Source organism: Malania oleifera, chromosome 7 (genome assembly GCF_029873635.1).
Source record: "Malania oleifera isolate guangnan ecotype guangnan chromosome 7, ASM2987363v1, whole genome shotgun sequence".
In the NCBI taxonomy this organism is placed as follows: Eukaryota; Viridiplantae; Streptophyta; class Magnoliopsida; order Santalales; family Ximeniaceae; genus Malania; species Malania oleifera.
In genome coordinates, this window is record NC_080423.1 from 63,068,639 (window position 1) to 63,140,727 (window position 72,089).

The window sequence follows — 72,089 nt, forward strand, 5'->3', positions numbered from 1 at the left end:
GATACTCAATTTTCAATTCTTCGTGTAAATGGCGGTGTTGAAGGAAAATCACTACATTTGCACGATCCTGTAGGGATGTTTGATTTTCTTCTTCAATTGTACTCCCAAGATTCATAGCATTAAGGTGAATCTTAGTATCAAGTACCTATGATAGATAATTTCTTGCAGAAATATCAAGGGCAATGAATTCAAACTTTGTGAGGTTTGACATTATAAAGTTACTTTGAAAATAAATAAAAATTCAAAGTTTGGTAAATATTAAATGGAAATGTTATTCTCACAAATATCTCAACAAAAAAATAGTTAAGGACATGTACTCAAGATAAGAGATTTAGTTAATATATAAATATAGTTTGACGGAAAACTAAAGTTATATAGATAACAAGTGTTAAAGGAAACAAGATTTTTACCTTAAATAATATCAACGAAACTTGTTATACTATTAGAGAATTGATCGTACTGATAACGTATTATAAATGAAATAAAGAGGAATATAAAAAAGTTTGAAGTTATAGAAATTCAACAGTCTAATTTTTTAAGAATTACATATTGCTAATCATCTTATTATCACATTTGTTGTAAAGCATGCCATTATATAGGCAAATATATTAACATCCCAAAGGTTAATCACATAATGAATCATTATGTGAGCATATCAAAAGTTGTAACCTATTATCTAGATAGTCATCCACATAAATATATATGTTTTACAACATATGTCATACTTATCATTTTGGCAATTGAGTCTTGTGCAAAGGGAAATATTACACATTTGGAATTTATTTTTTGGATTTCTTTTTACAATGAGACTCTGAGAATAGGCTAGAAATTCTCAAAAAATAAAAATAAAAATAAAAATAAAAGGCAAAAATTAAGCCACTAAACTAAAAGTCTAAAGGAAAGCCAAAGGGGTGTGCCCCTAAAAATTAAAATACTATTATCATTGTATGTTCTCTAATTGTGCAAAGGAACATGCCAATAAACATTTATTTTTTTCCTTTTTTCTAATGCACAGCTTATTCTAGCTTACCCCAGCTTCTGCCATCCAGCTTAACCTTCTATATACAATTTAATAAAACCAGGCAAATTTTCGCATCTGAAACAGAAACTTACCTCACGTACAACAAAAATTAAAAAAATAAAAAGGCATCACTCACCCCAGACCAGGCCTAACCAGAACGCACCGACTGCTGCTCAAAAGTTCCTCCTTCCATCTGGTCATGAGATTGAGAAGAACCAGTGCTGCTGCCGGTGACATTAGCAGCGTCGTACGAAGCATGAAGAGCCACTAGCAAATAGTAAACTAGCAGTACCACCGTCCACACCGTAAACCTCACGAACGACGGCCCGTCTATCGACCCCATTATAAACACATTCATGGCTATGCACGCCGACGGTACCCACGGTACCATCGGCACCCCCCATACCTCCGCCCTTCTCGCTTCACTCACCATCGCCTTCAACCCCGCCGTCCCCACTAGCCATACCCCACCGCCCACCGCGTACCCAACCCACCCCTTCTCGCTCACCGCCCAGTACGCCGCCGTCCCTATTGACGACCCCACGATCAATACTAGAAATATTATCAGCTTGTTCCGGTCGGAATCCGCCGTCTCGCCGGCCACGTAGTACCGCCGCACGATCAGCGCCGCCGCCACCATCGAGAAGATGAACAGAGTGGATATGGAGAGGAGGTTTGACAGAACGTCCAGACTCGTGAAGAACGCCACGATGGAGTTCGCGACAGTCATCACCACGGTGGCGTTCACCGGAGTTCCCGTCCTCTCATTCACGGCGGCGAGAAATGGCGGCCCCAGGTGGGCCCTACCAATGTGCGTGAAGTACCGGGACTGGCCGATGACGTTCGCTAAAAGCACCGTTGTCATTCCCTTCAGTGCGCCCGAAGCGACGACGTATTTCGCCCAGGTCATGCCCGCCGCCTGGAACGCCACCGTGAACGGCGCGTCGACGTCAATTTGGGAGTACGGTTGCATCAAGCAAAGCGTCGCCGCCATAGCGCAGTAAACGGTTATGGTAATGAACATGGCTCCGATGAGGCCGATTGGAATATCCCGGCCCGGGTTCTTGACCTCCTCGCCGAGGGTCGCCACTCCGTCGAACCCTACGTACGCGAAGAAGAGCACGGCGGACGCTTTCAAGATTCCGCTCACGCCGTAAGGAGCAAAGGGCTCCAAGTTGCCTGCGGTCGCCTTCGAAAGCCCGACACATAGGACGAATACGACAACTCCAACATGAACAACGGTCGCTGCCAAATTGAATCGCGAAGATCCTTTAATACTTAGACATGCGCCGATGCAGACTGCAATCGAAACAAGGACAGCAATGGGATCTAGATGGTTGTAATTCTCAGAGAGTGAGGAGATATTGATACGCAAACTATTTGGATTGCGATTGCAAAGAGTTGCGAAGTATGAGGTCCAAGAACGCGCCACACTAGCACCTGCAACGATATACTCAAAGAGAATATTTCCGGCGGCAATGTAGGCGACGAAGTCGCCGAGCTCTACTCGAAGATAGGCAAAGGAGCCACCAGCGACGGGAAGATCGACAGCGAATTCAGTGTAGCAGAGGACAGAAAGGAGTGCAGCGATACCAGAAATTAAGTAGGACATGACAACAGCGGGGCCAGCAGCGTTCCGGGCGGCCTCACCGGTGAGAACGAAGATGCCAGCGCCCATGACGGCACCCACGCCGAACCAGATGAGATCCCACCAATTGAGGGTCTTCTTCATCTGGTGGTGGCTGCGAGCGCGGACCTCATGAAGTTCGAGGTGGTCGTGGGAGCGAGAGAGGAGGCGATCTTTGAACCGTTTCCTGGTGTTGCGTAGGGCATGGAGGTAGGTTTTCCAGCTCTGAAATGACTCCTCTGGCAAGAAGTCTTGTTTGCTGAGCAAGCAACTGCTCCTTCTCTTGCTTGAATCTTGGCTGTTGCCGGTCGCCATTGTTGTTCTGTGTATTGAAGAGAGATAAAAAGTAATTAATTGAAAGCACTCGTCAGATACACACGAGGAATTGCAATTTAATATATATGAAATTCTGTTAGATTATGCCAAACTAAAAACTTGAGACGGGTGGAAGAGAAATAAAAGGGGGTTTGGAGAGAGAAAATCAACCTAACTCAATCTTATCCCAACAAAATCGGGATTCAAAATGGACTAGATTTAAACTTTAAGTTCATCAAATTCTTTTCGTTTTCTTTTCAATTGGTCTTCTAAAATTATTTTCAATTTACAAGTTAATTATTTTGTAATAATAATATTGACAAATTATGAATTACAAAAAAAAAAAAAAAAATTATAAGCAATTTAGCACATTTTTATTTTCTTCTTGACTCTCCATATCCTTTTAAAAAAAGCAAATTTAAAACTAGGAGAAATGGAAAAAATGAGACAAATTATAATCATCCATTCATCATTCTTATGTTTTTTAAAAACTTTTTAGTATTCACAAATTATTATTTAATATTTTTAACGTAAATATATATAGGTAATTAATAAACTAATTTTATATTTAAAATTGAAAATATCTTCATAACTCTCCCTCATTTTCCAAAAAATATAAGAATTGATAAAAATAATTTGAATTCTAAAATCCTAAATTATATCCAAAACTTCTTAACTTTACTGAAACAAAGATTTGTGTCATGGAGCATTCACCTGCATTGCATGCCCAAAGTAAGTAAAAAAAAAATTAAAAATACAATTTTAAAAATTACTTTCTATAGCTGATTTTAAAAAAGTAATAATAATAAAAAACATAAAAGAAAAAAAATTAGCTTATGTTTTTCTTTGACTATTAAAGTAATCTACCAATTTATCATAATAGCAAACTTCTTTTACCTTTTTCAATAAAAATACCAAAGTTTTAATCATGAGTTTATGTGGTGTCATGTTTCGTACATAAGTACAATAATTCAAACTTTATACTCAGTATGCATACAGATGATTATAGTTAGTAGTTGATGATAAAAATAAGGGTAAAACACACTAATCTCTTCTAAAGTTTATATCTTTTTCACAAATTTTAGGAGAAGTGTTTGAAAATTTTGAAATCTCAGAGGAGGCCATTAAAATTTTTGAAGTCTCAAGAAAGGTACCTATCTTTTTATAAAATCTTAGAAGATGTTAGTGTCTTTTGCTCTAAAAACAACTATCAATGCTCCTCTCTATAAATAGTGAAGATAAAAAGAGTTTAACTAAAAAAATATTAGGTATATATACTAAGCGCACAAGCCAACATGATGATTGATATATTGAGCCCAATATAGTATTGCCACATTTTCATTACACGTTATCACAAATGTACATCAAATCATGTACATACATAATAGGATATGATTGGCTCTCGATGTACCAATATGTGATCCTCCAATTTTTTTTCCTCTTTTTTAGTCCAGTGAAAGCTCATTAAAGAGTTGGGCTAAACAACAACGATTATATATAGCATATTAATTCAGTATTTTTTTTTTTGACTCCTCTAATGATTGAATCCTAAAACCTAAAATATAGAAAATTGCAATTTTTAATCACTAAATATTTTCTAGCATACAAGTATCAACCTTACACTGTAAAAGCAAGATTAACTAGGCATCTCTGCTATGAATAAGATATTGGTATGGATATCAAATGAAATTACATATGCAGTGGATCAAGTGTGAAACCTTTCAATGTAAAGCAAGATTGTTAGTTCATGCTCTGTGGGTCATGTGCAAGTCATGCTCTCCCCCTCTATATATATATGACTGAGAATTTATTTGGTATCAGTTATGTTTTTTGTTTTTATTTTTGTGTAGCAAAGAAATAGATTATGAGAACATGTTTGCTTAAATGATCAAATTTCTATTTTTATTTTTGATTTTTAATTGTTTTCAAAAAAATCACAAAAACCAAATTAAAATTTTTGTGGATTAGTTCATTTTTAAAATATATTTTATTAAAATTTAAATAAAATAACCATATGAATTTAAAATACAATTGAAATAAAAATATCCATAAATTTTCAATAAAATTTTTAAAAATAGAACCCATTTAAGAAATTAACTATTTTTCAATTTGTCATGTACAGAAGAATTGTTCGTATAAATTGAATTCTAAATATTATAAAGTAAAATAGTTACATTAATTTTTTTAATATTATTTTGAATTTTGTTACTTTTATTAAATTAGTCTTTTTTTTTTTTTGTGATTTGATTCAAGGACAAAAATGACTAGTTGTTCAATTAAGTTTTATACTTGTTTTAGTTTTAAAAAAAGGTGTTAGTTTTCAATTTTTAGTTTGTATTTTGGTTTTTAAGGCTTTTTTTTTTATTTTCTAATTTTTAGTTTTATAATTTTTAACAACAATACCAAGCTATTAGACCACAAGGATCACCCACCTACACCATTGTTGACACCTTATTTTATTCGAGACCAATTTACCCAAAATTGGAACTAATTAGGGGTTAAAAGAGTAACTCATGAATCAATAGGAGCTCCAGAGCAGTTGAAATCTAGTTCTCGTTTCCAATATTTCAATATGAAAATCTTGCATTTATGGTAGTGTAGGGTCTTAATTTTGTGATTTGACGCTCGTTTAATCAAGAAAGGAAACTTATCCTTATTTTAGTTGAAAATTGGAGAAGGATAAGGTAGAAAGAGTGCCGGCCCAAACAACCCATTGGACGTGAAAGGTAACTCATTTTAAGATTTGGGGCATTTTTGGAAGAAGTGAAAGAGGCAAGCCCTAACTTTGCTCTATTTAAAAGGGCATAAGCTTTAAAGAAGAGAGAACAAGAGAAGGAGTGTATGTTCCCCCAAGAGAGAGAGAGAGCAAATTAAAGAGAAGAAATGAGAAGTAAGGAAGAGAAAAGGAGGAAAAGAAGAAGAAATGTTTGGAATTTAGAGCTTGAAGATTCAAACTAGGATAAAGGAGGGATTATTGGAAGGTGAAAGAGATCAAAACTTCAAGAAGATCAAGGTAAGTCTCTCATTCTCCAATTCCTCTTTTCATGATTTCTTAAGATTAAGAATGCATGAATGTTTATGTATCAAAATCTTCTTATTTACATGCCAAAGGTAATATAAAAATGGCCCCTAGGCATAAGTTCAAGTGGTAAGGAGGTTTACCAGACGGTTTTGGACAAAGGTAAAGTCTGGGGTTCAAACCCTACTGCCTGCAGCGCACATCTGTGATTTACCTCCTACGTGTTGGCTGAGGGCACAACTGGCGTAGGTATGAGATTAGTCAGGTGTGTAAGCCCAGGAAACCGGCAGATGTATCCAAAAAAAAAAAAGGTAATATAAAAATGTATTCTTTAACACATGTGTTAAAGCTGCAATTTTTTTTTTTGGCAAATACTACATTAAAGGCATGATTTTAGGGTTTGATTACACATGGTTGGCCATTGAAGCATGCGTTAAGGGTGTTTGTAATTCAAGATAAGCTAGTCTAGGTTTGGCATGGAAATCAAAGTAAAGATGGGATCTTTAGGTCATGTTAGTGTTTAGGGTTGAAAAAGTCTTAACAAGAAAAGAAAAGAATAACAAACAAGTGGCCGGAACACTTGGTTGGCCGGAAAAAAGAAATAGGGAGAGAATTTGTTTAAAAAGGTTTTTTTATGTTCACGAATCCATAAAAAGACCAAAAAGGAATAAAGGGAAGTCTGGAGGGTCAGAATAAGTAAAAAATCAGACAAAACAAGCATGTGAATATGTCAAACCATCCTTGACACCATTATCACTAGTGATAGTCACGATTGGTAGGTTTTCAGGCCATATTTTTTTTTGGTCAAAAAAGAGTCTTGAGACCATGAGAATTTGAAGGGTGGTGGTCCGACAATTTTATTTTGTTTTTGTCGAAACAGACCAAAGTGAGGTGTTACAATCAGCAGCGTCATTTAGGGTTCTAATAGCTTGTTGAAACTTGGCCAGAGAAGACAACCAGTACTGTCGGCTTCATTTTCTAACTATCATGTCATGTGATCATCATGTGACTATTTAAAATGGTTCACGTGGACCAATTTTCTGATCAAACCTATTTTTTTAATTATTTTATTTATTCATTTAATTTTAAATATGTTTTCATATTGAAAAAAAATCAAGGAAAATTACTCTTTCATCTCAACAAATTATGAAAAGTAGGAGACAACAAAAAATTCTATGTTATATTTTAAAATAAATCTTAATTTATTTTATTTATTTACTATCTTATTTATTTTTCATTTTAATTGGGCTATTGCTAATTTTAAAAATATTTTCTTGTAAGTTTTTCTTCAAATTTCTATTTGCTAATTTGAAGGAGCCCCTTTGCAACATTTAGGGATTTTTAGTTGGATTTTTTTTCTTTTTAAATATTTTTTATTAATATTTCTTACATTTTCTCATATTTTTAGCCTTTATAAATTGATAAAAAATTCACAAAAATTACAAAAAAAAAAAATCCTGAAAAATACCAAACTACAAAGAGGTTTTTAGTCTATTTTTGAGGTTTCAAAAGTGTTCTAAATTATCCTCATTTGAGTGAGAAACTTAAGGCATGTATGAAAAATGAGCCTTGGTAGTCCCCAATACTTCATTTAGTGCATGTTTATCTATTTGTAAATGTTTGGATGATTGAATAATACTCTTATAATGTGTGTTTTTGCTAAATTGTATATGATACCCCAATAACATGTGACGTTGTTTGCTATGATTTGGTTGTGACCTGTTGGGAAGTGTATTGAATCTTTACTTGAATGTGGAATGATCTAAATGAATGAAAAAACCTTAAAAAACTTTAATGAACCCCACGACAGACCTTAATTAGATAGTGTCTTGTGCATACCTTAGAGGATCTCGAGGAGTGAGGGTAATTGTCATCTTGTGCACGGGGTTGACTCGATATCTAATGGAGAGTAAACATATATCAAAGCACATTCACACAATAAAATTCATTCTACGATGGACCTCAAGGTGGTGTCATGTGCATACCTTTGAGGATTTTCAGGTGAGGATAATCACCACCTTTTGCAGGTTCATCTAATATAATTAAGGTCGATAAATGTCAAAATAAAAGAATTAAAGTATTGATAGGTTGAATTCCAAGGTAAGTTAATTAGTTAGGTAACGTTTGTAGAATGGGTGTATAAGGGGCTAGTACCTTCCATTCACATAACCGCACTCCCAAACTTAACTCTGGTGTGTAGACCATTAACTATTCGTTCCTTAGACCTTAGGTTAGTTATGTGACCAAATGATCATTAGTAAATTATTAGATGTTCTAATTTCACTTAGAATAAAGTAGGTTCATGGTGACTTCGTTGACATGTTATTGAACCACATATCATCCTTAAAATACAAATATTATATTTCAAGTTCATGACTCGTTTCAAGGTGGTTTGAAGTTTCACCTTGATAGAGGCGAGCCTTCATAACATGTTGACAACCACAATTAGTAAAGAGAACAAACTTAAAAAGGTAAAAGAATACAAGAAATTTATGTGTTTCAATACTAGGCCTATGTCCGCAGACAATTTAGTAAGTTTACTATCAAGGCTAGAGAAACACAAGAGAGTATTACTTACCTCCACACAATTGTGAAAACCCTAGCCCTTCCTAACCCAAGAAAAGAAATTTTTGTAGGACAAAGAACCGAATGTTAACCCCTTTTATAATTCAATCTCTTTTGAGCTTACACTCACACTCTATCCACATGCCACACTTTATACAAACCCAAGATGTATATAATGTTTAACCACCTAATTAATAATAATGCCTTAATTTCCAAGACAATTCTCTATAAAGTCTAGACATGAATTTAAAAGATACTTTTATAGGCTAGGAAAGTTGACCTATACACATCATATGAAGAGTCTTCAATTTGAGGAAGAAAACGCCAAGTTGCAAAGTCAACATGCATACCTTAGCTTGGAAAGATATGCATCCATTTACCAAAATTAATTAATGACTTGAAAATAAGCTTGGCATGATCAACTTCCAAAAATCTTCTTTTCCTTCCATTTTTATTTTTTATATTTATTTTATTTTATTATTTGTATTAGTTGGTCCTACCACATGTGCAAGACCAACCCAAAAAATCTCCACTTCATGCACACATGGTACATCATCAAGCTTTTATCCTTCATGTTCATAAAGTCCCCATTTGCTGACTAACAAACTACCAAATTTACCTTGATTTGAAACATAGAGAAGATCCATGTGGTTTAATCTACTCTATTGGAAATATCACCACCTTTCTCCCAAAGTGAACTTTTGATTTGTTGACTCCCACCACCTTTAACTTTCTTGAAAAGAACATTCTTTTTTCCATGCACTTGAACTACCCACGTTTTTCATTAATGTCTACCTTTTAACTTGTACAAGTTTCCTTCTCAAGATTTTTTTTAATCAACCCAAGAACACCTTTTGAAGTTTAAATATGCCTAACTTGACCAATGAACCTATACACTCTCAAATATAATTCCGAGAGTGAAATCAAGTTTCTTTTGAGTTTGGTATATATGTACATAACATTTTCAAGAGAGTTCTGACACTGCCATCACACATTTTTATTTCAACATAACCACCTTTGATTTTGAGTTGTTTCCTATCATTATGTAAATATCCTCGCATATATCAAAATAATGAAACCATGATAAATGTGAATACATATGATGAGTAGCACCACTATCAAGAATCTACTTTTTATAAGTGCTAGAACCCTAATAGGAATGTAGACTTCATTATCACTGATGGCAATAGACTCTTCCACTTGATTTGCTTCACCTCCATGTTTTTTTATTGGTTCATTTTATTCAAAAATTCCTTCTTGACATGCACTTCCTTTCCACAATGCCAATAAACAATTCTACCATTTGGGGTTTTTGAATGACTTTTTTATTATGTTTGATATTCACTTGACTATCTTCTAGTAACAATAACTTCATTTCCACTAAACTTAGAGCTTTCTATTGTCACACTCCTCCAAAGTTCATTAGCTAATAGTGCATTGTCACATCATGGGTTTTCATAGAGTAACTAAAGTTAACAATGAGATGATCATAACTATCCAACAACCCAGAAAGCAAAGTTACTGCCTTGTTCCCATCTTTCAACATCATACCATTTCTCTATAATTGAATTAGAATGTCATGGAAAGCAATCAAGCTATCCAAGACTTTGACACCTTCAATTATCTTCAAGGAACAAAGCTTTCTTTTTAGGAGAATATGATTGAAGAAAAATTTAGTTTGGTACAAGATTTCCAATTTCTCCCACAAGTTCGTAGTCATCTTCTCACATTTTATATTGAACAAGATGTCATCCAATAAACATGAACAAACTGTAGAAACAACTCTCATGTCCATTTATCTCCAATAATCATCAGACATCTTTTTCAGCTTCTCCTCCTTCTTGAGCAAAGCTTTGTGTTGCCTAATTAGTTATACCAACACATCATGAACCTTAAACTTCCATAGTTCAAAGTTCCTTTTGCCATCAAATTTCTCCACCTTGAACCAAAAGCTGGCAACCTCCTCCACCTTTTTTCCTTCAAGCAATTTTGTCAAACTCTTCATTAATGAAAATTTTAGCTTTGATACTACTTTACTAGGCCACAAGGACTACCCTACATCGCAATTGGTAAAGTGATAATGGAATTACAAGAAATAAAAGAACACAATAAATTGATGGGTGGAGGTGACTCACTCAATCACTAGTTGTGATTGAAACTCAGTGAGGATTGCACTCAACGTACTGCAAAACAATTAATTTCAATAATAAATTGGAAGTAAATTACAGAGGAAAATCTCAATACAAAATCTCTCACTAGTTATTCACCCTCTCTACACAACATATTACATTACACACATGCACACATCTAGTTATGGCAAAAATGAATGGTAGGTCGATATTAATTTCAACAAAATTGGCTGGTAGGTGGAGTAGGTTGCCTTCAGTTCAGAAAATTCAACAATATTGGGCTGGTTGGTGGAGTAGCTATCGACCAAGTTTGCTGCCACGATCCCACCATTAAGTTTAGTCTTCAACATCCCCCCCCCCCCAAAATTAAACTTGACTCTCCTGACTTTGTCATTCCAAGCATTGTATTCAATCTTGCAAAAATATCACGCCTGAGTGATTTCGTGAAAATATAAGCAATCTGATCATACGTTCTGCAAAACATAAGCTCGACTTCTTTCTTCTAGATATGCCCCCTGATAAAATGATACCGAGTATCAATATGTTTGCTTCTTTCATGGTAAACTGGATTTTTCGTAAGTGTAATCGCTAATCGATTGTCGATGTAGACTTTTGTGGGGTCATCTTAGATAAATCCTAGATACTTCAGTACATTCCTGGTCCATATACCATGACAAATAGTTAAGCTGACAGCAACATATTCATCTTCACATGATGACAATGTTACGATACGTTACTTCTTTGATAACCATGTAAACGCTATATCTCCCATGAAGAATGTGAATCCAATAGTGTTTTTTCTTTCATTAAGATCTCTTCCCTAATCGCTATCTAAATAATCGATAAGTTTACAATTTCCTCTTGATGAATAAAACATGCCATCAGTGATAGTACCCTTGGCATAGTAGAGTATCCTCTTTGTTGCATTCAAATGGGACTGATTAGGAGTCTCCATGTACCTACTGACAAGTCTAACTCCATAGAGTATGTCTGGTTTGGTGCACGTCAAATACCTCAAGCTTCCAACCAAACTCTTGAAATATGTGGGGTCAACATTTCCTTGCTCATTCTTTCTTAACTCCAATCCCGTTTCAATCAGAGTTGTCATAGGAATGCATTTTTCCATCCCAAACTTCTTAGTACTTCTTTTACATAGTGGCTCTAGGAGATGAAGATTCCCTTCTTGCTTTGAACGACTTCTATGCTAAGAAAATGAACCATCTGGTTAATATTCGTCATTTTGAATTCTTTGACTATGCTCCTCTTAAAAACGGTAAACATCTCTGGATTTTTTACGGTGAAAATTAGATCATCAATATAGAGGCAGACAATCAACATGCTTCCGTTTGTCTCCATCTTCATGTACAGTTGATACTCATAGGGACACCTCTCAAATCCATTCTTCTGGAAATAGTCATCAATCCTCATGTTTCATGCATGAGGTGCCTACTTCAAGCCATAGAGTGCTTTGTTCAGTTTGTACACTTTATCTTCTTTACCCTTCTTCACATATCCAGGTGGCTGATCAATATAGATCAATTCTTCCGAAAAACCGTTCATAAATGCTGATTTCACATCCATCTGGTAAATATTCTATCCAATTTGTGTTGATAGTGAAATTAGTAATCTAATAGTTTCAAGCCTGGCAACCGGGGCAAAGATTTCTCCATAATCAATCCCTTATTTTTACTTGTAGCCTTTGGTGACAAGTCTTACTTTGTATCTTTGGACTTCTCTTTGAGTGTTTTTATTGGTCTTGTAGACCCATTTCACACCAATGGATTGAATCTCCTTATCCATCGTTTTTCTCCATTTGTCTTCTACGTTAGCCTCCTCAAAGCTAACCGGGCTGCTGGTCAACAATAGACAATATAGTGTAACATACTCTTTTATTGGTTCTGTAAATTCATACAGATCAATTAGATTACATGCTCCCCTAGGACTCATTTATGAGATTTCATGCTCAATTGGTGATGGAGCTTCATTCTTCCGTGGTGAACCATGTGGAGGTGTCTGCAGCTCGGGAACTTGTGACTCGATAGCCACTTCTCTTGTCTGCGTGAGTTCTTTTCCTTCAAGCATCAACTCCACATCTTTGGAAGATTCAGCCTGGTCCCACTTTTAGGATTCATTTTCTTCAAAAATGACATCCCTACTGTGAATAACTTTCTTGTTGATGGGATTGTATAGTTGATATCCTATGGTTCTGTCGCCGTATCCAACAAGGATATATTTCTCTCCTTTATCTTCCAAATTTGTCCTTCTTGCCTCTAGGATCTTAGCGAAGGCTATGAAACCAAACATTCTAGGATGACTCACACTGGGTTTGTGAGTACTCGTGGTTTTATGTGGTTTTTTTGTATCAAGACTCTTCGTAGGACACCTGTTAATCAAATAAATTGCACATGATATTGCTTCTGTACAAAAACTCTTGTGCACATTCTTATCCTTTAACATGCTCCTGGCCATGTAAAGGATCGTGCAGTTCTCCTTCTCAGCTACACCGTTCAACTGGAGAGTCTGGGTCGGTGTGAACTATTTTTGAATCCTTTGTTGTCAAACGAATTTCAGGAAAGTTTCATCCTTGTACTCTCCTCCTTGGTTTGATTGGAGTGACTTGATGCAATGGCCACTTTGTTTCTCCACAAGAGCTTTGAACTCCTTGAACTTATCAAACACCTCTGACTTCCTCTTCAGGAAGTAGACCCAAGTCTTCCTACTATAATCGTCAATGAAGGAGAGGAAGTATCGGTTCTATTCATTTAAAAATAGCCTCAATGGACCACACATGTCTATGTGAACTAGCTAGAGCGGCATGGTAGATCTCCAGTTGGCTTGCTTTCCAAAGCTATTTCTGTGTTTCTTGCTCATAACATAGCTTTCATATGACACATTTGGGTGGTGGATGTTGGGTAAGCCTTTCACCATCTTCTTGCTTCCCAACTGTTTCAAACTTTCAAAATTCAAATGTCCGTACCTGAGATGCCATAGCTAGTGTTTGAGGATGGAGCGCAAACATCTTGGCGTATCATGTTGAATGGCGAGCCTAAACATTCGATTCTTTGCCATTTGTACTCGAGTAACAAGCTTACCTCGAGCATCTTTTATCACCATCTACTTATCTTTAAAGCTAATTCGGTAGCCTTTTTTCACAAGTTGTCCAATACTCAATATATCAGTCTCCATGGCAGGCACATAGTATATGTTGGAGATAAAAGCATGGTCTTCATCCTTCCTCTTGATTAGGACGTTTCCCCTTCTTTAAATTGGGACTTTAGAGAGATCACCAAATGATATCTCTCTCTGAACTTTCTCATCAAGTTCAGTAAACAGGTTCTTTCTTCCAGTCATGTGATTGCTGGCTCCAGAGTCAAGGTACCAAACATTTTGGTCTTAGTGGGTTGAATTGTGTGTCGGCCATCAGCATCAACGATTCTCCTTCGGCTTTCTCCTTTCCTCCAACGTTAGCATTTTCATTTACTTCGTGATTTTGAGGATTACCTCTTCACTCATTATTGTAGTACCATACTTGTGACAGTTGTAGCACTGAACATTTCTCTTGTCTACGTTTGAACGATTATTGTATCCCTCTCTTCTTCCTTGTCCTCTGCCTCGTGGGAGATAGTTTTGTTGATTGTGTCCTTTAGTGGGATCTTTTCCGTCTCTGCCACCTTCTCTGGATTCAAAACTTCCAAAACTTCTTCCACAAGATCCTCGGTCTCGTCTTCTTCCTCGTTGTGACGTCCCCCCTTTGTCGTATCTATCTGCAGTGAGGACAACTACGTTTGGAGGGCTTGCTCCAGTGCTTTATCTTCACTCCTTCTATTGAATTTTTGCTCATGGGCTTGGAGTGAATCCACAAGTTCTTCTACGGACATGGTTTTTAGATCTTTTGTTTCTTCCATGGTCACAATTATATAATCAAATTTTGGATTCAAAGATCACAAAATTTTCTCACAAATTCTCTTATCGTTGAGAGTCTCTTCATTTCTTCTCAAATGATTTGATACTACCATAACTCGTGTATAGTAGACAATAGATTCAGTAGATTTCATTTTAAATATTTGAAATCGCCTCACAATGTTTGAAGACGAATCTTCTTCACTTTGTTTTCACTTTGGTGTGTTCGATGGAGAGAGTCTCAAACTTCTTTGGATGTCTTGGTGGAGGCGATGATTTCGAACATGGCCTCATCAAGGCCTTGGTAGATTATGGATTTTGCCTTACAATCCTTCTTTTGATCAGCTCACAAGATTATTCTTTGAGCGTCAGACATAGTTGTTTCATATTATTTTGATGGGGCTTCTCTATACCCATCTTCAACAATGTCTATGACATCCTAAGCACCTAGTAATACTCTCATTTGAATAGACCAATTGTCATAGTTCTCCCGTGTCAGCTTTAGAATAACAGCTTGTGTAGTACCATTAGCCATTAGATTTAATATATCAAAAAACAGAGCGATGGGGATAGATTTTGGCAAATCTGATGCCACCAATGTGTTCAAAAGGTCAAAAAACTTTTGGAGCTAGTTGTGGGTTACAAAGAACTGGTTTAAAAATCACTGAACTGGGTAAAAGAAGTTTTGGACCCTTTTTTTTTTAAACGGTTTGACTTAACAGAGTTTAACGGCATCAAATATTATTGTTAGGACACATGGCGCATTCTACCTGTGCCGCGTGTTGGAGACTGAGTGCGGGTCGGTCAGCTGAGTCGGGTTGGGTAGTGCTCGCGGGGCTAGTTTTGGGTTGCTGGGTCGGGCAATGGATCGGGTGTCAGGGTCGGATCACATTAGTCGGGTGAAGAAGACGCGTGTGGGCGTGTGAGGGGGGTGGCGTCAACGGTTAGTATCCTTGCCGGCGCATGCAGTGTGTGTGAAGGGCATTGTTTTGTCTGTTGACTGTAGCCCTTGGCAACTAGGTGAGCTTTGTATCGGTCGATGGATGTATTAGGATTGTATTTGATCTTAGTCTTAGACAGCTTGTGGAGAAAGGCTACCGATTAGCCTTAAAGATGAGCAGATGGTGATAATAGATGATTGAGGTAAGCTTATTACTTGAGTACAAATGGAAAAGAATTGAATGTTTCCGCTCACCATTCAACATAATACACCAAGGGTTTGGCAAATTCTGGGAAACTTGATTCTCTTATACCACTAATGGGAAGAGGTGACTCACTCAATTACTGGTTGTGATTGAAACTCAGTGAGGATTACACTCAATTGCAAAACAATTAATTTCAATAATAAACTGGAAATAAATTACAAAGGAAAATCTCAATACAAGATCTTTTACTGGTTATTCACCCTCTCTACACCACATATTACATTACAAACAAACACACACACGCACACACATCTATTTATAGCAAAGGATGAATGGTAGGTTGATATTAATTTCAACAAAATTGGTTGTTAGGTGGAGTAGGTTGCCTATAGTTCAAAAAAATCAACAATATCGGGCTGGATTGGTGGAGTAGCTGCTGACCAAGTTTTGCTGCTACCGTCCCACCATCAAGTTTAATTTTCAACATAAATTACACATTTTGGTACTAGGCCTACATCCACGGGCAATTCGGTAAGTTTGCTATCAAGTTGTGGACAAAATACAACAAGAGAATATAATTTCTCTCCCCACAATTGTGAAAAATCTGCATCCCTTTCCTAACTCGCGAAATGAAATTTGTGTAGGAGAAAGAATCCAAAGTCAACCCTTTTACAATTCATTATTTCTTGAACTTAAACTTACTTTACTATATCCATATGACAATGCGACCCACTTCTTATATAAACCCACTGATGATTATTGGGGTTATAATCTCTAGTGACAACCTTTTGTCTTAGTTAATAATGCCCAATATATGTAGAGCACAAAAGGTCACCGAAGCTTGACTCTAGGAAAACTCCTCTTAACACTTAATTCAATAGGCTAATCAAGAAGAGGTGGGAGCTATCACATGAGTTAGGATTTCACTACACACTTACCTCATTTGTCCTCCCCTTTTGTATTCTAATACAAGCTGCCCATTAACTCCGATGATAGGATATCAACATCTATCCATGATTATAGTTTATCATTAGTTTCATTTGATTTTTGATATTTTTAACATTCCTAAGAATGAAATGTTATGGACATCACATTTCTTCATTTGTTTGGTGTTAAAATATAATGTTTTAGGAATTTAATTAATATATTTTTTTAAAATAATATTATTATCAAAGGAGACACCAAACAAGATGCTTAGAAACTCCAAAAGGAAGAACAGAAAAAGGTGAGGATAAAGACCTCCCAAAACAAAACAAAGTACGTAAGAATAATTCCCAAACTATAAAAAACCACCCTAACCCTGCAAGCAGACACGAAAATCTTCCCTTATTAACATTTATTTTCATTTTTTAAATGTTATTTAAAAATCTAAAATTAATAATATATATATATTTCGCTTTTTCGGCTCGAGAAATGCATTGTTAGAATTGGCTTGGAATGCCAAGCGGATCTAACTAATGATATTTGCAACACTAATAATAATACGGGAAGAGTTGGAAAAAAGGCAAAAACATTATCTAAGATTTCAAGAATCACACAGCCCCTCTCTAAAATTTTAAAATTTCCAATAACTTCCCATGATGTTTGTTTTTTAGGACATTTATATCTCTCAAAAAGGCTTTTTCTTTTTTAAATCATATATAAAGGAAGGTTTGGGTCATTTTAACAAATTTTGAGGGAGATTTATGGAACTTTTAAATCTTAGGGGAAGTCCTTTTCTTTTTGCCAAAACCTTAAAAGGAGGATGATCAATTTCTTTCAACCAAATAACAAAAATTCAAATAATACAATTAGTTAATAATCAATATTTATAAAAGATATTAATAAATGTTAGCAATTATATGATAACTAGTAAAACTAGCCCACGCTTCGTGTTGGGCAGACATATGTAATTCAATAATTAGTTTTAACAATAATAATAGAATTTAACACATTATTTTACATCATTTGCTCATTGAAATTATGAAATATTGATAAATTTGTATGAATAATATAATCTATTTATAAAAATTGCATGTAGTACATAAATTTTTAAAAATGTCACTGAAATGTACATATGATATAATTTATTATTAGCAGACCGATTTAAATAGAATTAATTGAGAAAAATGAAATAAAAATGTAGACCATACTAATATTGAATGAGGATTTAAAATATATAAAATTTGAATAAAAATTCAAATACTTTATATTATAACATATGAGAAGTTGAACATAAATTTACATGTGTTTATGTATTTATATATAATTGTAATATGTTTTTATTGGAAACTTTTGGTGAAAAGTAGGTGAGAAAAATTGTATTGTATTATATTTATTGTACTAAATCGTTTAAACATAATTCCAATCACTTATTCTAATTTTAATGTATGTGATGTATGCAAATAGAAATGTAACACAATATATATATATATATATATATATATATATTTCTATATTTTATTAGTAACATAAATTAATTTAATTCCAATCAATTATTCTAATTTTAATGTATATAATATATGTAAACAAAAATGTAACAGAGTATATATATTTCTATATTTTTTTAATAATGTAAATTAAAATTAATTCTATAATTTTAGTGGATGTAAATATAAAACTAAATATAAAGAAAGTTGGAACAAATAATTTAAATTAACTTTGTAATATAAAAATGTTAAGAAAGAAAGTGATGAAAAGTTGTTGAATTAAGACAGTAAAATTCTGAAATTTTTTAAATTTGTCTCATAAAAGAAAGAAATGAATTTGAAAAATTAATAGAAAATTTAATGGAGAGAGAGAGAGAGAGAGAGAGAGAGAGAGAGAGAGAGAGAGAGAGAGAGAGAGAGAGAGAGAGGAGTTTAAAAACCAAATTTAAAATGATTTAAAGACGTAGTGGGGCTCATGTGGGGCTTGATGGATCCCCTACCTCCTATGCTAATAGCTAAAGAGAGGAAACAATTTTGAATTAAAAAAAAAAATAGTCAGACTCCGATGGGACCCCTTCCTCTACTGTGAGAGAGGGCAGGTGGGAGAGAAAGGACAAAAGAAAAAAAAATCAAAACCTAGATTGGGGAAAAAAAAACTGCGCCATGTGTTAGTGCTAGGTTGGTCCTATGAAGGATTCATATATAGTATAAATATCAATAATTGTAAATACTAGCTATTAATGATAATAATATTAATACTAATAATATTGCTTTAAATTAATAGTAGTTAATTATAATAATGATAATAAAAAATAAAATAATAAAAAATGGCAAATAATATTGATGAATACTAGTCAATGATGATTATATTAATAATAAATAGTGACTCTAGTATTAACAATGTATAGATAGTAATAATAATTTTAAATATAATAATAACAATATAATAAATATAGATAATATATAATTAATCTAACAATGTTATTAACATAATAATAATAATAATAATAATAATAAGCACAAAAGGCACCGGCCTTCTTTAAGATTTGGTAACAAAAAAATAAATCATTGAAATTTCAAAAATTCCTTAGACTTCCCTTGAGATTTGATAAAGAAAATGCAAAATTCTCTCATAAGGTCTCAGAACTACATGCCTCCTTTAACATTTGATTTTTTGTGATATTTGTACCCCCTCCATGGCTTCTCTTTTTGTCAAATAAAATGGGTCCACATCTTTTGGAAAATTCTAGGAGAGGTTGGTGAAGATTTTAAATTTTTAAGAAAGATATATGTTCTTTTTCCTAACCTTAAGGTGGTCCTTATAATTTTTGAAACTTTCATAAGACATTTGTGTCATTTTGTCAAACCTCAAAAGTGATAGTTAGTTAAAGAAAAAAAATTTAAGGTAAACTACACTAACCTCAATCCCCCTGTGATTTGACAAAGAGACAATGACCTTTTTTGAGGTTTCAAAAATTTCATGGACTCCATCCTCTTGAGATTTTAAGAATTTCATAAATCTCCCTTGATGTTTGTTAAAAAGATACAAATATATCATTGCATTTTACAAAAAAAAAAAAGTATTTAAGGAGTGTGTTAGCTTTACCATGATCCCAAGAGGGGGGTGAATTGGTATTTTTAAACTTTAACCCCTAGGTATTCCTCCTAACAGTAGTATGTTCACAATCCTATGGTCAATCTAATGCGAATAATATAAATATATCATAAAATTAACTGAAGCAGTTTAATTAATCGCACAAGTACCAAAAAGCTAGTAAATAAAGGATGACATGCAGATATGTTATCGAGGTTCAGCCAACTACCTACGTCCCCGCCTTGGCTAACCAGCACAAGGATTATCACGATATCTTACTCACTTAAACGGGTAGAGTGGCACCTATACAAACCAGGTCAAATTATCACAGGGCTGACCTCAACCTTAACCAATCCTTACCGGGTTGGATTACCGCCCCCTCAAGCCACGCCTAGAATCTCTCAGATATACAATCAAAAGGTACAATGTATGGGTGCTTTCACGTAAAGCAAATTTGTACTACAAATGCGCACAATATCACATACACCATAGATGATTTAATAATGTAAGCTCAGTGTGGTCTAAGTAGTTTAACTCTCAAAGATGTTTTCTATCAGTATAGTGAGTACGTGAGAGTATCAATAATAATCTGTGTATTTCAAAATATTCAATCAAACGTGTTCACACAGAATATCAAACAAGCCTCAAGAATATCAATCAATAGAATGTCTCAATCACATGAATATGTATATGCTTAGATTGCAAGATATATGTAATCTTTGTATTTTAGCAAATGATATAGAATTGAATGAATATTGCCACAAAGATTAATATAACACATACAAATATCTTTTCACAAATATATCGATATGAATACCACAAGATATTTGAGTACATTTGAAAGTGTTTTTGCAAGCCAAAAACAAATACAAACTTACTAAGATATTACAATGAGAATGCAACACTTAGAAGTTCAGCAAAGTCTTCTTAGGATAGGCTTATGAGAAAAGCTCCCTAAGAATACTTAGGTAATGCTCTCAAGAAAATCGATTCAAACAATCAAAGAATAAAAGAGCAAAACCTCAAACCAATAACACTCAAATACACTTACAAATGATTTTGAGATGAAGTAGGTAAGTTTGAGTAGATTTTGAGATAGTATGAGCAATAGGAAGTATTTAGCTTTGAGAGAGAAATTTGATTTTTGGTTTTTACTAATCAATCCTTAATTCTCCCAAATGAAGGAGTATATATAGACATACTGAAAATTTTGACCGTTGGAAACCTATTAGGGATTGTTAGAAAAGTTTAATGACATTTAAATCAATTTAACCCTGTTTAAAATTATTAACCGCGGTAAAAAAATAGAAGCAACTCGAGAGGTCCGGTCGACCAGAAATGTTTCGGTTGACCAGGACTCAAGTGGTACAGTCGACCAAGGGTATTTTGAACTGAGTGATCGGTCGACCGGGGGACGGCGATTTTCCAAATCTCTGAGTTTCGATCGACTAGGACATTCTGAACAACTTGGTTCGGTCGACCAGACCATTGGGAATTCTCTCGAGGACCCTCCGGTCGACCAGGTAGTTGGAGTATAAAAGTGGTCGGTCGACCGGGAGGTCAAAATGTTGACTCCCAGGTGGTTCGGTTGACTGGGGTCAAATGAACTGAAGGGCTCGATCGACCGGACCGTGGTCAACATGTTGACCCGGACCAGTTTCGGTCGACCAAAAGGAAATGACCTGCGTGGGGCGGTCGATCGAAAGTACATGACTTGTACATTTTTGTCCTTTTTCAAGCATGCAATTACCCAAGTCAAATATTCAAACATATGTATGCATGAGTGAGTGTCCTAGGGTCATTTGGTCTAAAATTAAGACACTGAAAAAGTCCGGTGTCGGTCGACCGTACACCCTAAGGTCTTTCTAAGGTCCTTTTTCGTTCATGGTTTGTTTTGAGCTTACGTAGTAAATCATACATGTGATGTGTGTGTGAGCTTATTACAAATCAAATACCTACTTACTATTACAGACCAATTAAATATATATTACAATATTGAATAAAATTTGGTCTTCAGTTCTTTATTTTCTCCATGTGCATGTGTATTATGAGTTTAACAGTTTTGGTTCCTGCACATATTCTCAAACGCCTATTAGATATATAATGAGTATTTGTCATAATCAAAACCGGGCGTGACCCATAGGGTCAACAGAGTGCATGTGTCCCAAAAATCAAAAGTCAGGGGAAGTTTGTGGCATATTTGAAATCTTAGGGGAGGTTCCTGTAATGATTTAAATTTTAGGTGAGATCCCTGCCTTTTTAGAAAATTTTAGGGGAGGTCAGTTTAAAATTTTATTATTTCATTGTGTAAATTTCATGAATTTTTATAATATTTTTTAAGATTTAATGACTTAAAACTTTATTTTTTAAAAAAAATAAGGAAAAAATTGGACATAGTCAACTCTGATTAGTGGGTGAGCATAGTTTGGATTGTTAGGCACAAGTGTTGCAATATTGGAGAGAGAGAGAGAGAGAGAGTGGAACCTGAAAGGTATGAAACCTTGGTTAGCAGTGCACAATCGTGGTGATAGGCTTTCTTCTTCTTCTTCATCCTCTGTATTTGTTTGATTTCTTTTTTTTTTTTTGGAAGTTCTAGTCATCTTTTTAGGAGAGGAGTGAGTACATGCATAGGGAGGTGATTAGATGAGATATACCTATCAAATGTTGAAGATTAAACTTGACGGTGGGACAGTGGTAGCAAAACTTGGTTGGCAACTGCTCCACCAACCCAGCCCAATATTGTTGAATTTTCTGAACTGTAGACAACCTACTCCACCTACCAACCAATTTCGTTGAAATTATATCAACCTACTATCCATCCTTTGCTATAAATAGATGTGTGTGTGTAATGTAATATGTGGTGTAGAGAGGGTGAATAACCAGTGAGTGAGAGAAATTGTATTTTGAGTTGTCTGTAATTTTTCATTATTGAAAGTTATTTGTATTTCCAGATTGAAATCAATTGAGTGTTTTTGTGTGCAATTTTCACTGAATTTCAATCACAACCAGTGATTGAGTGAGTCACCTCTACCCATCAATGGTATTAGAGCTTTAGATTTGCCGGAAATCGCCAAACAAAGGCAAACAGAGGGGAAATTCAATTTTTTCCCAAATTTGAAGTTACTCTAAATCCAAAATTGAGCATACTATTGTGAAATTTGCGTTGATACGAGTTCGGAGGTGAAAATCATGCTTCAAATGGAGTCTAAGAGCCCTTACATGTACTTTTATGCGCCGCCAGCGAATTTAGCGTTAGCGACACGCGCCTCATGCGCCTTAAAGATTACTGACCAGAGAAGTCACATGCTACACACGTCATCACATGTTTTCTCTACCTGATTGACGTGATCTGACCCGAAAACCCAATCCCCAACCCGGCCCAGCAACTAGCAACCTGGATCCTCACCCGCGAGCACTACCTGACCCGGCTGACCGACTCGTGCCCACTTGCCGACACCCGGCATACCCGAAAGCTGCCATGTGGTGATAACGATAATTACTAACGCCATTAACGTTCGTTAAGTTAAACCGGCCCAGTCAAACCGGTTTAGAATTGTTTTGGCCAGTTCATGATTTTTAAAAAGGTTCTTTGTAACCCAAAACTAGTTCCTAAGGTTTTTCGACCTTCTAAACACATTGGTGGCATCATATCTGCCAAAATATATCCCCATCACTCTATTTTTTGATATATTAAATCTAATTGCTAATGGTACTACACAAGATGTTATTCCAAAGCTGACACTGGAGAACTATGACAATTGGTCTATTCAAATGAGAGCCTTACTTGGTGCTCAGGATGTCATGGACATCATTGAAGATGGGTACAAAGAAGCCCCATCCAAAGAAGATGAAACAACTATGTCTGACACTCAAAGAATGATCTTGTGAGCCAATCAAAAGAAGGATTGCAAGATGAAGTCCATAATCAATCAAGGCCTTGATGAGGTCACGTTTGAAATCATCGCCTACGCCAAGACGTCTAAGAAGTTTGGGACTCTCTCCATCAAACACACAAAGGTGTAGACAAAGTAAAGAAGATTCGTCTTTAAACATTGTGAGGTGATTTTGAATCTTTAAGAATGAAATCTACCGAATCTATTGCTGACTACTATACATGAGTTATGGTAGTAGCAAATCAATTAAGAAGAAATGGAGAGACTCTCAATAATGAGAGAATTTGTGAGAAATTTTTGCGATCTTTGGATCCAAAATTTGATTATATAGTTGTGACCATAGAAGAAACAAAAGATCTAGAAACCATGTCCGTAGAAGAACTCGTGGCCCCCCTCTAGGCCCATGAGCAAAAACTCAACAGAAGGAGTGAAGATAAGTTTGAGAAATTTTGAATCTAGAGAAGGCGGCAGAGGCGGAAGAGGTCCCACTAGAGAAGGACAAAATCAATAAAACTATGTCCCACGAGGCAGAGGACAAGAAAGAAGAGGGGGATACAATAACTGTCCGAACATAGACAAAGGAAATGTTCAGTGCTACAACTGCCACAAGTACAGATACTACAGTAATGAGTGTAGAGGTAATCCCCAAAATCATGAAGTAAATGAAAATTCTAACTTTGCAGAAAAGGAGAAAGTCGAAAGAGAATCATTGATGCTGATGGCACACAATTCAACCCACTAGGACCAAAATGTTTAGTACCTTGACTCTGGAGCCAGCAATCACATGACTGGTTGAAAGAACCTATTCAATGAACTTAATAAGAAAGTTCAGGGAGAGATATCATTTGGTGATCTCTCTAAAGTCCCAGTTTGAGAAAGGGAAAATGTCTTAATCAAGAGGAAGGATGAAGATCATGCTTTTATTTCCAACGTGTACTATATGCCAGCCATGAAGACTAATATACTTAGTTTCGGACAGCTTGTGGAGAAAGGCTACTGAATTAGCTTTAGAGATAAGCATATGGTGATAACAAACACTCGAGGTAAGCTAGTTACTTGAGTACAAATGGAAAAGAATCGAATGTTTTCGTTCGCCATTCAACATGATACGCTAAGGTGTTTAAGCAATATCATCAAATATTGGCTATGGCATCTCAGGTTCAAACATCTGAGCTTTGAAAGTTTGAAACTTTTGAGAAGTAAGAAGATGGTAAAAGGGTTACCCAACATCCACCACCCAAATATGATATGTGAAAGTTTTGTTCTAAGCAAGCAACATAGATGCTACTTTGGAAAACAAGCTGACTGGAGATCTACCATGCCGCTCCAGCTAGTACACATATACGTGTGCAGTCCATTGAGGCCATTTTCAAATGGATAGAACCGATACTTCCTCACCTTTATTGACGATTACAATAGGAAGACGTTGCTTTATTTTCTAAAAAGTAAGTCAAAGGTGTTTTCATAAGTTCAAAGAGTTCAAAGCTCTTGTGGAGAAATAGAGTGGCTATCACATCAAGTCACTCCAATCAGACTAAGAAGGAGAGTACAAGGATGAAGCTTTTCTGGAATTCCTTAGGCAACAAGGGATTCAAAAATAGTTCTCACCAACCTACACTCCCCAGTTGAATGGTGTAACATATAGGAAGAACCGAACGATCCTTAACATGGCCAGGAACATGTTAAAGGATAAGAATGTGCCCAAAAGTTTTTGGACAGAAACAGTATCATGTGCAGTTTATCTGCTTAACATGTGTCCTACGAAGAGTCTTGATATAAAGACACCACATGAAGCCTGGAGTACTCATAAGCCCAATGTGAGTCATCTTAGAGTATTTGGCTCCATAGCCTATGCCAAGATCCTAGAGATAAGAAGGACAAAGTTGGAAGATAAATGAGAGAAATATATCCTTGTTGGATACGGTGACAACACCATGGGATATCGACTATACAATCCCATCAACAAGAAAGTTATTCATGGTAGGGATGTCCTTTTTTAAGAAAATGAATCCTAGAAGTAGGATCATGCTGAATCTTCCAAAGATGTAGAATTGACGGTTGAAGGAGAAGAACCCACACAAACAAGAAAAGTGGCTATCGAGTCACAAATTCCTGAGCTGCAGACACCTTCACATGGTTCACCACAGAGGAATGAATCTCCATCACCAATTGAGCATGAAATCTCATATATGAGGCCTAGAGGAGCTCGTAAACTAGCTGATCAGTATGAAACTACGGAACCAATAGAAGAGTATGTTACACTATATTGTTTATCGTTGACTAGTGATCCGGTTAGCTTTGAGGAGGCTAACGAAGAAGAAAAATGGAGAAAAGCGATGGATGAGGAGATTCAATCCGTCAAGAAGAACAAGACTTGGGAGTTAACAAATCTCCCAAAGGGACGCAAAACTATTGGTGTGAAATGGGTCTACAAGACCAAGAAGAATGCTTAAGGAGAAGTTCAGAGGTACAAAGCAAGACTTGTCGCCAAGGGTTTGAAGTAGAAAGAAGGGATCGATTATAGAGAAATCTTTGCCCCGGTTGCCAGGCTTGAAACCATCAGATTACTAATTTCACTATCAGCACAAAATGGTTGGAAGATTTACTAGCTAGACGTGAAATCAGCATTTCTGAATGGTTTTCTCGAAGAAGAGATATATATCGATCAACCACATGGATATGTGAAGAAAGGAAAATAAGATAGAGTGTGCAAGCTGAAAAAAACACTCTATGGTTTTAAGCAGGCACCTCGTGCGTGGAACATGAGGATTGATGACTATTTCCAGAAGAATGGATTTTAGAAGTGTCCATATGAGCATGCACTATACATGAAGATGGAGATAAATGGAAGCATGTTGATTGTATGCCTCTATGTTGATGATCTAATTTTCACCGACAACAATCCAGAGATGTTTGCCACTTTCAAGAGGAGCATAATCAAAGAATTCGAAATGACGGATATTGACAATATGACTCATTTTCTTGGCATAGAAGTCATGCAAAGCGAGAAGGGAATCTTCATCGCCTAGAGCCACTATGCAAAAGAAGTTCTGAATAAGTTTGGGATGGACAAATGCAACCCTGTGACAACTTCAGTTGAAACGGGATTGGAGTTGAGAAAGAATGGGCAAGGAAATGTTAACCCCACATATTTCAAGAGTTTGGTTGGAAGCTTGAGGTATTTGATGTGCACTAGACCAAACATGCTCTATGGAGTTGAACTTGTCAGCAGGTATATGGAGACTCCTCACCAGCCCCATTTGAATGTAGGAAAGAGGATACTCCGCTATGTCAAGGGTACTATCATCGATGGTATGTTCTATTCATCAAGAAGTGATTGTAAACTTATTGGCTATTTAGATAGCGATTGGGGAAGAGATCTTGATGAAAGAAAAAACTCGACTGGATTCACATTCTTCATGGTAGATACAACATTTACATGATTATCAAAGAAGCAAACCATTGTAACGTTGTCATCATATGAAGCTGAGTATGTTGCTACCAACTTAGCTGTTTGTCATGGTATATGGATCAGAAATGTACTGAACTATCTGAGATTTCTTCAAAAAAGCTCCACAAAAGTCTACATCAACAATCAATTAGCAGTTGCACTTGCGAAGAATCCAGTATTTCATAAAAGAAGCAAGCATATTGATGCTCGGTATCATTTTATTAGGGAACATATCAAGAAGAAAGAAGTGGAGCTTATGTTTTGTAGAACGAATGATCAGATTGCTGATATTTTCACGAAACCACTCAGGCATGATATTTTTGCAAGATTGAAGACAATGTTTGGAATGACAAAGACATGAGAGTCAAGTTTAAGTGGGGATGTTAAAGATTAAACTTGACAGTGGGACGGTGGCAGCAAAACTTGGTCGGTAGCTGCTCCACCAACCCAACCCAATATTGTTTAATTTTATGAACTGTAGAAAACCTACTCCACCTACCAGCCAATTTCATTGAAATTAATATCAACCTACCATTTATCCTTTGTTATAAATAGATGTGTGTGTGTGTGATGTAATATATGGTGTAGAAAGGGCGAATAACTAGTGAGTGAGAGAAATTGTATTTTGAGTTGTCTATAATTTTTCATTATTGAAAGTTAATTGTATTTTCATATTGAAATCAATTGAGTGTATTTGTGTGCAATCCTTATTGAGTTTAAATCACAACCAGTGATTGAGTGAGTCACCTCCACCCATCATCAAAATGGATAAAATCCATTAATACGAACCGAATTCGATCCACTTAAATTGACTCATGATCGATCCGCACATTAAATGAATCAAATATGGTTTGAACTTTTTTTATCCGCCTCTAAATGAGTTAGTTGGCAGATTTTGGATTTTATCCTATGAATATCCGCTTATTCGCTAACAACAAATGTTTAAATTTATTGATAATTTCATATGGTCTTGCTTATTAGGCATCAAATCAATTAACATAAGTTGTATAAGCCAAGATCAAGTCTCCAACTCTCAACTGTTGCACTACTGTATGCATCTCTAGGTCTACCCTATGTTCACATAATTAAAATCCAAATACTCAATTTTCTCATGATCAAAACAAAAGTCTCTAAATTCATGTTCTAAAAAAAAAAAAATTTATAATTTTGCAATTAGTTATTAAATGTTTAATATATTATCAAATTATAATTTTAAAACTAACTTCAGTTATTGTGTTACAAATAAATTATACATCGGAGAGTAAAAAATAAATTATATTAGCAATAATAATGATAGATTATCTGCCATCCTCCACAAATTATCTAATCTGAACCGCCATAAATCTGCAACTTAAATGAATCAGATATGAATTGTAATATTCTCACCTAATAATCCACTTAATCCGCCATGAATTATCTAATATGAACCACTTTGTCAAGTCTACGGGTGGAAAAACAGGTCAAAACTTGATGGGTGACCTGTGACTTGCCCATTTAAAATGGGTTCAAGTTTTATGCAAGTTGATCCGTTTATAAATAGGTCTACCCGGGTTTAGGTTGGGTGACCCGCCGGGTGACCCGTTTACATTAAACCCTATTACACATTTTCACTTGGCATCTAGTAATAAGAATGAAGCCCAAAGATTCTTCAATTGAATTCCCATAAAAATACCAAAAACATTGAGAAAACGTAGCAAGCAGCAGCTCAAATAACAGCAACAATCTCAAATGTTGGATGACAAGTCGAAGAAGAAAGGGGAGTAGGAATTGAAGAAACGAACTATGAGGGTTCAGGCTGGGTCACCTACGGCAGTTCTTCTTCTTTTTCTCTTGCTGTGGTTGCCTCCCTCATAGTCTCACGTTGATGACACCGTGGTCACCTCTCTCTCTTGTAGTCTCGCAGTGCTCTCTTGGACATTGCCCATTTGGCCATGGTCACCTCTCTCGCAGTCTCACGCTGACGATGCTATGGTCACCTTTCACTCTCTTATAGTCTTGCGAATCAAACCCCTTCTTCTTCCTTAACCAAGAGAGAGGGATCTATTCTTCTTAATTTATTTGCTTTAAAATTTTAAAATCAATAATTTTTTTTCTAAAGGGGTAATTTGTGACCCGCTTGTTTAATAAATGGGTGAGCTAGGGTCTACATGGTTGTAACCGTTTAACTTCGACTCGTTTACGATCTGAACTGTTAACGATCCGTCCGAGCCCGGCTTGTGAACTCGTTTTTCCACCTCTAGTGAGGTCTACGATGAGATTAGGGAAAATAGAAAATGGGTCCAGAACAATGTTGGTAGTCTAGGAAGTGTAAAAACACAAATATGTGCATTCATGTTGCTTTATTATTTTCCTAAAGTATGTATGGGCTTGTGAAGTGCACATGTGCCCTTCATAGCCACGTGCAAGTGTGTGCTTACAATATACTATATGTGGAGCACATGTAAGCATGTGTGCTTATGCCTTACGCATGCGCTACACGTATGTCCCATAAAAAACACATGCAAACATCACTATTACGTACCACGTGTATGGTACACGTTGGCTCATGCACCACAAGGCCTACATGTGTGACTTATCTCCTTGTCTTTTTATTAAAATTTTTAATTTTTATGCAAAAGATAAAACATATTTATATAGAAGTAAAATATTTTAAAATTAAAATAAATGACAAGAAAGCTAGAAAAATTTGAAAATAAAATAAATGTAGTATTTTCTCGATTTTTATCCATCAATTTTTTAATTGTTCCAGGACACTGTAGACCTCTATAGAGCATTCAAGAGGGAGAAAAAAGGCTAAAAAAATGCAGTAAGATGAACTACTAGTCAAAATGGTCATCTATAATTGTCTTTCTTAACTAATTTTGGTCATAAAAATGTTTGACAAAGATAAAAATGTCCATTTAATTTGGCTAAGATCTTGTATGCCAAACAAAACTACCCATGAAGCTTCCCATATGGAAGAAATCTTAGTGACTATCTAGAAACTTAGACCATAAAATAGATTATCTGTGGGACTTGCTTCCCCAACGTCGGATAAATTTGAGTAAAAACAAGAAAGGATCCTTCACATGGACTCTTGGCACTACCTTTGATAGATCCAAAAAATAAATAGTTGTCCATAAGGATTTAGGAACCTTACCCTAGATAAATTTGTAATTTTTTTAGCTATATTTATTACTTTAATTATTATAGGTACTATAGTTATTACTATTATTATTATTATTATTATTATTATTATTATTATTATTATTATTATAGCCCTTTAATTATTTATTAACTATAAACATTGTTATTGTTTTATTATTATTATTATTATTATTATTATTATTATTATTATTATTATTATTTGTGCATTATTATTTTTACAAACATTTATTATTATTTTTGTGTATTAACTATCATAGCCAAGTGGATCACTATGCACGGGTTCGATTGCCATTGTTCATCCTCTTTTGAAGTAATAGAAAGAAAAGTAATGTCTAAAGTCAGAAAGTCAAAATCGAATAAAGGATTCCTCACTTCTTTCTCTCATGTGAAACTGGGATTGAGACTTTCATGTCGCGTGACTCTAAGTGATCAAAAAAAGAAGATTTAGAAGAACTCATATTATTAGTTGTAGATTATTATTATCATTATCATTTAATAACATTTATTATTATTTTGCATATTAATTGTCATTGTGTGTACTTACCATAATAATAATAATAATAATAATAATTTGGTTATATACTAATTAATAAAATCCATAAATACTAACTAAAACTGATTAAAGATCTTATTATTTCCTTTGTCATCTCATGAATTTAATACATTATTAAAAGATTTTTTTTATGATTTTTATGAATTTAAGAGAGAGAGAGAGAGAGAGAGAGAGAGAGAGGAACCTGAAAGGGGTGGAACCCTAGTGGTCAAAGAACAGTGGTGACAAAAAGCTTTCTTCTTCTTCTTCTTCTTCTTCCTCTTTCTCCTTTTATTTCCGATCCTACTTTCCTTATATGGTTCTATGATTTTTTCTTCTTCTTTTTGGAACTATTTGTGAGGTGTTTAGGAGAGGGGAGAGTATTTATAGGTGTGATGAGAAGTGGTTGGGGTGAGAATCAAATATGGACTAGTGAAGATTGGGGCTTGAACAATGTTTATAGGAGTGAGTGTAAAAACACAAAGACCCATGCATTTGTGTGCCTAGGAGAGAGAGAGAGAGAGAGAGAGAGAGAGAGAGAGAGAGAGAGAGAGAGAGAGAGAGAGAGAGAGAGAGAGCAAACGGATCCAGGAGTGGAATCCTTACAACTAGAGCACAAAAGCGGCAATAAGCTTCCCTCTTCTTGTTCTTCTTTCTTCTTTTCCTTCCTACTTTCCTTATATGTTTCTTACATTTTTTTTTTCTTTTTGGAAGTGTTGATGATGTGTCTAGGAGAGGTGAGAATATTTATAGGTGTAAACCAAAGTGATTGGGGGTGAGAATCAAGGATTGACAAGTGAAGATTCGGGCTAACACAAGAAGCCTTAAAACATAGATTTGCGCATTCATGTGCCATTATTATTTTTCTAAAATAGGTACATGTCTATGAGGTGCACATGCACACATCATGGCCACACATAGTTGTGTGCACCAAAGGTGTTGCAGTACATTGCATATGGGGCACATGTCCACATGCATGCGCAGACGTCTAACACCCTACATGTTTGTCACATAAGTGGCATGTGAGAAACACACACATGCCATCATTACATTGTAATTATGCGTTCAATGCTTGCTTGTGCATCGCAAAGTGTTGTATTTATGTGACTTGTCTCTTTTTCTTCTTTTTTTTTTGGATTATAAAATTTACAATTTTTCTTTCAAAGAAAGCATATATTTTTGTATAAGTAAGATACCTAAAAAAAAAAAAAAATCTAAGAAAATTAGAAAAAAAAAAAATCAAGAAGAAAAGATTAAATAAATATGAAAATTCTCAATTTTTGTGTAATGATTTCTAAAATGTCCAAGATCACCTTGGACCCCCTATAAAGAATTTCAAGGGGAGAAGAAATGGATAAAACCTCCCAATAAGATCAACTACTAATCAAAATCAACATCTATAGTATCCCTTCTTGTACTAATTAATAGCTTTGCATGAAAACATTTAGCAAAGATGGAGAAGTTCATTTTAATCAAAATCTTGTATACTGTTGAAACCCTAATTGTCTGGGGTTAATTTGGTCAAAATTTGGGTCAATTTGGAGTTTAAAAAGCAATTATGGATGAATTTGAGTTCAATAATGGTTAATAGAAGACCAATTCTATTTCTTTTTGCATTTCAATATACAAATCTCGCATTTAGAGTATTGCAGAACCTTAATTTTGTGTTTTAAGACTCAACTAATCAATAATAGAGTAAGAAAAGGGCCCAAATGCCCCCATTAAACATGAAGGGGAGATTTTTTAATGTTTAGGGATATTTTTGGAAAAAAAGAGCAAAAAGGGGCAAGAAACCCTAGTCTTTATCTATTTAAATGAGCTTAAGGCTCAAAGAAGGGGAGGAAATCGGAGGCAAAGGAAACACACATTAAACACAAAGGAGAGTTGCATACCAAAATCGCCCTAAGACGGTCGACCAAATATGTAGTTCAAAATTGACATGGTCGACCAAACCCATTAATATGGTCAATCAAACCTTTAATATGGTTGACTGAACCTCTCGGGTTGGAAATTTTTTAAGGGCTAAAATGTCATTAATTTTTTAATTAAACTTTTCCAAAATACTGAGCGTGTCCCCAATGGTCATAATTTTCGGAAAATCTATAAATACCCCTTCATAACTTCAGATTAGCAACTTTGATTAACTCCAAATTTCTCTCTAATCCTTTGTTAATCAAAATTCCCCCAAACCATTTTTTATTGCAAAAATCATTCCTTTGGGGCAAATGTTTTAAACAAAAACTCTCCAACTCTCTTTCCATTCACTTGTTTCAAAATCACTTTGGAAGAGAGTATATTTATTTTGAGCATTTCATTTGTATTCACATACACATACTCTCACTTGTTATTTATTTTATGAAAATCATATTGAGAGTATTGGTTGGGTTTCTCCCAGTTATTTTCATGATAAATATTTTTCGGAAGAAAGTTATTTATTGTACAAATATTTTCTTAAGCTTAAATTCCTAAATTCTCCAAATATTCTTTATTTGAAAAAATATTTATAAGAGAACAATAATACTCATTTTTCATAAATACTTTATTTGTGCAAACTTATTTGATAGCACCCTTACTCAACTGAGCATAATGCATATCATATTAGAGTGCATGTAGAGCTTAAGCGTGTACATTTTTGCTTATATGTTTCAAAAGCATTTTTATGTATTGATTGGGTTCAGCCAGGAATGGAACTGGGGAGTCTTAGCCCCGTAAGTGAGATAAGTTGGGTTCAGCCTTATAATTGAGTTGGGGGTTTCCTCTTCCCGTACGGAGAGGATGTAAATGACTTATGCTCCATCTGTTTAAGTGAGTAGGGATAGTGTAATCCTTGGGGGGTATGCCGAAGGCGAGGACGTAGGTTGGTTTAGCCGAACCTCAATAACAAATATCCTCTCTCTCTCTCTCTCTCTCTCTCTCTCTCTCTCTCTCTCTCTCTCTCTCTCTCTCTCTCCTTATCTAATTTAATTTATGCGCTTTAAATTCAGCATGTGTATGCTTGTTCACTCATCACTCATGACTTTAACTAATTGCATGCACACATTTATTTTAATTGAGATACGCGTGTATACCTGCACTCACAATTTTGTTATTTTACATACACGTTTGTTTTATGAATGAGATTTGATATGTGGTAAATCGACATAAATTTTTAATTTAGCCAAAATATTTTTAAAACCCAATTCACCCCTCTCTTGGGATCACACCAATTCCAGCATTCTTGGAAAGCATCTTAGAAAAGTTGTAGTCCTAAGGGGGGGGGGGGGAAGAATTGGATATTTTAAAATTTTAAGCTAATGCTTTAATAATTTTTAAACACAAATTAAGCACGTGATCTAAATGAGCAAATGCAATTAACAATCACAACAAATATAAAAAAAATATGAGTATGCTTAATTTAAAGAGATTAGGGAAGAGAGAATAAAACCCGCCTTTTTACAAGGTTTTGGAAATCCTTACCTATGTCCTTGCCTTAAGCAACCCACTTAAGGATGCCACTATGTACTCCTCCAATAGGTGGAGAAAACATCTATATTTCAGTACGCAGAGAAGCCTTTACAATCCCTTCTTCAATAGGTGGAGTTACCTCTATCCTTCACTAGGTGATGATGCCTCTCTCCTTTACTTAGGCAGAGTTGCCTCTCTCTTTCAATAGTTGGAGTTGCATCTCTCTTTCACTAGGCAGAGTCACCTCTCTCCTTTAATAGGCAGAGATGCATCTATCTTTCGATAGGTGGAGATGCCTTTACACGTGGAATCAACAAAGATTATGTACAAAGAGTGCTCCTTAATTGAGCGAATAAGTACAATAAGAATACCACGCTAATATACTCTCAAAAGATTATGAATGAAGCTCAAGAAGTAACTAGATGGTGAGCACTTGAAAGATAAATGGTAGGCTCTCAAAGGCTTGGGTCCTTAACTACCAAAGATAAAATTTATAAACCTAACTAACCCAAGTTTAGTAGAACAATGAGTAAGTCGGGACTTGAATTATGTAACACAACAATTGAAGTTAGTTTTCATATTATAATTTGGTAATGTATTAAACATTTAATAACTAATTGAAAAATTATATTTTTTTATATTTTTTAGAACATGAATTTAGAAACTTTTGTTTTGATCATTAGAAAATTGAGTATTTGGAATTGAATTATGTGAACATAAGGTGGACCTAGAGATGCATACAGTAGTGCAACAGTTGAGAGTTTGAGACTTGATCTTGGCTTATACAACTTATGCTAATTGATTTGGTGCCTAATAAGCATGATCATATGAAATTATCAATAAATTTAAACATTAGTTATTAGCGAATAGGCAGATTTTCATATGATAAAATCCAAAATTTGCCAACTAACTCATTTAGAGGTAGATAAAAAAAGTTCAAACCATATTTGATTCATTTAATGTGCGGATCGGTTATGAGTCAATTTAAGTGGACCGAATTCGGTTTGGATTAATAGATTTTTATCCATTTTGATAGGTACATATCATCTAATCACCTCCCTACACACATACTCACTCCTCTCCTAAAAAGCTGTCTAGAACTTCCAAAAAGAAAAAAAAAATCAAACAAATATAGAGGAGGAGGAGGAAGAAGAAGAAGAAGAAGAAGAAAGCCTATCACCACGATTGTGCATTGCTCACCAAGGTTTCGTAACTTTCAGGTTCCTCTCTCTCTCTCTCTCTCTCTCTCTCTCTCTCTCTCTCTCTCTCTCTCTCTCTCTCTCTCTCTCTCTCCAATATTGCAACACTTGTCCCTAACAATCCAAACTAGCCTCACCCACTGATCTGAGTTGACTATGTCCAATTTTTTCCTTTTAAAAAAAAAAAATTTAAACTCATTAAATCTTAAAAAATATTATAAAAATTCATGAAATTCACACAATGAAATGATAAAATTTTACATTGACCTCCCCCTAAAATTTTCTAAAAAAGCAGGGATCTTGCCTAAAATTTAAATCATTACAGGAACCTCCCCTACGATTTCAAATATGCCACAGACTTCCCCTAACTTTTGATTTTTGGGACACACATTGTAACGTCCTCAAAGTTTACACTATTTTTTTTATTTATAAATATATATAACCATACCTATGCAGTGAAAACATAAGTCATACAACCATATATACTAAAGAATATCAGAATTTAGTACATTCAGACCATAACCATATACAATAACTCCCTCTAGTATCATCTACCCCAAAAATACAAAACCCTGTCATAAACTTACCCTACAACCAGGGTAACCAAGTCAACTCTCTATCCGTGAGCCTGATCTGCTCGCCTAGCCGGCTCACCTGAAAAGTGGTAAAGTAATGGGGTGAGACGACGCTTAGTAAGTGGAAATATGCTATTACTAGTGTGTGGCGACCGAGTCGTAAAATTATATAATAGTATTTAAAACTACATAATCTGTAAAATCTGTAAAACATATGTATAGTAGTTTAAAATATTTGTATCATCTGAACTTTCTATTATTCATACTGCTATATCATACTACATACGACGAAAGTTGTAAAACTGTATACATATATATATATATATATATATATATACATAATTGTGCTCTTTTCCTGAGACTCTGTATGTCATGATTTGTCCCCTCATGACAGGGTTGTGTGGCTCGTAGGTGGGACTTAACTTTGGTCGGTCCTCCAGGTAAGTCATCATACTTTACACTACCTCAGCCCGGCCAGACTGCATCCACTCCTAAGCTTAGGATTGGTTGCTACCTCGTCAAACTGCCCCCCTCAACCCAGTGAACTGGGGAGCTACATCCTCTCTGAGTACAGTTTGACGGTACCCACACACTATCTGAGATATGTGGTTACACTCTATTCTGTATATAGCAACGGTACCGTGCTCTGTAATTGTATCTGTCTATACTCTTTCCACAGGGATTTGATACTATATACATATATACTATACTCTTTTTACTGTTTTCAATATGTTTCCAAAATAACCATAACACATTTAATTTGAACTGTAAATACTGAAATATCTATAGCATCTTGATGCTATAACTGTATAATCTGTCTATACTTTCTATCTGTGTAATCTGTCCGCATGCTTTGAGTGTTATGGAATTTAGGAAAACATAACATTCTGTAAATATTATGTATACTGATATGAATAAATATCTGTGTATGTATATATATATTTATTTATTTATCTGTGAAACTATTTGAATAAAAACTGTATATGTACTTATATCTATCTGTATAATATCATATACTGGAAAAACTGTATAAAATTCTACATTAAATAATATCTACTCAGGCCACACATACTTTAGAATCTCATATTCTGTAAAAGTTACATAATAACTCGTATACATGCACATATGTAAAATTCCTGTTAATATAATTAAATCTCCTAGCATAGTATATTTCCCTTACTTAGTTTCTTAAAAGCCCTCACCGAACTCTGGCCCTACACCCACAGGGTTCTCTACTCAACATCCTGAGAATGACATCCCCCAAAACAAAACATCAGTATTTTCCTGCATACAACATTTCTTATAACTGCAGGGAAAACATATTCTGAATAAAACACCTTACCTTGAATTTGGGATGAATTTCAAACCACTTCCACCGACGATTTGCTCTGGTAGACTTGCAGAGAACTTTCCTAGGAGCGTCGTGGTGGTTTCAGATTGTCGAGCTGACAAGAGACAGGGTCGGGATCAAAAAGAGAAGGGGAGAGGGGTGTAGAGAGAGAATTATAGGGTTTCCTGTGCAAAATTCACATAAAAATCCGGGTTTAGAAGTACTTATAGCTTGGATTTATCAATGAGACACGTCATCTTGTCGACGAGTCTTGTAGAAAGTTCATCGACGAACCTACACCCCTCGTCAACTAGTTTCATACCACTTAAGAACTCTTCTTGGTATCTTCTTGTCAATGAGACGTGACCTCGTCAACGAGGTCCTCTTGAAACTTCGTTAAAGAAACCCCTGTGTTTGTTGACAAATTCCTGTTTAATTTCTTAGGTTATTACATTCTCCCCTCCTTATAAAATTTCGTTCTCAAAATTTACTATTCGTGTTGAACCATCGTTCATATAATCTATCATCCCTAGAAAAAAATGGTTTACTTATTTTATTACTTCCCCTTACTTATGGCGGAGGAATACCATGGTTACATGGGTAGTTCTGGGAGATTACAATTATAAATTAAAATTCCGCCAAAACTAAAATACTACCTATCCTATATATTACATTACAATTCTGTTGTGCTAAAAAAAATAGAATTATTATTACCTATATACTCATACTTTACCTGTTTACCATTAAACCTCTTGAAATAATCGTGGATATTTCCGTTTGATTTCATCCTCTAGTTCCCATGTAGCTTCTTCTACAGCATGGTTCCTCCACAAAACTTTCACTAGTTGGATCTCTTTCATGCGCAGTTCCTGTGTCTTTCTATCTAAAATCTGTACTGGCGCTTCTTCATAAGCTAATGAATCTTTGATCTCTATCTCTGCACAACTGATTATGTGGGATGGGTCAGGAACGTATTTCCTGAACATAGCAACATGACACAGGTCATAAATTCGAGCCAGAGCTGGCGGCAAAGCTAGCCTATAGGCAACTCATCCTACTTTCTCTAGTATCTCAAAAGGACAAATATACCTAGGGCTTAACTTGCCCTTATTTCCAAATCTCATGATTCCTTTCAGGGGAGCTATCCTCAAGAATACTCGATTCCCTACATCAAATTCTAGTTATCAACAGTGAGTATTTGCATAACTTTTCTGCCGACTCTGTGCTGTACTGATTCTTTCTTTAATTAGTCAGACCTTGTCGAACACATGCTATATTATTTCTGGACCTAAAACTCGCCTTTCACCTACTTCATTCCAGAAAAGAGGAGATTGACACCTCTGACCATACAATGCTTTGTAAGGTGCCATGCCGATATTAGCCTGATAGGTATTATTATAAGCAAATTCGACTAACAGCATAAATTGAATTCAACTGCCTCCAAAATCAAGCACATAAGCACGAAGCATATCCTCTAGTGTCTGAATTGTCCTTTCGGTCTATCCATCTATCTGAAGATGGAAAGTAGTGCTAAATGCTAACTGTGTACCCATAGCCTCCTGAAAACTCGTCCAAAATCATGAAGTAAACCAAGGATCTCGGTTGGAGACTATAGATATCAGCACACTATGGATGCGAACTATCCCCTGAATATATATTTCTACTAATCTGTATATGGAATAACTGACTTTAATTGGAATGAAATGAGCGGTCTTCATCAAATGATCAATAACCACCCAAATCACATTCAACCCATGTCGCACTGGTGGTAATCCCGTAATGAAATCCATCGAAATGTGATGCCATTTCCACTTGAGAATAAACAATGGTTGCAACTGCCCTACTGATCTCTGGTGCTCAGCTTTAACTTGCTGGCATGTTATGCACTGCTGTACAAATTCAGCTATCTCTCTCTTCATTCCGCTCTACCAGAAGTACTCTCACAGATCCTGATACATTTTAATGCTACCTGGATGTGTGGTGTATAGGGATTTGTGAGCCTCCTTTAATATAGTTCTCCTGATCTCGGTATTTGCAGGAAAATAGAGCCTAGTACGGAACCGCAGGGCTCCGTTATCTGATATGCTGAATTCCTCACCTTGACCAACTTGCACCCTAGCCATTACCTCTGCCAACTCTGCATCATCACCCTGAGCTGCTTTAATCCTCTCGTATAGCTTAGGCTAAACCATTAGATTGACAATGACTGCCTGAGGACTCTCCTCTATCAATTCTATGCTGAGCCTCTCTAAATCCATCATAATTGAGTGTTGAATTTCCATAGCTGCCAGTATGGGTCCCCCTGATTTCCTGCTCAGAGCATCTGCCACTACATTTGCCTTCCCTGGATGGTAACTAATCGTGCAATCATAATCTTTAATAAGCTCTAACCACCTTCTTTGCCTCATATTCAACTCTTTCTAGGTGAAGAAATATTTTAGGCTCTTGTGATTCGTAAAAATCTCGTACTTTCCACTATATAGGTAATGCCTCTAGATCTTGAGAGCGTACACCACTGTAGTTAGTTCTAAATCATGGATAGGATAATTTTTCTCATACTCTTTAAGCTGTCTAGACGCATATGCAATAACCCTACCATGCTACATCAATACAAACCCCAAACCTTTCAATGATGCATCACTATATATTACAAATTCGTCCTCCCCTAATGGAGTAGATAATGTCAGAGCTGAAACTAACCATCGCTTTAATTCTTGAAAACTCTGCTCGCAATCATCAGTCCAATCAAACTTTATATTTTTCCTCGTAAGTCGTATTAATGGACCTGATAGCCTAGAGAAGCTATCTACAAAGTGCTGGTAATAACTTGCCAATCCTAGAAAACGTCTAACATCCTGAACACTTCCTGACCTTTCCCAATTCAATACTGCCTCTATTTTACTCGGATCAACCGATATACTTGCCTCAGAGACCACATGGCTGAGAAAGGTAATCTGCCTTAACCAGAACTCACATTTCTTGAACTTTGCGTACAAATTTCTCTCTCTCTCTCTCTCTCTCTCTCTCCCTCTCCCTCTCTTTCTCTCTCTCTCAATGTTTGCAATACCAACCTCAAATGATGCTCGTGTTCCTCAAAACTCCTCGAATAGACCATTATATCATCAATAAACACAACTACAAATTAGTCCAGATACGGATGGAACACTCAATTCATTAAATCCAGGAATATTGCTAGTGCGTTAGTCAACCCAAATGACATCACCAAGAACTCGTAATGCCCATATTGGGTTCGAAATGTGGTCTTCGAAATATCCTCTACTCTAACTTTCACCTAGTGGTAACCCGACCACATGTCAATTTTAGAGTAAACCTGGGTGCCCTGAATTTGATCAAATAAATTATCAATCTTAGGGAGAGGATATTTATTCTTAACTGTTAGTTTGTTTATCTCCCTATAATCGATGCACAATCTCATGGTTCCGTCTTTCTTTTTCACGAACAAAACTGGTGCTCCCCAGGGCGACACACTAGGCTTAATAAACCCTTTGTTCAACAATTCCTGTAACTGATCTTTCAATTCTTTCAACTTGATTGGAGCCATACGGTACAGTGCTTTAGATATCGGTGCAGATCTCGGCAATAGATCTACAGTAAACTTAATTTCACGGTCAGGCGAAAAACCAAGCAATTCTTTTAGAAAGACATATGGGAATTCCCTCACTACTAGTATATCAGCTTGTCTCAATTCTTCTTTTGGCAATTCTTTTATGTATGCAAAATACCCCTAGCAATCACCCTATAGTAGTCTCCTTACCTGAATAGCCGACACCAACGTGGTAAGGCACGTACACGTGAACCCATGAATCTGTATTCTTGCTCATTCGGGGTCTGAAAATCACTTCTTTCTGGTGGTTGCTAGCGTAATGAGTAGTTAGACAGTCCATGCCCAGTATCACATCAAACCCTTACATACCTAGGACCACAAGATCGACTAACAACACTCTCTCCTGAATACTTATTGGAAAATTCTGAAGCACTTTCCTATATTTTACCACAGACTCCATTGGCATACCCACAGATAATTCTACATCTAATAGATGTGTCTCTACCACAGTTATTCTGACATACCCCACCGATATAAAAGAGTGGGTGACACCTGTATCAAACAAAACAATAATTTTATATGGTAAAGCAGTAAGGGTACTTGTGACCACGTCTCCTACCATCTCAGCGTCTCCCAGCGTCAACGCATAAACCCTTACTGGCGCGGTATTTCTCTACTAACCTCCGTAGGGCACCTGATAACCTCCCCGAAATGGTCTAGGAGCCGGTACATAACCCAGTGGCATCTAACAAGATCGAGCCATATAACTAGGCCTCCCACAGCGATAATAGACATTCTCCCCGAGCTGGCACTCGCCAGGATGTCTCTGTCGACATCTAGGACATATGGCAGGAAGTTGTCCACTCTGAAATCCCCTATGCTCTACCTTCAGTCTCTGACCTCCGCTAAATCTACCTCCTTTCCAAAGGCCTCGACTCGGACCCGCCTGAAAACTCAAGGGCGCAGTCCTCTTCTTCTGACTCTGTGTCTCAATCTCCCTAGGTAGACTCTCCTCTTCAATAATAGCCCTATCAACCAAATATGAAAAGCCTTGGATCCTCAGTACCACCACCTGCCTATAAATATCTCACCTCAAGTTTCTCTCAAACATTCTGGTCTTCTTCACTTTATCGGGAACAATGTATGGGCAGAAACGCAAGAGCTCGATAAATCTAGCTACGTACTACTGGACTGTCTTCGACCCCTGGGTCAGACTCAAAAATTTATGTACTCGAGCCTCTCTGAATGAGGCAGGATAGTACCTATCGAAGAACATCTCCCTGAATCGAGCCCAAGTCATTGGCACTAGTATAACCCTCTGCTCCTCTAATAGCCTAGTAGCTGTCCACTATCTCTTGGCCTCCCCTGCCAATCTATATGTAGCATATAAGACCCTCTGCTCATCGGTGCAGTGAAGTACTATTTGGATTTTCTCTACCTCCTACACCCAGTTCTCAGCAACTGTAGGGTCAGCCACTCCAGAAAAGGCTGGCAAATTCATCTTCATAAATTTCTCTATGTACATCCCTGAATTGGAGATGGACCTACCTGCTCTCTAGAGCTTCGCGCTATCTCAGCCATAACTTGCTAAGCCACATTACGTAGCATGACATTTGAATCTCCACCACCTGCGCCAGAAGGACTTGCTCCGTCATCACCACTGGCGTGAGCACTACAACCTCTTGGGTCCATCTTGCAAATATGTAGAACACCGTTTCAGAATCCTATTCCCTATACAGACCTAACTTATTCAACTAAAAATTCAAATATTTTATTAACCACCCCTCCTGATCCTAATCCCAAAATCCAATTCTGTAACCCAAACACACGACTCGTTGATAGTCTACTATGACTTTCCTGAAATTTTCACTCCAAGAAAAACACAGAACCCACCATGAAGTCCTGTATCTAGATCAAAGAACAAAACTTCAAATTCTTTTTCCTATTCCCATTGCACTCTAGAATCTACAAAACCTAGAAACCTAGGTTTTGATATAAAAATGTAATGTCCTCAAAATTTACACCATTTGTTTTTATAAATATATATAACCATACCTCTACAGTGAAAACATAAGTTATACAACCATATATACTAAATAATATCAGAATTCAGTACATTTAGACCATACCCATATACAATAACTCCCTCCAGTATCATCTACCCCAAAAATACAAAACCCTATCACAAACTTACCCTACAACTAGGGTAACCAAGTCAACTCTCTATTCGTGAGCCTGATCTACTCGCCTAGCTGGCTCACCTGAAAAGTGGGAAAGTAATGGGGTGAAATGACACTTAGTAAGTGGAAATATGCTATTACTAGTGTGTGGTGACCGAGTCGTAAAACTATAATAATAGTATTTAAAACTACATGATCTGAAAAATTTGTAAAACACATGTATAGTAGCTTAAAATATTTGTGTCATCTGAACTTTCTATCATTCATACTGCTATATCATACTACATACGACGAAAGCTGTAAAATTGTATACATATACATATACATAACTATGCTCTTTCCCTGGGACTCTATATGTCATGATTTGACCCCTCATGACAGGGTTGTGCGGCCTGTAGGTGGAACTTAACTCTAGTCGGCCCTCCAGGTAAGTCATTATACTCTACACTACCTTAGCCTGGCCATACTGCATCCACTCCTAAGTTTGAGACTAGCTGCTACCTCGTCAAAATGGCCCCCTCAACCCAGTGAATTGGGGAGTTGCGTCCTCTTTGAGCATAGTTTGACGGTACCCATACACTATCTAAGATATGTGATTGCACTCTATTTTGTATATAGCAACGGTACTATGCTCTGTAACTGTATCTATCTATAATCTTTCCATAGGGATCTAATACTATAAACATATATACCATACTCTTTTTACTGTTTTCATTATGTTTCCAAAATAACCATAACACAATTAATCTAAACTGTAAATACTGAAATATCTGTAGCATCTTGATGCTATAACTGTATAATCTGTCTGTACTTTCTATCTGTGTAATCTGTCTTTATACTTTGAGTGTTATGGCATTTAGGAAAACATAACATTCTATAAATACTATGTATACTGATCTGAATAAATATCTGTGTACGTATATATATATATATATATATATATTTATTTGTGAAACTATTTGAATAAAAATTGTATATGTACTTATATATATATATATATATATTTATTTATTTGTGAAACTATTTGAATAAAAATTGTATATGTACTTATATCTGTCTATATAATATCATATACTTGAAAAACTGTATAAAATTCTACATTCAATAATATCTACTCAAGCCACACATACTTTAGAATCTCATATTCTATAAAAGCTACATAATAACTGGTATACATGCACATATGTTAAATTGATGTTCATATAATCAAATCTCCTAGCATAGTGTATTTTCCTTACTTTCTGAAAGCCCTCACTGAACTCAGGCCCTACACCCGCAGGGTTCTCCACTCAACACCCTAAAAACGACATCCCCTAGAATAAAACATCACTATTTTCCTGCATACAACATTTCTTATAACTGCAGAAAAAGCATATTCTGAATAAAACACCTTACCCTGAATTTGGGATGAATTTCAAACCACTTCCATGGATGATCCACTCTGGAAAAATTGCAGAGAACCTTCTCAGGAGCGTCGTGGTGGCTTCAAATTGTTGGTCCAGCAAGAGACTGGGCCGGGATCAAAGAGAGAAGGGGAGAGGGGTGTAGAGAGAGAATTAGAGGGTTTCCTGCGCCAAATTAGCGTAAAAATTCGGGTTTAAAAGTATTTATAGGCCCAAATTCATCGACGAGACACGTCATCTCGTCAACGAGTCTTGCAGAAAGTTCGTTGATGAACCTACACCCCTTGTCGACGAGTTTCAGACCACGAAGAACCCCTTTTGGTATCTTCTTGTTGACGAGACGTGACTTCATCGACAAGGTCCTCTTGAACCTTCGTCGACGAAACCCCTGTGTTCGTCGATGAATTCCTGTTTAATTTCTTGGGTTATTACACATGCACTCCTTAAATACTTTTTTTTTTTTTTTGTAAAATACAATGATAGATTTGTGTCTTTTAGCAAACATCAAGGGAGATTTATGAAATGCTTAATATCTCAAGAGGATAGGGTCCTCAAAATTTTTAAAACCTTAGAAAAGGTCATTGTCTATTTGCCAAATCTCAGGGGATCGAGGTTAGTGTAATTTACCTTAAATTATTTTTCTTTAATTAACTATTAAATAACCTTGTTGTTGTTGTTGTTGTTGTGGTTGTTGTTGTTGTTATGGTAAAAAACACTCATCACTTTTGAGGTTTTATAAAATGACACAAATGTCTTATGAAAGTTTCAAAAATTATAAGAACCACCTTAAGGTTTGGAAAAAGAACACATATCTCTCTTAAAAATTTAAAATTTTCACCAACCTCTCCTAGAATTTTCCAAAAAGTGTGGACCCATTTTACTTGACAAAGAGACAAGCCATGGAGGTGGTACAAATATCACAAAAAATAAAATGTTAAAGGAGGCATATGGAATTTCTGAGACCTTAGGAGGGAGTTCTACATTTTCTTTATCAAATCTCAAGGGAAGTCTGAGGAATTTTTGAAATTTCAATAAATTTTTTTTGTTACCAAATCTTAAAGAAGATCAGTGCCTTTTGTGCTTATTATTATTATTATTATTATTATTATTATTATTATTATTATTATTATTATTATTATTATTATGTTAATAACATTGTTAGCTTAATTATATATTATTAATATTTATTATATTGTTATTATTATATTTAAAATTATTATTACTATTTATACATTGTTAATACTAGTGTCACTATCTATTATTAATATTATCATCATTGACTAGTATTTATCTAGAACATCATTATTATTTGCCATTGTTTATTGTTTTATTTTTTATTATCATTATTATAATTAACTACAATTAATTAGAAATACTATTAGAATTAATATTATTATCATTAATAGCTAATATTTACAATTATTGATATCTATACTATATATTAATCCTTCATAGGGCCAACCTAGCTCTAACCCATGGCGCAATTTTTTTCCCCCAATCTAGGTTGCTCGACCCCTCGATGGTGTTGCTATCGACGGAGTATGCTCAGAACTGGATAATGGCTCCTCTTTCAATGGACCCTGGACTTGCTTCCACTTGGCCGCGGCTCGGGAAGATTGGGGTTACTTGGAAGCAGCCCTAGAGTCTGAAAGGTGAGGCATTTTTGGAAGGTTGAATGCAGGTGATCGGGAAGATGATGTGAAATTGGAAAAGCTTCCCAAGAGGGGTGTGAATTGGGTTTTAAAATTTTATTCCCCTTAGTCTTTGTTCTTTTGAGTTATAATAGTAATCAAAACATAAACACGATCACAATTAAAACAATAAGATCAATCACTCAACCTTTATAACAATAGCTCTGTATGAATATGAGAATTTGTTAACTTGTTATAAGCCTTGTATCACAATAATTTTTCTTCCTATTGTTTAGCTTTTAAATAAACTTTCATATTAATAAGTCAAGGATGATCAACCAACGTAGTCCCTTTCGGTTTCTGCAATTAATACTGATCAATCCAAAACAAATTATCTTCCGGTCTATTTAACAATCGAACACTCAGTATTTAATTTTAAAGCAACCACATAGATTATATCTTTTGCTGAAAAATAAAGAGTAGATTAGAGAAAGAAGTGTAGACACCCTATTTTTGCCCTAGCCAAATAGAACATGGGGTCCCCTCTTATTATTTTCGTTATTATTATTATTATTATTATTATTATTATTATTATTATTATTATTATTATTTTCTTATATTATTAGTACTTTACTATTATTTTGCTAGTATTTTTATTATCATTATTATTATTATTTTTCATTTTTATTATTATTACTAGTATTTTTATTATCTTTATTTTATTTTTACTTTACTATAATTATTTTTATTTTTCATATATTATTATTATTATTAGCATTAGTATCTTATTTTGGCTATTATTATTTTTAGTAATGTTATCATTATTATTATTATTATTATTATTTATTACTTTTAATATTAGTATTATTACTTTATTTTTATTAATATTATTATTATTATTATTATTATTATTATTATTATTTTACGAATAGTATCTTAATTTTTATTTTTACCATAATTATTTATTATTATTAGTATTATTATTATTATTATTATTACCTTATTGATACTTATATTATTATGATAATTATTATTACTATTTCCATTTTCATTATTACCATAAGAATAAAAGCATAAAAAAAAAAGAAAAAGAAAAATAAATTCAAAAAAGGGAAGTTTTGTTTTAGGGTTTTCAATTTATTTTTTATAAGGGCAATGAGGCACGGAGCCAAAGGACGGGGGCGCACAGCTAAGGCCAAAAGAAAAAAAACCTAGCTAATCTCTTTTCTCCCTCTCTAATTTCTCTTTTCTTTTCTCTCCTGGAGTCCCTCTACTCTCAACCTCTGCAACTCTGCGCATCATCAAACCCCCGGCAGCAGAAAGATTCCAACTTTTCCATCTCTTCTTCTCCCTTATAACCTCCACCCAAAGCTCCACCCTGCTCCGACCACTCTCTCCAACACAGCAACTCCCCGAGCCACTCCACAAGCAGAAACCCAGCTTCCCGAGCTTCCACATAGCAGCTCTCCGTTGCTCCCAGCAAGATCCGGCAACACGACAATAGCCCTGCAACTCTCCCTGCAGCGAACTCCCCTACTCCTTCTCTGGCTGTCACGACCACCACAGCCGTGTTCCCACGGCCCCCTATTACAAACCTCTCCAGTCATCATCACCGGCAGACAGCACCACCAACACCAGACCAGCCGGTTGTTCCCCTGTTCCAGCTACTCCACGCCCAGCTGAGACACCTGCAGTCGCCCTCCGCCACTCACCGCATAGCCAGCCGCCTTCTCCTTCACCAGCTCCGGCGGCACTCGTCGTGAGTTCTCTGTTGGTGAACACCAAACACAGAAACACACACACGCGCATGCACGCACGCACATTCACGTGCCTGTTTTTTTTTCTTTTTCTTTGTTGATATATATATTTTTTTATATTTGTTCTAACATCTAATATTTGGTTTTTTCCTTGTATATGCAGGTATGTAGGTTTTTTTTATTTTTATAATTAGTTTAATATTTAGTATTCATGGCAAGTTTTGATTGTATTATTCATATAAGTTAATTTTCTTGAGTGCGGAATTTTTATAGTTGGAATTTGTCTAGATATTTAAAGTTTAATTTCATTTTATTCGTTGGATTGTTAATATTATTGTCGCATGTTTAATACGTAGCTAGAATAGTTATTGTAATTATTTACTTAATCCATATGTTTAGGGCTATTTAGGGTTTTCATCGTTGATGTATGTTCAATTTTAATTACTTAGGGTTTTCTTTATTGTATGTGTTATCTATACTCATATTAATATTTTCCGATATTTAGTATTTGTATTCTAATATTTTATCATGTTTACATATAAAGGTATCAATCATTATGGTAAGTTTAGTGTTTTGGTACATATTTTGCTATTATATTTAGTATGATATTGTATATAATATTATGGTATAATTATTATTTAGCTTCATTTATTAAGGCATTTTTTTTTATAGATGGTATTACCTTGTATAGTATCTTGAGTGTTTTAATATATATATACATATGGTATTTTATTGCCTATTTTGAAAGTTGTAATATTTTAACTGATATGCTTATTATCATTACTATTTTTATATACATTGTGATAATTTAATATTTTAACTTATTATCTTACGAATATATAGTAAAACCTCCCATACTAGTATTTTCCTATAAAAATTTTTTATATACAATTTCAAAATTTGGAAGCGTATTTTCTTAGATATTTTATTGATTTTTAATCCCTATGATTTTATTGCGGGGGGTATTAGCCTTTGGGCTTCACGTACCTTTAAGCTCTGAGGGAATATATATGTATATATTACATTTATTTAGTTATTTATTTATTTTCCATGTGTATTTATAAATTTATAAAAGGAGTAATTTAAAGACTTTTTAAATTAATTTAGGGGTAATTCTAAATTAATTAGGTACCGTTCGTAAGAACGGGCGCGTAGGGGGTGCTCGTACCTTCCCCTCGTGTAACCGAACTCTCGACCCCAGCTCTGGTAACGTAGACCCATTCTACCCCTAACGGGGTAGTAATCATGTGTTCTAACCACACTAAAAGGTTAGTGGTGACTCCGACATTCAAATCTTTAATTGAAAATTTAAAATTCATTTTAATTTCGCTGTGTGGGGCACACGCGCTCCCGGGACGTCGCGACAAGAAGAGCATAGGATTTTTACGAGGTTTGACTTCAACACAACCTACATCCTTGCCCTCGGCAAAACTACCAAATGATTCACTATTACCGTTCCTTTACCAGGCGGAACAATACCAGTTACAAACACTCCTTGGGTAAGGCTAGAGCCTTCCTTCTCCAAACAATATCCCCTTGTTTGATCCAACGATTCAACACTTGAATCGTCAATTAACCTGTTACAAAGATATAAAACAAGGCATACAAGAACTTGCTCCGCAAAGAGTTGATTAGTACAAATTGAAACACTACGTACTTCAGTAAATTCAAAACATGAATTTTAGAATGAAGCTCTTAAAAACTTATCACCGTATGTATCCTTCAATGGGTGAAAGAATCAACAACTTGATGCACAAACTTAGTGAAAAACTCAGCAAAGTTGTCAGAGAATTTCTTGAGTGATGAGAGCAATAGCACACTTTCAGAACTTCAATAGGCTTTGAGAGAGTGTGAGAGTTCAATTGATTTCTTGGTGTCTAAAAACAATGATCCTTGAGGTTATTTATAGAGGTAGAAAGACTTCTTGCTTGTTCCCCAAGTTCACTTAGAGTAGTTTCCAAGATTTAAAATTATTTAAGCTTCAAATAATTTGAATTTAAAAAAATATATCCCTTGGAAATTTGAAAATTTCTACGAGCCAGACAACTGTGACGTCCTGGCAATCGTCTGTCCATATATTATAACTATAAAATTCATAGAAAGAGAGGTGGCAGTTGTCTGTCCCCAGATTGGTAGTCGTCTGTCACCAGAATAATTTAGTTTTAAAACAACTTAGTAGGGTGGCAATCGTCTGTCCTTAACTTGGCAGTCGTCTGTCACCAGAACAACTTGGTTTTAAAGACAAACTTAGAAGGGTGACAGGCGTCTGGCTGAACACACACAGGCGTCTCAATTTGCATTGGCAGTCATCTGTCAGGCTTCTAACTTCAGTTAAAATACTCTTAATTTGCCAATCGTCTGTCTATAGACAGACAGTCACCTACCAACTGGATTTTCCTTATTTCAACATGTTTTTGAGTTCTCTATTCTTTACTCAAATAATCTTGGAATATGAACTTGTTTAACTTTGAAAAACTTATTCCAAGTTTTATACTAAGGTCTCTAAGTCTCTTTGCCTAATGAGCTTCAAAATGAAAAATTCATATTTGAATACACTTGGAAGTACTTACAAAAATTTTGTCCAAAGCTAATTTGAAATTTGGTTCGAGTCCTTTCAATGTTTGTTCTTCAATCTTTCAAACTTCTATGAGCTTTCATTGTGGATCTTTGGTATGCATATGTGAGTTTCCTTGTTCCTTGATCCTTGTAGGCTTTTCATGTCAGGGTATATGTAATTTGAGCAAATCATCTTTTCCTGTAATCATATCACATGAAAATTCATTAAATAACTTTACTTTATTATCATCAAAACCAAGAGTTTGTAAGCCTAACTAGGCCAACTTTGATTTTGTGTGACATGGTGTTCTATTTTGGCAATGCGATTATCCAGCAAAGTGTATTTGTCATCAATGTTTGAGATTTTATCTTGAAGAGAAGCAAAATTTTACCGCATTTTAGAACTAAAGCTGGTATAATTCTGATAAAATGAAACAAACCAAGGTGGCATATCAACTTCTTCAGGAGCTGGATTCCTCTCTTCTTGTGTAGGTCTTGCCGGTCTATTGCCCCTAAACATCCATCCCTCGGTATACTTTTTGTAACCCATTCTTTTTAATGTAGTAGTGGAGAAGACATGATAATGAGTTCGCTTCACTATTTTTGAAGATGGAGAGAGGACTTGAAAATGAGCGAAGATCAAGGAAAGAATGCCGCCATACGGAAGCCCAATTCTAGGGGATTCGAGCTTCATAACCATCCATTTTATTATGATGCTAGCTAAGTCTAATTTATTCCCTTTTAATAAGAACCACATTATGAAATAATCAAAGAATGACACATGATCAAAGGATCCAAACCTTGGAATTATATTATACACAATGATCTTGTGCAAGATTTGTGCCTGGAGATTGAGCTGTTTATATGGTGGAGGATGTCCAAAATAAACACGTGCATTGTTCATCACAAGAGGCAAAATTATTGTGCTGAAAAATCTTGCTCCATAGTCCACTGTTTTTCAATTGGAAAACACTCAAAATTTCCATGTTTGATGCGAAGGATTTTTCATAAAGAGTGTGGGGTAAGAGTTTTCTTTTGGACATAAATTTCAGTAGCAATTCCAACTTCTTTCTTTACCAAGTTTGAATAAAAAATCTTAATCTGATCTGGGTAATACCCTTTAACTTGGTGAAGAATGAACTTATCCCATCCTATATTTTTAAACATTTCAAGAATTTCAGGAAAGTTTTCTTCAAAGAAAGTGACATCTAATACCTTACAGAATATAGGATCGATTGTCGAGATGTGATTTTGATATAACACTTTCGCATATGATGAAACCAGCCATTTTTCAATGTCGTCATTGCTTGTAGGCTTTGAAGAAGACGAGGATGCTTTGTCCTTTTTCCCCACTTTTTTGGTATGAACCATTTTGATGAAGTGGAAATTTAGGAAACCCTAGGTGAATGGATTAGGGTTATGATGGAAGGTTGTTGGGAGGAGTTTAGGAGAGAAGGAACTTTGATGAGAATGAAGAGGAGTTGATTTAGAGAAGGGGAGATGAATGGACAGACGTCTAGGGGGTTTTAAAATAGTGTTTTTATGTGAAATAAACACAACCCGCCGCGAGACAGTCGTCTGTCACTAAGTTGATAGTCATCTATCCACTGTCTTTTTACATAGACAGTAGCCTGCCAGTCACCTGCCAGATATTTGGCAGTCGTCTACCCTGAACAATTGTTTTTCTTCTCTTTTAGTTAACTTCTCTTATATGTAACATGCCTAATTCTCGTCGAATAAATACAAATTGATCCTTAGCTAATGGTTTAGTAAATATATCAGCTAATTGATCCTGAGTATTAACAAATTCAAGTATTATTTCTTTCTTGTCTACATTATCTCTTAAGAAATGATGACGTATATCAATATGTTTAGTTCTTGAATGTGATACTGGATTCTTTGAAATATTTATCGCACTTGTATTATCACACTTTATGGGGATTGTTTGGTATTCAATTTTGAAGTCCCTTAGTTGTTGTTTCATGTATAAAGTTTGAGCACAACAGCTCCCAACTGCTATGTATTCTGCTTCAGCTGTAGATAATGCTATGAAATTTTGTTTCTTTGAAAACCAAGAAACTAATTAGTGTCCTACGAAGTGACAAGTCCCTTTAGTGCTTTTTCTATCTATTTTACATCCCGCATAATCTGCATCTGAATAACTTATCATTTTGAAATCAATTCCTTTTGGATACCATAATCCTAAATCTAGTGTGCCTAGAAAATATCTAAGGATTTGTTTCACTGCTATTTGATGTGATTCCTTAGGAGCCGATTGGAACCTAGCACACATACACATACTAAACATGATATCTGGTCTACTTGCTGTTAAATAAAGTAAGCTTCCTATCATGCCTCGGTAATGCTTGATATCTACTTGTTTCCCTTTTTCATCCTTGTCAAGACTAGTTGAGGTGCTCATGGGAGTTCCTATAGGTTTACTTTCTTTCGTATCAAACTTCTTTAACATATCTTTAATATACTTAGTTTGATTTATGAAAGTTCCATTTTTAGCTTGTTTGATTTGTAATCCTAGAAAGTAATTTAACTCTCCCATCATGCTCATTTCAAACTCTCTTTGCATAGTTGTAGAAAATTCATTACACAAGTCTTCATGAGTTGCTCCAAATATAATATAATCAACATAAATTTGTACTATAAGCATATAATTATCTTTGGTTTTTATAAATAAAGTTCTATTTATCTTTCCTCTTGAAAAATTGTTTTGGAGTAGGAATTTGCTTAGTCTATCGTACCAAGCTCTAGGAGCTTGTTTCAATCCATATAAGGCTTTAGTTAGCTTGAATACGTGATTTGGGTTTTTAAAGTCTTCAAAACATGGGGATTGTTTAACGTAAATTTCTTCATTTATATAACCATTTAGGAATGCACTTTTTACATCCATTTGGTATAATTTAAAGTCTTTATTAGCTGCATAGGCAAGAAGCATCCTTGTTGCTTCCATCCTTGTTACAAGAGCAAAGGTTTCTTCATAATCGATGTCTTCTTCTTGATTATAATCTTGTGATACTAGCCTAACTTTATTTCTTACAACTACCCCAGCTTCATCCTTTTTATTTCTAAACACTCATTTAGTTCTTATGATTGACTTATCTTTGGGTTTAGGTATAAGTTCCCATACTTGACTTCTTTCAAATTGATTTAGTTCCTCCTGCATAGCTATAATCCAAGAATCATCTTTTAAGGCTTCTTCTATTTGTTGTGAAATATCTTCTTTTTCATCAATCTTAATTTTGTTGTCATAATCATTTGATTCATAAAATGTTATGTGTATTGACTCAATAATTGTAAGAGTTCTTTTATTGTAAACCCTATAAGCTTTGCTATTTGTTGAGTAACCTAAGAAAGTTCCTTCATTATATTTTGCATCAAACTTTCCTAGATCATCTTTAGTATTAAGGATAAAGCATTTGCATCTGAATACATGAAAGTAGAAAATATTGGGTTTTCTTCCTTTCCATAATTCATATGGTTGTTTGTCTATATTAGATCTTATGGATACTCTATTTATAATGTAACAAGTTGTATTCACAGCTTCTACCCAAAAGTGTTTAGGTAGACTATTTTCGTTTAACATAGTTCTTGCCATTTCTTATAAGGTTCCATTTCTTTCTACAACTCCATTTTGTTGTGGAGTCTTAAGTGCTGAAAAATTATGGTTTATTCCATGTTCATTATAGAATTTTTCAACATTTTTGTTTTTAAACTCCCACCTTGATCACTTCTAAAGTTTGTTACATTATAGTCCTTTTCATTTTATTATTTCTTACATAATGTGATTAGCATGTCACAGGCTTCATCTTTGTTTGCTAAGAATAATACCCAAGTGAATCTTGAATAATCATCTACTATTACAAAAGCATACTGTTTACCTCCTAGGCTTAAGGTTCTAGTTGGACCAAATAAGTCTAGGTGCAGTAGTTCTAGGGGTCTTTTAGTAGATATGTATTTTTTCTTTTTGAAACTTGTTTTAACTTGCTTTCCCTTTTGGCATGCATCACATATCTTGTCTTTTATGAATTTAGTACTTGGTAATCCTTTTACAAGATTTTTCTTAGATAATTTGGATAAAAAGGTCCATGTTAGCATGTCCTAATTTCCTATGCCATAGCCAACTTATTTCATTCATTGCTGCCAAACAAGTTACGTTTTGATTTACTAAATTCTCAAGGTTTATGCAATAAACATTATTTATCCTATGAACTATAAACAAGGTTTCATTGTTCTTAGGATTTTGGATAACACATTTTTCCTTCTTAAAAGTTATTTCAAACTCTTTGTCACTTAATTGGCTTATGCTTAAAAGATTGTGTTTTAATCCTTCTACTAATAACAACTTATCAATGGTAGGAGAAGGTTCTTTACCTATTTTCCCGATGCCAATAATTTTACCTTTGGCATTGTCGCCAAAGGTGACGTATCCCCCATCCTTTTGTTTCAATGTAGTGAACTTGGTCCTATCACTGGTCATGTGCCTTGAATATCTACTGTCCAAGTACCATTTATCTGTTGATGGTGTAGTCCTAAAGCATACCTACAATGAGAGATTCATTGTGTTAGTCTTTGGAATCCAAATTCTTTTAACTTTCTTTGTGTTGTTTTTAGTTCCATTATTGACTTTCCATTCTTCTTGAATTTTAACATACTTTCTTTTTAGAGGGCAGTTGAACATTACATGACCTTTAGTCTTGCACATGTAGCAAGTGGTGTGTTCATGTTTGGTTTTTGAAAAAGTACTAGCATAGTGCTTGGTTTCTTTGACAAAGTATCCCATGTATAGTTTTTTTATTCCTTTTGTTTGTTTTTCCATTATAACCTATCCCTTCTTTATTTCCATGTAGTCTTTGCTGTCCAATAATTTTTTCAAAATTTTCTTTTCCTTTGGTGAAGTTATATATAATTTTCTCCTTATCCTCTACTAATTTCTTAAGTTCATTTATCTCTAAATTCTTTTTATTCAAATCATCTACATGAGTTTTTCCTAACTCTTGAGTTATTTCATTTACTTCCTCTTCTAACTTTTTAATATAGGAGTCCTTTTCCTTTTCAATAGTTTTGAAGGATTCAAGTTGCTTCATTAATTCTTTATTTTGATATTTCAAAGTTATATTTCTCTTAGAAATTTTTATGAATCTCTTATGTAAAGAAAACAACTCAGCTTGCAATTCCTTATAGGAAGGCATGCTATCACATGACTCATCACACGACTCATTGTAAGATTCTGTAGAGGAATAGTAGGAGTTTACCTCTTCGTCATTAGCCATGAAGCATATGTTTTCCATCTCTTGTCCGCTTGATTCATTTTCCACCTCACTGGAGCTTGAATCATCCCACGTACCTTTCATAGCTTTCTTATTTTTGTAGTTTTTCTTGAGCAAAGGGCAGTCCGACTTGATATGCCCTGGTTTCTTGCAATGATAGCATATAGGAGTTTCATTCTTACCTTTATTTTCTTTTCTACTTATCTCTCCTTTTTCAGATTTTTTTTTGTTAAATTTTCTAGGAAACCTCTTATTTTTCCTATAGAACTTGCCTAGTCTCTTAGTGATGAATGCTAATTCACCTTGATCTAAGTCACTTGATTCACTTTCCTCTTCACTCGAGCTGTTACTAGAGGCTTTTAATGCAATGGATCTTTTATGTTTGGGTTCAGGATTCCTTTCCTTTAGAGCAATCTCATAAGCGAGTAGTGAACCAATGAGTTCATCTAGAGAGGTGTTCTTAAGGTTTCTACATTTTGTGATAGCTGTAGCCTTTGGTTCCCATATGTAGGGAAGGCCTCTTAGAATTTTTCTAATCATTTTATAGGTAGTATAAGTTTTTCCTAAGGCACTTAAGGAATTGATTATGTGGGTAAATCTAGTGTACATGCTTGATATTGCTTCATCTGAATTCATCTTGAATGCTTCATATTCACTTGTTAACATATCAATCCTAGTGTCCCTAACATCTATAGTTCCTTCACATGTCACTTATAATTTGTCCCATATTTCTTTATTCGTCTTGCAGGCCATGACCCTATTAAATTCGTCAACATCTAAGACACAGTATAAAGCATTTATAGCGCTTGAATTGATTTGAAGCATTTTATAATCTGAATCAGTCATATCCTTTTTCTTTTTTGGAATCTGTTTTCCATCTACTATTTCAGTGGGAATAAGGTCTCTAGCCATAACTACTTCCCATGCTTTCCAATCCATGTGTTGGAGATAGATTTGCATTCTCTTTTTCCAAAACGTATAATTATGTCCACAAAAGATTGGTGGACAGGTTGATGATTGGCTTTCACTGGAGGGTGCTACTCCAATATTTGCCATTTGATCTTTTTATAGTTTCTTGTTAATAATTACTATAACTAGGCTCTGATACCAATTGAAATTGGAATAGCTTCCCAAGAGGGAGGAGGGGTGAATTGGGTTTTAAAAACTTTTTTCCCCGTAGTCTTAGTTCTTTTGAGTTATAACAGTAATCAAAACATAAAGAAGATCACAATTAAAACAATAAGATCAATCACTCAACCTTTATAACAATAGCCCTGTATGAATATAAGAATTTTTTTAACTTGTTATAAGCCCTGTATCACAATAATTTTTCTTCCTATTGCTTAGCTTTTAAATAAACTTTCAAATTAATAAGTCAAGGATGATCAAAAAACGTAGTCCCTTTTAGTTTCCGCAATAAATGCTGATTAGTCCAAAACAAATTACCTTTCGGTCAATTTAACAACCAAACATTTTGAATTTAATTTTAAAACAATCACACAGATTATATCTTTTGCTAAAAAAATAAAGAGTAGATTAGAGAAAGAAGAATACAGGATTTTTACGAGGCTTGACTTCAATACAGCCTACGTCCTCGCCCTTGGCAAAACCACCAAAGGATTCACTATTATCGTTCCTTTACCAGACGAAACAATACCAGTTACAAACACTCCTTCAATAAAGCTAGAGTCTGCCTTCTCCAAACAATATCCCCTTGTTTGGTACAACGATTCAGCACTCGAACCGTCAATTAACCTGTTACAAAGATATAAAACAAGGCATGCAAGAACTGGCCCCTCAAAGAGCTGATTAGTACATATTGAAACACTATGTACTTCAGTAAATTTAGAACATGAACTTTTGAATGAAGTTCTTAGAAACTTATCACCATATGTATCTTTCAATGGATGAAAGAATCAACAACTTGATGCATAAACTTAGTGAGAAACTCAACAAAATTGTCAGAGAATTTCGTGAGTGATGAGAGTAATAGCGCACTTTCAAAACTTCAATAGGCTTTGAGAGAGTATGAGAGTTGAATTGATTTCTTGATGTATAAAAACAATGATCCTTAAGGGTATTTATAGAGGTAGAAAGGCTTCTTGCTTGTTCCTCAAGTTCACTTAGAGTAGTTTCCAAGATTTAAATTTATTTAAGCTTCAAATAATTTGAATTTCAAAAAATATATCCATTGGAAATTTGAAAATTTCCGTGATCCAGACGATTGTGATGTCCTGACAGTCGTCTGTTCATATATTATAACTATAAAATTCATAGGCAGAGAGGTGGCAGTCGTCTGTCCCTAGATTGGCAGTCGTCTATCAACAGAATAATTTAATTTTAAAACAATTCAGTTGGGTGGCAGTCATCTGTCCTTAACTTGGCAATCATCTGTCACCAGAACAACTTGGTTTTAAAAACAAACTTAGAAGGGTGACAGGCATCTGGCTGAACACACACAGGCATCTCAATTTTCACTGGCAGTTGTTTGTCAAAACCTTGACAGTCGTCTGTCAGGCTTCTGACTTCAATTAAAATACTCTTAATTTGCTAGTCGTCTTTCTATAGATGGACAGTCGTCTGTTAATTGGATTTTCCTTATTTCAACATGTTTTTGAGTTCTCTCTTCTTTGCTCAAATAATCTTGGAATATGAACTTGTTTAACTTTGAAAAACATATTCCAAGTTTTATACTAAGGTCTCTATGTCTCTTTGCCTAATGAGCTTCAAAATGAAAAATTCATATTTGAATACACTTGGAAGTACTTACAAAAACTTTGTCCTAAGCTGATTTGACATTTGCTTCGAGTCCTTTCAATGCTTGTTCTTCAATCTTTCAAACTTCTATGAGCTTTCATTGTAGATATTTAGTATGCATATGTGAGTTTCCTTGTTCCTTGATCCTTGTAGGCTTTTCATGTCAGGGTATATGTAATTTGAGCAAATCATCTTTTCCTGTAATCATATCACATGAAAATTCATTAAATAACTTTACTTTATTATCATCAAAACCAAGAGTTTGTAAGCTTAACTAGGCCAACATGATGAGGTATATAGGTGGAGGGGGAAGACCTTGGATGAGAAAAAGGAAAAGGTACGGTCATTGGAAGATGAAACAAGGAGTCACAACCGCTGGAGAAGACCTAGGGACGAAACCCTAAGTGCCCAAACTAGAGTGTCGCACACGAGGAAGACCACCGGAGCTAGGAAAGGTGGCCAGAGGGTCATCGGAGGCTCAAAGAAGGTGGGGGAGGCTCAGGCAACTAGGTTGGAGGTAGGTGCGACGAAGAGGGACCAAGAGATCAGGTAGAAATATGGTTTGAGCTTTGCGGGAGAAAAGAGTTTAGACACTATTTTAACAGAATCGACTAGGTCTGTGATGGTCGCACCCTGATTGCACCCCAAACTAAAGCAAGAACACCAACTCTCGACCAAGTCGAGCCAATATGTAGTGTTGGTCACACCCTCGTCGAACCTCTCGGTAATTTGAAAAGTTAAAAAGTTCAGAGGCTCGAATAGGTCCCGCCCATGGTTGATCCTCTCAATACTTTGGAAGTTCAAACAAGGCATCAACTAGGTCACACCTAGGCATGTTGGTCGCGCTTTGGTTGCGCCCTAGTCGCACCCCCAACTACCCTATAACATATTCTAAAGACTCTAAATATGATCTATTCAACAATATACAACCTAAGGACTCAAAGAAGAAAGATGAAATAAGAAATAAAAGTGGATTTCCTTTCTTCCACCATTTCTTCATTAAACCACATCTCACTTACCCATAACTGTCTCTCGAAATTAGAGACGAAATCATGAATGACAAGAATTTGCTCATACGGATTCTCTAGGCTGGAAATGGTGGGGCTATCCAGCTAAAGTACATCTTGTAAGGGATCCCTCCACAAAATTGAGGGAGCTACTTCCTCAACACATTCATCAATCAGGTCGACATCTATAGCTTGGACGTCATAGGGTGGATGTTGAGAAGTGTGAAATACATTCAGCCGGAATTGCATGTTGACGAAAGACACATCCATGATCCTAGTCCTAAACTAAATGGAAGCATTAGTTGTAACTAAGAATGGTCGTCCTAGTAGGACAGGGATCAGATCCTTGGCCCAAAGATTCTATATCTAGGACAATGCAGTCAACTAGATAATAGAACTCTTCAACTTTGACCAAGATGTCCTCAATCACACCCCGAGGTGTTTTCACTGATTGGTCGGTGAAACTCAAGGTGATCCGAGTAGATTTTAGCTCTCCTAAATTGAATTTCTTATAGACCAAGTGCATAAATAGGTTCACACTCGCCCCCAAATCTAAAAGAGCCCTATCAAAAATGTAATCACCAATTACATATGAGATGGTGGGATCGCCGGGGTCTTTCAGTTTTGGGAGAAGGTGACCTAATAGAATTGAGCTCACATGCTGAGCTAGCCTAACGTGCTTATTCATGTGCACCATTGACTTTTGCTTTTGTGTGCACAAGTCCTTGAGGAGCTTGGCATACGTAGACACTTGCTTGATAGCATCTAAGAGAGGAATATTAACCTTGGCTTGCCTAAAAGTGTCCATGATGGACTCAGTATTGGTCTCCTTCTTAGACTTAGAGGGTGCATGAAGAGTTGCAGGGTAAGGTGATGTGATGATATAATGAGGAAGTGCTCCATCATTGGAGAGGGTAGGTGTCTCGGTATCAGCTACTAGAGTAGGAGATGTTGAATTTTTGAGTCTGATCCCTGTTTTGATGCTAATAAAGCACTTATATCTTATGTGTATATTTAGTGTTACGTTGGGTTTATTATTTGAAACACACATAAGGGGACTGAACATGGAAGCCAATGAAAGATTTAAAGCTCATACTTCGGCATATTCCATGAGAAAATGAAGAGAAAAAGAAGAAGAAGATTTATTTTAGTTGTAATTGCATTTAGAGTTGTCTGTAATAATGCATATCACACGTGATGTGATTGAAAGCTCAGATGACCATAGACTAACCATAAGGGACAAACACTTTCATAGAAAACCTTTTTGTAAAAATGCCTAAATCTCACAAAGGTTTTTAAAACAATTTAAAGGTAAAAAATAGGTTAAAAATTGAGGTATTCACTGGTCGTGGTCGAACAACTAGTTCATGTTATATATTACCCTCAGTCAACCGACCATGCCTTAGGCCAGAAGTCAAAGTTTGACAAGCCTTAGTCGACCGACCATTTTTGAATTAAGTTTCCACAGTTGACCAACCTTAGAACTTGGCCTTTTTTGCATTCCTCAGCTGACCGGCACTTTTAGAACAAAATAGCTCCAATCAACCAACACTGTTCACTCGACTGATTAGCTCTTGTGGACAGCCGACTGAACTAACGAAAGGTTCAGAATTGGCTTTGGTCAACCAACCAACGATTTGCTCAGTCGATTGGGCCCCTAAGAAATTTGAATTTTTAGCTTCAGTCAACTGAACGATGAAGTCGTTAGTCAATCGACCCTCTTGGTTTGCTAAATTTTTCAGCACTAAAAACGTGTTTAATTTTAATTAAACAAATTTAAATTGCCCTCCGTGTTCCTAAACAGTCATATTTTTAGAAACTCTACATATACCCCTTTCATTAGTACAATTAGCGAGAGGTTTAGCCCAAATACTCTCTCAAATATTTTGTGCTTAAATTGCTACTCTCTTTCCCTTTTCCTTGAAAAATATTTTTGAAAGGGAGCATTATTTATTTCTCACATTCTTCTTTAGAAAATTCATTGTTCTAGAAGTTTGTTGAAGAATTATTCTAGTGGACATATTTCTTAGTGTTGGCTCGGATATGCGTTTAGATGGGGGGTGAATAGACCTCTTTCGCAGATATAGAACTTTTTCTACAATCAAAAAATAACTTAGCAAGATGCAAGAATATTATATCACAATTTATAATCAAGGAAAATAATATCAACCACATAATATGTAAGAGCAAGGGTAAGAGAAGCTTAACACGATGATATTAACGTGGTTTGGCACCAAGCTTATGTCTACGCATTAAGACCAACACAAGGATTCCCCAAATCCACTATGTAACCCTCCTTCGCTGGTGGAGAAACCTTTACAATCCAACTGCTCACAAAGAGCTACAACAAGGTGCTCACCTAGAGTCACCTTACAAAGGCTCATAAAGAACTCTTCAATCCAATAAACTTGAAATAATGAGAAACAATAACAAGAACCCCCTTCAGAGTAGATACACAATCACCTCACACTATTCTCTCTTTGCAAATGATGTGTGAATAAGAGTAAAGAGCAAGAGAGCTTGAGAGCACAAAATGAAACCCTAAAACGAATGCTCAAAAAAATGTTCTCAACAACCAAATTGCTAAACTACTTTGAAATAAAATTAAAGTTTAGTTGTGCTAGCATTGCATCATCTTATGGAAGCTTCCCAATCTGCATAATCTCACCATCGTCATTCTTGAATATGTAATCTCCTTCGGTGATTACATTCCATATTCTGTAGTCATAAGCTTGGATGAAGATGGACATATGGTCCTTCCATGCCGGATAGTTGACGCCACAGAACTTGGGTGGATAGTCAATGGATTGTCCTTGGGCAAACATGTCCACCATTGGTTCTTTTCGCTCTAGATGTTACTTCGAAGGTCTAGCGTCTCGCTCCAATACCACTTATTGGCTCGGATATGCATCTTGAGGGGGGGATGAATAGATGTCTTTCGCGGATATAAAAATTTTTCTACAATCACAAAATAACTTGGAAAGATGCAAGAATATTATATCATAATTTATAATCAAGGCAAATAACAACAACCACGCAATATGTAAAAGTAAGGGTAAGAGAAGCTTAACATGGTGATATTAATGTGGTTTGGTACCAAGCCTATGTCCATGCCTTGAGACCAACTCAAGGATTCGCCAAATCCACTATGTAACTCTCCTTCGCTGGTGCAAAAGCCTTTACAATCCAGCTGCTCACAAAGAGCTACAATAAGGTGCTCACCTAGAGTCACCTTACAAAGGCTCATAAAGAACTCTTCAATCCAATATACTTGAAATAATGAGATACAATAACAAGAACCCCCTTCATAGCAGATACACAATCACCTCACACTATTCTCTTTTGCAAATGATGTGTGAATAAGAGTAAAGAGCAAGAGAGCTTGAGAGCACAAAATGAAACCTTAAATGAATGCTTAAAAAAATGTTCTCAACAACCAAATTGCTTAACTACTTTGAAATAAATGCATAAGACCCATTTTAAAGGCCAAAGGAATGAGCTGTACACCAGAGAGCCATTGGGCATTAATGGACATAAGACAATTAGAAAATTAGCCGTTTATTTGCGTTAAATGCAACCTGCAGCCCGACATTCATCAATGAGGTCACACCTTCATCGACGAGTCGCATGTGTACCTTCGTCGATGATGCCATGTGTTCGTCGACGAATCATCGGTTCTGAATTCAGATGGGTCTCAGTATATTTTTTTCGATGATTTCCCTGTGTACATCGGCGAGACTAGCACATACATTCGTCGATGAAACCATGTGTTTGTAGACGAGACAGCGTCTGAGATTTAAGGTAGTCTCGATATTTTCTTATCGACGATTCCCTTGTATTTGTTGATAAGTCTTTCATATGTATTCATCGATAGGTCCTTCTACTCGTCGACGAGCTACCCTATTTGTATTTTTCAAAAGAGACCTAAATGGGATTCTAACAAGTCCAAGGGTGATCTATGATTAAGTTAAGGTTCAAACTTGTTCATAAATAATTTTCTATTTTACAAGATGTCTTGTTTGGATCAAATATGTTTTGAAAACATTTAGACATCTTGTGTAGTCTAAGGTGACTTCGTATGCATGTGTGGTCTCAGTGTGTTCTAGCCTATCATGAACTAAATGCATTTGCAATTTGCCCATCTCTTACTGATTACTTTTGAACAGTACCATATGCAAAGGAGTTACAATATCAACCTTCCTTACACACATATACACACAACCCAAAGCTTCTGCACGCAATGTAAGATCCATAAATGCTTTGGATGAGTGGTTGAGTTCTGGATGTGTCATATGTTGGACTTTGTTGATGGTCATTTGCTCTTTTTTGGTTTGATGCATGTTTAACCCTTATGCTTGCTTTGGAATTGTCCTGTGTATCGGAACTGGACTCGATGAAAAAACGTTAGCAAACTTAAGAACCACTAATAGGTTGTTGTCATCAAAACAAGGTGGGAAGAGAACCCTTAGCTACTAGGGCTAACACTTAATATTTGAAAGCATTTACTCTCATTCATACTTTATTTTTGAAAATCATTTCTTGAGAGTAAGCATATAGTTTCTCCCACATATTTTCTTGATAAATATTTTTTGGAGAACTTCATATAGCTTGTGGATCTTTGCACATCTATTGCAAGATTCAAAAGCTTATATAGTGTTTATAGCAAAAACATTTTTGAGCTTAAATCGTAGCTTCGCCAAACACTTTTCATTGCTAAATCTTTTTGGAGAAAATATTAGTGACATTTAGATCTTTGAAATTCTTATTGCATATTTCACCTGACATCAAAGATCATTTTGGAAAAAACCATTTGAAAGCGAAATCCAAACCCTAGGTTCTCCTATATTTTTTATTGAAATATATTTTTGGAGAAATATTTACTTGGGTTTAAATCTTTGAAGTTTTTATCATATATATCATTTTCAAAGATTGCAAAATTATATTGAGAAAAACACCTACTCTATTGATGTCATGCCCCAAACGCGCAGATGGGCCCCAGGTGTGAATTTAGTAACCTAACATGTCTCTGTATCAATTAGAACATACATGATACTACACTGTATGAGGGTCAGACCCCATAGGGTACACGTACACCCTATACACATTCATATACTTATCCATACACATCAAATACGCAATGAAAATATTCTTTCTGATAAATATATCGTACCATACCAGAGTCCATACATGACTAGAGTCTATGCTCCAAAATACAATACATACCTTGGGTGTCTACAAAACCCTACAATGACAACCCGATTACAAAATCTGTACTTACATAAGTGCTCTACGTAGCTAACTGACACCCATGCTTCCGAACGCTAGGATGCTAGTTTTAGCTACCCAAAGGATCTGAAAAACATTTGTATATTCGGGGTGAGACACTTCTCAGTTAGAAAGAAAGCGGGTTATATCAGTGTGTGGCATACAAGTGTTATTTTGACATAAAACATAACATAATACAGTTCCAGTATTTTCACAACACAGTTCCAATACATACGATACCAAACATACGATTAGTGTTGTCACACTCAAGCACCCGATACCCTGTAATAACAGAAGCCTCACAACAATATCATGCTAATACGGTATCCACTCACACCCATCGATCACCAAATGGAACAAGCAAGTGATATTTCTGTCCCTCGGATATAGAGGCGGACACTCTCACCCATGGTATTTAGCCGAGACATGGCATTTGCCCACGGTAATTAGCCGATATGTGGAAAATTTCACAAAATGTAATAACTCGAGAAAAAAAAAATTAAATTAAAAAATAAAATAAAAATAAAAGTAATTAATTAATTGGTTAAACACTATTAAATTAATGTATTAAATAAACAAATAAAAATAAATAGTATAAAAATAATAATAATTATTAATTAATTAATGAATTTATTAAATGTTATTGAATTGAATAAATAAATAGTAAAGAAAAAAAAATAAAGATATATATATATATATATATATATGTAAGTTTAATATATGTATATATAAAAGTTAAAGTATAATATATATATATATATATATATATATATATGATATAATATTATTATGATAAGTTAAAGTAATAAATATATATAAATATATGCAAAGTAAAAAGAAGGAAGAAGAAGAAGAAGTCTGCAAGCATCTGAGACACGCCCCCCCCCCCTCCTTGAAACTGATTTCCTGTGCCTTCCACTCCTCCGTCTCTGCTTCTCTCTCTTCCCTCATTTCTCAATGAATACTCAACCAATCGAAAAACGGAAGGTGCCGTTGGGTTCCTAGCTCCGCTACCGATATTTCTACTGGAGCGGATTTGTCGTGGGAATGACTTAGGCCCTATTCCTGGGGAAATGTACATTTTCCCTAATTTCTTAATTTCTAGTTAAATTTGCTGTGAAATCGATGATCAGGCACCACCATCGGGTCCTAATCGTCGTTGTCGTCATTTTGGTGTAGGTAATTTTTTAATTGGGGTTTTCTAGGCCTTACTCCAAAGCGAGAGTGGGACTTGGGAAATTTGGTAATTTGGCTAAATTTAAAGGTATATTTATTTATTTAGGAATTATAGGCCTAGGAAATATTTAAATAATATTCTATTCAAGAATAATTTATTGGAGTTAGGAATTTTTTTATTCAGGGTCCGGGTGAGCACCGCAAGTATTTTTTAGAGTCCTTGTTGGCCTAGTTCAAGAAATCAGGTAAGGGGAAAAATATATATTAAATCAGAATTTTTATGAATTTAATGAAAAAAATAAATTGTGTTATATGTATGTGTATATGTTTCGGTATGGGTAAAATGCCAACTATTTAAATTATATTTCTTTCGAACTTAGGGTTGTTTATTAGATATGTATATGCGAAAATGAACTGATGAAAGTGGAAAAATATTTTCAGGATAATTAAGTAAGAAATGAAAGGTATTTTCAGTATATAAACAATAAATGTTGGTTGGCTTATTTTACAGGCAGTGTATGAATTTTACTGCTAAATTGTGTGGTGTGAGAATCTGTGCAAATTATATGTTAAATGTATGAGATGCAGGCTAAGTAAGTAAAACAATGAGAATAAAATATGATATGGACAATGTTGCCTGTGTATGTTAAATGCAACCATGTAAATGTAAGATAGCTGAAAAAGAGCCATGTTAGCAGATCTAGTACACTTCTGTGTAGACTAACTGATGACAGCTAAAAGGAGTTGTGTTAGCAGATTTAGCACATTTCTACATAGATTAACTGATGATGGCTAAAGACCAGTTGTAGTATGAAGTAATGAAATGAAATGTTATGCAATGAAATGACGATGAAATTGCAATGAAATGAAATGACTGTAAATGATGTAAATGGGAAAGAGCCACTTAAAGTGAAGCGAAATGCAAAGTTAAGTTATGAACAGGAATGAATGTGCATGAATGTATAATGACAGAAAAGAATGATGTATTATGATAATAGAAGTATGTATGTACGTAGAACATGTTACGATTGGGCGAGGCGTACCTTTTGCCTGAGGGCTTACTAAGTAAGGTGAGTGCACTAGTAGCTTCAGATGTGGCAGTAGCTACATAACGCACTAAGGCAGAGGGAACCTACTTGTATGGACGAGTAGAATTCCCTATCCTTAGGGCCTTTCCCGGTAAACTATTGTTGAATGCGTGAGTACGAGATCAATCTAACACTTGAGGGCTTACTGAGTAAGGTGAGTGCCCTGGTATGCTTAAATTGTGACCTTCAGGTTGCTAAATGTATCAGAGCATAAGGGTGCTACTTGTATGGGCGGGTAATCACCCCTATCCTCGGGTAATCTTGTGGGTTAAACATTTGCATGTGTTTGTTTAGGATCAGAAAATGACTTTCAGTATTATGTTAATGATTTGCAAATATTATAAAATGATATGTATAATCTCATGATGGCCACACGCTGAGTTTAATATATTATTTCTTCCCTTACTGAGATGTGTCTCACCCGAATATGAATTCATTTTTTTCAGGATTTCTCAGGATCGAGCTTTGAGAGCTCGAGATTTCATAACATTTTTTGGAAGATTTAAGAAAAAGGGTATATTTTATGTTAATTCCGATATGTATATTTTATGTTTTATATCTTTATGCTTTAACTCAGTTATGAAAGGATAGTTGTAAAACATATTGATATTAGTGGATAATGTTTTGGAGACATGCATATATTTGAATACTGATGGATGATTAATTTATTATGATTGGTAGTTAGAATTAGTAAACTCTGGTATTATATTATGTGGTGACTATGGTTATGTATTTCGTTGCGTATATTATGGATTATGGATTATCAGGGATTTTATCAGGTATAACGCGCCGAACTCGGGTTTAAGGGTTCAGGGCGTTACACAAAACCTAGAACAATTTTGGAACTCATGTCCTATACCCATCAACGTACGGTAATTAGCCGCCCTTAGCTGTTTTACAAAACCTGGAACATTTTACATACAACAGTTCATTCCACACTTATTTGAGTATGCAATAATCATATCATTTTCAAAATTGAGAATACAGTTTAATACAAATATAGCTACTGTCATCCCATTACTATAGTTTTATACAACATACGATTTTCCAACAAAAATAGAGATGATACTTGAAACCCCCAATTTTCCCAAAAACTGTAACCCGAAAATCCCACATTTTCACTCGATAGATTTTCCCAAATAAGTAACCAAAATGTACTTACAATCGTAAATTACATGTTTACCGATTCTAATTTAAAAAATAACTGATATAAACAGAATCTCCTTACCTTTTCCTGAATACCAAAATACGAACTCTACAGCTCCAAAACTATGAACCAAGTTCCCAAAACCTAAACATCCAAGAACTATACTTCACTATAATTCTTACTGCTACATATATACTGAAACGAAAATGGGTTCAAAGTCTTACCTTGATTTTGGGTTAAAACCCAAAAATCCTCGAAATGAATTTCTGATCTACTAAAAATGTAGAGACTCCTCCTCTGATCCACGTAGTAATCAGATCATTGAATCAAGCGATGAACACCGAAGAATCAAATAGAGAAATAGAGATTCCATTAGTTCTAGAGAGAGAGAGAGAGAGAGAGAGAGAGAGAGAGAGAGAGAGAGAGAGAGAGAGAGAGAGAGAGAGAGAATTTTAGCTTTCTTAGCAACTAAGCAATACAGGAGGATATTTATAGCCCCTTTGACCCAGCCAATCTCGTCAACGAAATGGCACCTTCGTTGACAAGCCGAAGAAGAAAGTTTGTCGACATCGTAGTGGCTTTGTCAACGAACCTAAGATTCAGAATTTTCTAGAATCTCTCGATATCTCTTCGTCGACGAACCTCTGAATTTCGTTGTCGAATAGTACGAGAGCCTTTGTCAATGAGAACAATGGCTTCGTCGATGAAGCTTGCTAAATTTACCTTTCTACCCTTTTGTTATTTATTAAATATGAAATTGTCAGGTTGGGTTCTTACAACCTCCTCTCCTTATAAAAATTTCATCCTCGAAATTCATAATCTCTTATTTACCAACCAATCAACATACTCAAACGCATACCCGAATCTAGAGAGAGCCAGCGGCCGCCCACATAGCAGCCCTATCCCAAATACATACATACCCTCGCTTATGGCAGAGGAATACCATGGTTACATACATACCATCTCAAGAGCTCACAATATTACAAAACTCTCCCAAAGACTAACCACACAACACTACTACGACAACAAAATATTACATACATACATACCCATACCGATCCTGCTATCGAAACTACTACTCAGAACAACTATGGATACTTCCGGCATATTTCCATCTCCAATTCCCAAAAAGCTTCCTCAACCATGTGATTCTGCCACAGTACCTTCACTAACAGTATCTCCTTGGTATGTAGCTTCTGAACTTTATGGTCTAGAATTTAAATGGGTATCTCCTCATACACCAAAGAATCCCGAATCTCTAAAGATTCGTAACTAATCACATGTGACAGATCTGACACGTACCTCCTCAACATGGATATGTGAAACTTATCATGGATCCTTGAGAGCGCTGGGAGTAGTGCAATCCTGTAGGCCACCGAACCTACTCGTTCCAATACCTTGAATGGTCTGATATACTTCGACTTATCTTGCCCTTCTTCTCGAATCTCATCACCCCTTTTATAAAAGTGATTCTCAGAAATATCTTACCCCAACCTCAAATTACAATTCACGACGGCGAACATCCGCGTAACTCCTTTGCCGACTCTGAACTAATTTAATCCTATCCCTAATCAATCTGACTTTCTTAAAAGCCTGCTGTACGAGTTTAGGACCCAATATCTACCATTCAAAAACCTTATCCCAATACAGAGGAGATTGACACTTCTGACCATACAATGCCTCGAACGGTGGCATCCCGATACTAGCCTGGAAGTTGTTGTTATTGGCAACTCCACCAATGGTAGAAACTGAATCCAACTACCATCGAAGTCTAATACACAAGCGCGTAACATATCCTCCAAGATCAGTATCATTATCTCTGACTGTCCATCAGTATGGGGGTGGAACATTGTACTGAATGTAAGCTTCGTCCCCAGTGCTTCTTGTAAAATCTTCCAGAATCGAGAAGTGAATCTCGGGTCTCGATCTAAAATAATGGACACCTGTATCTCGTGCATTCTGACTATCTCCTGCACATACAAATCTGCTAACCTACTCAAAGAGTAGCTAACCTTCATCGGTATGAAGTGAGCAGATTTAGTCAACTTGTCCACGATTACCCAGATGACATTTTGCCCGTGTAGTGCTGGTGGTAACCCGGTAACAAAATCCATGGAGATATGCTCCCATTTCCACTCTAGAATGCTCAATGGTTGCAATGACCTTACCGGTCTCTAATGTTCAGCCTTTACCTGCTGACATGTCAGATATTGCTCCACAAATCGAGCAACCTCCCTTTTCATGCCACTCCATCATAAGGACTTGTGCAAATCTCGATACATCTTCGTACTACCTGGATGTATCGTATACAATGAATGATGTGCCTCCTCCAGGATCATCCTCTTTATCCTCTTGTTGTTTGGAACACACAACCTGGTTTCAATCCTTAGCACACCTTACTCAGAGATGTTAAAATTTGTAATCAACCCTTGCTACACTTTCTCTACAGTCTTGACTAACTCTGTATCATTAGCCTGCGTGGCTTTAATCCTTTCAAATAAGGTCAGCTGGATCACCAAGCTAGCAATGAAAGTCTGGTGATTACCATCCACGAATTCCATGCTAAGACTTTCCCGATTCCATATGATATGATGCTGACCTACTACTGCAGATACTGACGCGTGCTCTAACTTCCAAATCAATGCATCAGCTACCACATTAGCTTTCCTCGGATGATAGCTAATAGTGCAATCGTAGTCCTTGATTAGTTCCAACCACCTCCTCTACCTCATGTTCAACGCCTTCTATGTGAAAAAGTATATAAGACTCCTGTGGTTTGTGAAGATCTCACACTGTTCACCGTACAAGTAGTGTCTTTGGATCTTCAGCACATATACTACTGCCACCAACTCTAGATCATGCGTGGGGTAATTCTTCTTGTACTCATTGAGTTGTCGAGAAGCATAAGCAATCACTTTTCCCTATTGCATCAGCACACATCCCAACCCCTTTAGTGATGCGTTGCTGTAAATCATAAAACCACAGTCCTCAGATGGGATGGTTAAAATCGGAGCAGTGACCAGTTAGTTTTTCAACTCCTGGAAACTCTGCTCGCACTCTTCGATCCATTAAAATTTTTACACCCTTCCTCATCAACCATCTCAGAGGGCCAGATAACTTAGAGAATCCCTCCACGAACCATTGGTAATACCTAGCCAATCCTAGGAAACTTCGAACATCCTGCACGCTCTTCGATTTCCCCCAGTCCATCACTATTTCTATCTTACCTGGGTCAACTGAGATACCACCCTTCGACATGACATGGCCTAGAAATGTGACCTGATTCAGCTAGAACTCGTATTTCTTCAGCTTAGTATACAACTTCTTCTCCCGTAGAACCTGAAGTACCAACCTCAGATGATTCTAATGCTCTTCCGAACTCCTAGAGTATACTCGAACATCATTAATGAACAATACTACAAAATGATCCATGTATTCATGAAAATCCTGTTCATTAGGTCCATAAATACTGTCGGGGCGTTAGTCAACCCAAAAGGCATGACTAGAAACTCATAGTGACCGTATCTGGTTCAGAAAGCAATTTTCGCAACATCCTCAGTCCTAACTCTCACTTGATGATACCCTGATCATAGATCAATCTTCCAAAAGACATGCGTTCCTTGCAGCTGGTCAAATAGATCATCTATATTAGGCAACAAGTATCGATTCTTCACTGTTACCTTGTTGATCTCACGATAATCAATGCACATTCACATTGACCCGTCCTTCTTCTTCACGAACAATATTGAAGCTCCCCGGGAGGTTTAAACACTACTACCTTCCTATGACAATCAATCACCGCATAACTAGAGAATAGCCAATCCATCCCTAGTATGATGTCAAATCGACACATGTCATACACTACTAGGTTCCCCGGTAGCAGCCTTTCCTGAATAACCACTGGACAGTTTCCCAACATCTTACTATAGATCATTATACTCCCAGTCGCTATAGCCATAGACAACCACTCATCCATCACTT

At 35.6% G+C, this 72,089-nt stretch overlaps 1 protein-coding gene across 4 annotated transcripts; it reads right to left on the minus strand.

The window, feature by feature from the left end:
* Positions 1 to 747: 747 nt before the first annotated feature.
* LOC131160053 (cationic amino acid transporter 1-like) lies at positions 748 to 31,467 on the minus strand. Of its 4 annotated transcripts, XM_058115362.1 has the most exons (4): positions 30,952 to 31,287; positions 7,968 to 8,015; positions 7,822 to 7,881; positions 748 to 2,970 (listed from the first exon to the last, which is right to left on the minus strand). In XM_058115362.1, exons 3-4 carry the CDS (start codon positions 7,854 to 7,856, stop codon positions 1,170 to 1,172), a joined length of 1,836 nt encoding a protein of 611 aa, XP_057971345.1. In that variant the 5' UTR covers positions 7,857 to 7,881; positions 7,968 to 8,015; positions 30,952 to 31,287; the 3' UTR covers positions 748 to 1,169. The 4 variants fall into 4 exon arrangements, with proteins under 4 accessions (XP_057971345.1, XP_057971344.1, XP_057971346.1 ...); XM_058115361.1 differs by lacking the exon at positions 7,968 to 8,015 and having other exon boundaries at positions 30,952 to 31,467; XM_058115363.1 differs by lacking the exons at positions 7,968 to 8,015; positions 30,952 to 31,287 and adding an exon at positions 31,353 to 31,382.
* Positions 31,468 to 72,089: the final 40,622 nt, after the last annotated feature.

Bases quoted from the DNA above. Each gene is read 5' to 3' on its own strand.
- LOC131160053 (XM_058115361.1), bottom strand. From the start codon at position 7,856: ATGACAATTACCCTCACTCCTCGAGATCCTCTAAG. The intron at 2,971-7,821 runs GTATGCACAAGA...TTCAATACACAG, and splicing joins ACTCCTCGAGATCCTCTAAG to AACAACAATGGCGACCGGCA.